This window comes from Plutella xylostella, chromosome 21 (genome assembly GCF_932276165.1).
Source record: "Plutella xylostella chromosome 21, ilPluXylo3.1, whole genome shotgun sequence".
Classification (NCBI taxonomy): Eukaryota; Metazoa; Arthropoda; class Insecta; order Lepidoptera; family Plutellidae; genus Plutella; species Plutella xylostella.
Window position 1 is genome coordinate 7,944,065 of NC_064001.1, and position 72,089 is coordinate 8,016,153.

At 36.4% G+C, this 72,089-nt stretch overlaps 2 protein-coding genes and 1 long non-coding RNA gene across 3 annotated transcripts; 1 reads left to right on the forward strand and 2 right to left on the reverse strand.

Moving 5' to 3' along the window:
- Window positions 1-1,184: 1,184 nt before the first annotated feature.
- On the reverse strand, window positions 1,185-15,494 carry LOC105393905 (organic cation transporter protein). Its single transcript, XM_011565725.3, has 7 exons — window positions 15,181-15,494; window positions 9,210-9,459; window positions 7,791-8,013; window positions 5,932-6,187; window positions 5,170-5,790; window positions 3,171-3,349; window positions 1,185-2,189 (listed from the first exon to the last, which is right to left on the reverse strand). Exons 2-7 carry the CDS (start codon window positions 9,374-9,376, stop codon window positions 2,016-2,018), a joined length of 1,620 nt encoding a protein of 539 aa, XP_011564027.3. The 5' UTR covers window positions 9,377-9,459; window positions 15,181-15,494; the 3' UTR covers window positions 1,185-2,015.
- A 1,919-nt stretch (window positions 15,495-17,413) lies between these two features.
- Window positions 17,414-34,285, reverse strand: LOC105398296 (organic cation transporter protein). The gene is made up of 6 exons (XM_048628587.1): window positions 33,875-34,285; window positions 22,255-22,474; window positions 20,643-20,898; window positions 19,872-20,522; window positions 19,156-19,337; window positions 17,414-18,239 (listed from the first exon to the last, which is right to left on the reverse strand). Exons 1-6 carry the CDS (start codon window positions 34,036-34,038, stop codon window positions 18,072-18,074), a joined length of 1,641 nt encoding a protein of 546 aa, XP_048484544.1. The 5' UTR covers window positions 34,039-34,285; the 3' UTR covers window positions 17,414-18,071.
- LOC125490167 lies at window positions 31,471-32,720 on the forward strand. The gene is made up of 2 exons (XR_007267519.1): window positions 31,471-31,845; window positions 32,123-32,720. It is a non-coding gene; the product is annotated as an uncharacterized LOC125490167 (long non-coding RNA).
- Window positions 34,286-72,089: the final 37,804 nt, after the last annotated feature.

Below are 72,089 nucleotides of genomic sequence, written 5' to 3' on the forward strand. Positions count from 1 at the left end.
GGCCGATACAGATATCTGAAAGATTTGATCCGCTACAATAACAGTAATACTGCAGCCGGTGGATTTATTAATATGTGAATAGGAAGGATTAAAATTGAATTTAGTATTAAAGAAGATCAAGTTACGGATGTATTTATAACGTAATGTTTTTAGAATTCGTTTTCCCGTAATACTTACTTAATTCGAGTAGGTATATCGTGGCTGTACTGAGAAATGCAATTATCTCGAAATTTTGCTTAGAATAAATAAAACAGTACGATGCTAATTAGGTTTCACGCTCTTTCATCAATGAAAATCCTGAAAAATATATTTTGTCGTCATTTAATATTTTTTTGCAGTATATCGACTATATGTCCGAGAAACGAATTGTTTTCATCAATCATTATTATAAATTGAACTAAATAGATAACGAAAATGCTAACGAATATAGCTCTTACATTTCATAACACCCCTCACTTTTTTTGGTGTGAGTTAAAAAGAAAGTGTCAACATTTATGAAGCTTGTCGTTTCATGCTGAAATTACTTAAGTTAGTTTAAATATTTAAACTTGCAGCTGGCACGTGTTAGGTATAAGCGAGTTTAATGGAAGGTGTGTTGTGTGTGTATGTGTATGTGTGTGTATAATGTGTAAGTGTGAATGTGTTTGTGTGTAACTATTATGGAGATACGATGTCGGCACTTTCGTTTACGGCCCCACTTTGTAATTACCCCTTTAAGATGTTGATTTATGTACAATTTGGTGGCTTCAGTGGATGATGCCTGCTAGATAATGATTTTATAATGACTTTCAGCGTAGTCAACCTATACGAAGTTATAACTAACTGTAAGTTATAATGTCGCCCACGAGAAAAATATTTATATTATGATGGTAAGTCGTCGTGTAGTTTTGCTTATCAAATTAATCACGGGAAAGTAAGTATGTATAGTTTGTATCCTAGGCATTGGTACTTATGTAATTATTTATATATTTTAATTTTTCATGATGGTCAGTGTCGATATAAGTACTTTGTGGTCTTGTCCTATTATTATAGACAATCCGTGAGTTTGAGATCGAACGGAGAGTCTAGTAGAGGTACAAATTCGCATTTACACGCCACTTCTCGAACAGTATAAAGATTGTTCAAGCTAAATTATTTAGCAACCTTACAAAAGTAAAAAGAGAAAACAAATGACAACACTCAAAGTTTTCATTCGTTTCTTTATTATCATAAGACAATTACGAAACCAATATATTTGTACTGATAAAAGAAATGCGGTAAATACGAACAAATGGAACTGAATCATTGGTCCCAAAATAAGTGCCATTTTAAATCACTATCAATACTGTTAACAGCCATAAATATAAAGCTAGCAATTAATGTTTAAACATATAAAAAACATTACACTTAAATTGATTCCATAAAGTACAGATGTTTTTAAAAATACGATAAATTACGCTTACCTACAATAAAAAGTATACCTAAGCTGACATAAATTGTTCTAAACTAAGATTAAGTAAACAAAGTACAGTAAAACTGTAAAACTTAAGTAAAAGCTTCCTAAATTATTTATAAAGTCACTCTTTAGGTTTCATTTCAGTGGTAAATTAGCACGCACCTATGTAAAGGTAGGCTGTTGTATAAAACATTCGAAAGATTGGAATATAGTCCAATAAGTATAGTGCAACGGGACGGCTTACCACTCAAGGGTCTACAATCTTGACTATTTATGGCTAGCTGTCAATTTACTACGATTACTGACAGATTCGCTCCTTATCTAAATCCATAGCCTTCAAACAAATAGCTCTTACAACCACTAGATTTTACATTTGCATTCTAAGGCCCCATACAGAAAGAAGGCCGGCTAAAGCTGCACTGCCAGTTCAAACTATTTCCGAACCAGCGCTGATAAGCGCTTATCTTCTGTATAAGGCATAAAAACGATTCAAAATTATCAAACTCTCTTCCACAAATACGTCAAGTCTGCAGCCCCACTGAGGGTTTAATAACATTCTTCTGATCCACTCTCTGAACCACTACGTCATGTCGTTAGAGCTGTGGACCTTCTTCATAGTGGACAGTTCTTCAGCCTCCTGGATCGTGTCGGGAAGTCTCATGTTCCTCGTCTCTGGTAGCATGAAGACCAAAGTGCTGGATATGAGACACATGGCCCCGAATATCACTGTCGGCATCGACTTGTGGTAGTACGTCTGGAAGTGAGAAGGTTTGGGTTTTTATTGAGGATTTATACACTTGGATGGACAGGCCTAGTGTGGGTTGGTGGACAAACCCACAATAGGCCATCGTCGGACTACGCCTAAAACCTTTCCTTTATTGGAAGGATACCCGTACCCCAGCAGTGAGGACGTGATGGGTTGTAATGATGATGATGACACTTGGATATTGTGACATTTATATTAATTTACGTCAATAACGGTGCCGTGCAGCGGAGATAGGTAGAGCGCTGTTGACCACCATACCTGTCCATCGCTGGCTACCTACTTTCATGCACTCCAATCCATAGATGATCCATGGGAAACCTTTAAGAGCGAAGCTCTCTAAAGAAACCTACCAGATCGCTACCTAACTATCATAGACATTTAAGGCGAAGCTCGCTAAAGAAATTAACCAAACCGCTACTCTACTACCTATCATAGAAGACCTCCTAAGGCGAAGCTCTAAAGCCACTCACCAGCAGCGGCGTCAGCGGCGCCACGAGCGAGCCCACGCGGCCGCTAGTGGAGCACACGCTGATGAGCGTCTGCCGCATGTTGGTGGGGAACACCTCGCTCACGTAGATGTACACCGAAGAGTACGCCAGCGTCACCGCCCACTTGCCCACCAGGTACAGCGCAGAGACCACCATACCTGTTAATTGCTGACTATTCAGGATGCGTGGACGACACTCAACGCTCCTCTCATGCACCTCAATCCATAGATTATTCATGGGAAACCTTTCAGAGTGAAGCTTGCTAAAGAAACCTACTACCATACCTGACAATCGAAGAGGTTTCTTTCATGCAGTCTAATCCATAGATGATCCATGGGAAACCTATAAGAGTGTAGCTCGCTAAAAGAAACCAACCAGAACGCTACTAGCTATCATAGAAGACGTAGCTCTCCGAAGAAACCTACCAGGTCGCTACTAACTATCATAGAATATTAAGGCTCAGCTCTCTAAACACACTCACCAGCAGTGGCGTCAGCGGCGCCACGAGCGAGCCCACGCGGCCGCTAGTGGAGCACACGCTGATGAGCGTCTGCCGCATGTTGGTGGGGAACACCTCGCTCACGTAGATGTACACCGAAGAGTACGCCAGCGTCACCGCCCACTTGCCGACCAGGTAGAGCGCTGTTGACCACCATTGCGCTATGGGATAAAGGGAGTGATTAGTTATGGGAAGGTAGGAAATTATAGAAGCTAGACCTTAGAGTAACGATATATAAACAAGATGGTGTTTTTATATCCTACTAATATTATAAAGGCGAAAGTTTGTGAGTATGTGTGTTTGTTTGTTACTTCTTCACGTCAAAACGGCTGAACCGATTTTAATGATTTTTTTATGGAGGTAGCTGAAACCCTGGATTACGCATTGGCTTATTTTTATCGCGGAATTCCCACGGGAAAACTTTTTAAGGCGAAGCGAAGCTCGCGGGAACAGTTGGTACAAAAATAAAGCAAAGAAACTGTCCGCATTTTATTTACTGTACTTACATAGGTACTCTATATATTATTTTGCTGACTGTACAGAGATTCAGTTTGGTTATTACATCATAATATTTATTAACCATCTAAACTTGACCAGTTCATGCGTTTATTTATGTTTATCTCGCGTATTTGTCTTAACTTGCAGAATCTCGTACTACAATTTAAACGATCAGCAAATTCTATTTCGAACTGACGCTGATCTAATGACTTGTTTAGTCGTTATTGTGAGCATTATTTAGACATTTCGTTATGTAAAGCGTAGTCTTGAATCAACAACATACAATAGAATCATGTACATTGTTTACTAATGTAGACACGTGTAGTCGTTTCACAATTTATATATAACTAGGACAGGTCTTTAAGCACGAGCGCTTGCTGACTCGGTCATTTATCATATCGAGATGAGATATTGTTGCCAGCAAATTATAAATTGTTTCAATAGATTAGGAAGAGATAATACCCACAAAGGATTCTATTCCATTCTGTGTGCGAATGCTACATTTGTTCGTATATTTCACACATACAACTATTAATTAATAATAATACTAATTTATTTTGATATAAGTTTTGCAGACATCTTCATGATTTATGGTGTAATTACCCAAACATTTAATCCTAAAACGTTAATTTGTGTAAATGTCTTTTGTGAAAATGAGTTAAATCCATAGGAGTAATAAAAAAATCATCTGCTAAGTAAGTATAATATATATATACCTATACGACCGATGAATTAACTTATTATCTCGTATTAATCCTGTAAATCGGTCACTCTACAACGTGGCGTTTGTTTGTTTACATTTTGCACGTGAACATCGTGATCGTAAAGTGAATGGATGAATAGTTCAGCGATAAGATTAACATTTTGAGACAGATAAAGAATTTAAAATAGCACGTATTATGATGATTAGTCTTTTGTTATATCTGTATTGTTGTATCTACTCGAACATTCGACAAGAGTTGTTTCTTTATCTCTCATCTAAAGTATACACATAGCTTAGCGTGGTTTAACTTTTAGGCAATTATATGCTATTGATGTCAGGGAGATTAGATTAGTAGGCCATTCCAAACAGATTTCGATACAGAGATTAAGGAAACATTAAATTACCATTAGGTCTTTTTGGAGATTTTTACAATATATCTGACCTTGTCCATGATATAAAGTATCATCATACGTCATCCATACTTATGAATCGAGGCGGATTTGAAATACCTGCTGTGCATTGTACAAGTACAAGTTTTTTTAACCCTGTTTTTATTAATGTAGTTTTTAGCACCTACACTTACTTACAGAGGTAATCAACTTAAAAAATTATCAAGAATTGGTTTTGTTTCTGTTAAAAGTAAATAGTTTAAGCACATAATACACTCACGAGCAATGAAAAAGTTCCACCAGTCATCGAAGTTCAGTCAGTGTCAGTGGAACTTTTTCATTGCTCGTGTTCAATATAATAATTATAGTTATAGAAAAAAAAGAATATCACCGTTAGGCAGAAACGCGAAGAGTAAACTCGTCGCGGCGCACGTCACGAAGGTCACGATCAGTGTGCGCTTCCTGCCGTACTTGTCCAGCACCACGACCACCACGATGTAAGCCGGGATCTCCACCAGCGTCACCAGCATGAAGCTCACGTACCGGTTCCCGCTCAGGGACACCGCGTTGATCGACAACCCGTAGTACACCAGCGAACACGTCATCCAGAGAAACGAGCAGATCAACACTCGTTTCCAGATTATACTCGATCGTAGGGCTAGAGAGAATTGAGATCTTTTGTCCACTCTTTGTGACTCCGCTTTGAGCAGCGGGTCTCCTAACGCTCCTAAATCGAGCTGCTTCGGATCGAGTTTGTTGATTTTGGCTGCTTTTCGGAGTATGGTGATGGCTTCGTCTTTTCTTCCCTTGCTGAGGAGCCAGCGGGCGCTCTCGTTCATGAACCAGACGTAACCGGCGGCGATGATGGCCGGAGTGTAGAGGAGTAACACGTAGGTGCGCCAGTTGTCCACAAACCAGGCCAGGACAGCCAGGATCACAACACCGATCACGAAAGTCATGTTGCACATGGCTGAGACGAAAACTCGCTGCTTCAGGCTCACTAGCTCCACGGCTGCAAGGAAATGTTTACTGGTTAGTTTGTAACAGTAATTACTCATAGGTAAAGAAGAGCAGAGGTCGGCGCCTGTATTCATTTGTTTTAGGTCAGAGTTTTAATAGTCATGTAAACAAAAGCTCTCCAACAAATACTCACAAAGCACATACGCCGACGGATACAATCCACCCCCAAACCCAGCCTCCAAGAAGTGCAGCACCAGATACGTGATGTAATCCGGCGCGAAGGCTCGGGCCACTCCGAAGATGAAGCAGGCGGTGGACGCGAGGCCGACGGCCACCTTCCTGCCGTAGCGGTCGGAGATGGCGCCAGTGAACAACATGGCGGCGAACATTCCCGAGTTGTGGACCGTGCCCACGAGCGCGCGCCGCCACTCTTGACAACCCAGGTTGAACTGGTGGAGGGAAATAGAATATAGGAGGACGATAGAATTATGAGGAGGATAAACCAATTCGCACTAGGCCAGCGTGGTGTACAAAACCCTCCTATCATTGGTAGGAGACCCGTGCCCCAGCAGTGTGATGGGCGTGATGATGACGATGATGTTAGAATTAGAGCTATTATAGTTTAGTGGTATGGGATGATGCGGTTGTACATGGGTCAGCAAGGGATATTTTAGTTTGTTTACATAGATTTATGTTCCTAGCTAACATAACTGCACCATCCTATAAATGTCTATTGAAATTAGTCATGAAAATAACTGAACAGACAAAAATAGAAGGAACAATTAACAATAGGAGGTCTTATGGCTGTGTGCAATCTTTTACAGGCCACCATCGGGTTAAAGTAAAATGTCATAAAATTAGAGGGCATTGGTAAATATAATTTTCATCTCAAAACGATTATGAGAACACTTATTTTGGAATTTAAAAGTGGTTAAATAACACATTTCATGAAATTATGGAATTTATACGAATAATTTCAGTGAGAAGAAAACTAACTAAGTGTATTTGAGTAAACAAAATAAAAGAAAATAATATTTCCAAAGTGACTAAAATATGGCGATAACAATATTACACGCATGACACACACAAGGCAGGTATATGCATGAAACATGTGCATGATACAGTGCAACTAAAATAAAAGTGACCAACGAATGTCACAGAGTTCATTGACCTTGCCGCAGTTCAGATATACTCAATTTAATACTTGGCCGTGCTTAGTCATTAAAAAAATAAAATCTTTGTGTCTGTTCAAAAAAAATAGTATTAATGAAAGAGAAAGAGAGAAAGAAAGATACATTTATTTGACACACTGAGACAGAATAATAAGACAAAAAAAAGAAAAAGAAACAACAACAAAATAAAGAGAATACTTAATACAGAACAAACAAAACAAATAAAGGTTGCTGTCCAGAGTGTCAAAACGGCACCAGCTCAGCATATGCTGTGGACAGTGAGGCCACAGCGCTGGTTTTCAGCTGGCCCTTGTGTTGACCTCAGTCACGAACGCGAAGTTGGTATATATATATTAATTATGATGAGTTGTGTTATGTGATAAGATATTAATAATTACATAGGTTATAATTGTGGAAAGAAATAAATAAATAGTGGGTGAGACAGTGTTTGTGTAAGGTAGGTAGGTATATAGATATAATGTAATATGTTCAATCTGTATCAAATGTGTAATGCAAGTTCCCACGCAAAATTTTGAGCTAATTACCAAGTTATTCTATGGCTTCTAGCAGTAGCATCAGAACCTTTTTAAATTAAAGCAGTCTATAATACTGAAATAATAGCCGATAGTTGTGTGATTTTATGATCTGCTTCCAGAAGATGAATGGTATTTGGCTTATGATGAAGAAGATCTGATGATAAGGGGGACACCTCCAAGCCTAGGTATATATATAGTATTGTGTTCTTAGCTGACAGATGTCACCCGCATCATTCTACACCGCAAATGGTATAATTGAGTAACCAAAGTAACCTATTGATTTTTGAACCGTTTCGGTTATGAAGAATATGTGTAACAAAAAAGATAACTTGTATTGTACCTACCTCTTTAACAAAAGATTCTCCAGGCTCGTAGACGTAGCTGGTGCAAGGCACAGTCTTATTTGTATCGAACTCCTCAGGAATACATTGCAGGTTTCCCACATCCTCAACAAGGGGGGTGTATCGCGAACATTTTTCTGGAATGTTCCGGTCGTGGTCGAAGGGTATAGTGTAGTTGAGCCAGGAGGTGTCGTTGAACCTCTGTTCGCACCCGTTCACTTCGCATCTGAAATGAGAAAATTGATTTTTGAATCAACGCAATTAGAAAAAAAATAAAGAAAGAAAGTTCATCATTAAAGAACGAAAATGTTGACATATACATTTTGGGAAATCGTCATAGATGCACAGTCTACTTAGACTGCTTGTTGCTATGCTGAAAAGAATACATGTATAATATGTATATGTCTTCTTTTCGCTGAAGTTCTAAACTATGTAAATAGGACAAATAGATAGAGTTTATTAGAGTTTTAATTCACTACCTTGACTGTTTTATGTTGCATGTTTTTTTCATAATTCAGGGTCATCTGCATTTAACCGATTTATTACAAAGTTTAATCCAGCCCTCATCCTACCCCACTCTAATTTATAGATAACCTATTTAGCCAAATCAGTAAATGTGCTAATGTCCGTATACCTACTATAAACATTAGTCTGCGATAAGATATAATTAAAAGCTATCTAAGCTAAGAAATAGGACCTTCACCAACATAATAAGTTGCATTGAAGAATCAAAAAGATAACCAGCGGATTATCTACAACCGTAAATATTATTATACGATAGTACGGACTACAAATATGTTGACATTTTGATAACTTTATTATTTACATGCAAACAAAGTATTGAGTAAAACTCACGGCATAATAATACCATATAAGTGCAAGCTTTGTTTCGTTTCGTAGAGTCACTGCTGCTCCATCATCAAAATAAATATGGACACAGTATGTACATATAGGTACGTATAGGTACGTATATGGACGTTCACTCAAGATTTAAGCATGAATGGGCTTTAGTCCTTAGATGCCAATAATAAAATATAAATTTCTTAAACATATTTTAATGCACTTTTAACGAAAGCGTCCACCTTTCGGTGCCGTACCTATCGGAACAAACGGATTTTCATAAATGTATGGACGGGAGTGGACACACTTGTGTGAATTTCTAGACAAAGAATATTGTTGCATACGATGCCGAAAGGTGGCCGTTTACCTTTAAGGCCCTGTTTCCACCAAAGAGGAAAGGAGATGAGAGGAGATGTGTTTTGAATAACCAAACAGATTTTGTTATTTCCACATCCGCTCCGCTTAGCTTCGGTGGAAATGGATCAAGCAAAAAAAATGAGACATCTCCTCTCCTCTCCGCTTTGGTGGAAACCAGGCCTAAGGGGAGTATACTTGAGTCTAGTTATTAGCGCACACCATTACCTGTAAAGAGTCTCTCTGGCCTCGAATATGAAGCCGCACTCGAAGAAGGCACTCAGCAGCACCGGGTACAGCAGCAACACGAAGTTCAATATGTTGTATTTGCCGTAAGGACCCAGGCTCTCCAGCACCGAGTCCAAATTGATCTCCTTCTTAGAGCCTTCCTCCATTCTTCACATACAATACTCGAGATTTCGCTCCAACCGTCGCCGTGACGACAACTTTCACAAAGTCAGTTCTGTTCAACTCGATCCTGAAAACGGATTCAATTCTTTAAAGTCAGCTTTGCAAAGGAATTTAAAAGGGATTAAAGTTTTTCGGTTTCAGCTGTAAATAGGATTGGAGGGGTTTTCTTTGAGAACCATTAAGTTGGAAAGTTTTTAGTGCGTGTTAAGAGATTTGAATGGGACTAGAATTATTTAATTCAGAGCTAGTTCTGACCTTCAATATAGGTACGTACGTATAGAATATTGAATCTAATAATAATTTGTGACTCAACGTTATTGTTTAGCCGTTTAGCCGTAAGTAATTATGTACCCTATGTAAATCTAAACTCTTAATAATTATATCTGTTACAATTATTTATATATTCATCATACATCGCATATTGACTAAGCTTGTGGAATATAAAGTAGGTAAGTACTGATAGGAAAGCTTTAGATGAAACATAGCACAGAATAAAACAATTGCCACATTGTAAAACACACTTGTAATATATTCACCATACAACCAAACCACTGACTGTCCTATTGGTTTAATCTACTTATTATTAATTCGTCGAATTGAAACGGTAATGGGTTAATAGACTAAATCATTTAATTAGTCGGCACAAAGATCTGCTGTAATGAATATGGTAATTAACCTCTTGATAGAGATCAAATTGCTTCAACTGTTTAGTTCTTATCTGTGAACCATAGCAGTTACTTAAGAGAAGAAAAAGGTATTTTTAGAACGGTGGTAAGGAAATATGCGATTAATCTATATTATTACAATTATAAACCAGAGAGATAATTTCTTTTTCTCCTACATTTATTTATTCTCTGACAAATTATGCGTCTATTCGCCTGCTGAAGTCACCGTTTTTGCAGCTCAAGTGCCAAGTAAACCTCGAGTCGGTAGGTACTTTTGCTCAAACTCAGTTTTTGCCTGTCGGCATTAAAATCTATGGCATAGCAGCTCTCGATCGTATACACATTGTAAAGCTAGACTAACCTCCAGGACCGATCCGAAACTTCTTTTTCCGTAAGCTTAAGTGACCCCTTGGGCCTCTGTGACTACGCGGACCGTCTTATCTCATCAAAACCGGTGCAGCCGTTCTAAAGTTGCGAGCGCCTTTCTTATCAGTGTCGGTGGTTTTAATTTAACTTCTGTAAGGTTAATTAACTAAATCTAACAAAGTTGTGAAATTGACTTTACGCTTCAATATTTACAGTTTAAATATCTGCCGGTGAAGTTATAAGATTGCGTATTGATCTCATATTTTATGAATAATACACTAAGGGTCTGTTCCACAATGTCTGGTTAGTGGCTACCTGACGGATAAAATACATGCTGTCACTTTCTGTTATTATTTTTTAGACAGTGACAGCATGTATTTTATCCGACAGGTAGCGACTAACCAGACATTGTGGAACAGGGGCTTAGTATCGAAATAGTTATAAGGATACCTAATAATAAAATAAAGCATTCAGGTGAAATGCCATAATGGCAATGGTATGGCTAAAGCAGTTTTTCTAAAAAGTTATGGCAAGTCGCAAGCGCTTCATTGCAAAATTCAAATGATTTATTGCATACAGGGTGTCATTAAATATATAATACACTTTTGTATTTAATGACACCCTGTATAGTGGATGTGGACCCAAGGCTGCGGCGTGCCGAGTCACACAGGAAGCACACTTCACTGCATATCGCCATTTCAGTTCACAATAAATATATTCATGAAGTGTGCCAAGTTGCTGCTGATAAATTACATGGAAAAACCAGCGAAATACACTCACGAGCAATGAAAAAGTTCCACATGGAACGTCAATGGCAGGTGGAACTTTTTCATTGCACGTGAGTGTATAAGTACATAATTATATTTGTACTACATGTAAGTTTATAGATGTAGTTTAATTACAGAGTTTAATTATTCCTTTAGAATTATTTAGTACACTTGACTTTGATCAAGAATATCCTGCCACCCAAAGGTTGTCTTGAAAAAATCGCATTAAGCGATAAGACCGCACTTTTTGTACATGTGTGTTAGTATTTAAGTTATGAAGTTTATCTTATGTGTGTGTACAAATAAAGAATATTCTATTCTATGCTATTCTATAAATATTTGACGGTTATCGGTGTAATTTTTACCCGACTGCCGAAGGAGGAGGGTAATGTTTTTCGATTGTATGTTTGTATGTATGTATGTTTGTCTGTTTCTTTGTTCCCTCCTGTAGCCTAAACGGCTTGATAGATTTTGATGTATGAGGTATCGTTAGAAGCGTATTATTTGCGCAATGGTTATAGGCTATGTGATGTTACATTAAAATGTATATAGCGCCCTCTAGAGGATATCAAGTGATGATCGAAAAAATAATATTTTTCCAACTATGCCGTGATGGGTATCAAATGAAAGGCCTTGATTAGCACATTACAAAAATATTAATATTGTAGGTATTTAAATTACAACACCAAAATTATTGAGTTAAAAAATGTTCATAAACTAAAACCGGACTACCAACATAAAATTTCATAAAATAAAAACTACTAAAAATTTACAAATAAAAAAATATAATTATAAACAAACAAAAAACCCGACTGCACGCTAAAAAGATGAAAACAAGCCCCAATGTTAATGGAAAGTATCGCAGGCGAGGACCAACTTGACCGCCCCACAAGGAACCTATCTACCTATCTAAGTAACATTCAGCTAAATGGTGAACCCTCTGCTGGTACCCGCCTGCGATACTTTCCATTAACACTGGGGCTTGTTTTCATCTTTTTAGCGTGCAGTCGGGTTTTTGGTTTGTTTATAATTATATTTTTTTATTGAAATCTATACAGGTGAAAAATTAACGCACTGGATTTTTTTTCAACATTGCCAACCTGAAAGATTTTAGGTACTTTTCCCAACTTTAACGTCAAAAAATGTATTTTGTTTTATGACAACACTGATAGATTACAAAGGCGATTGTCACCACGCCCGTTAAACACTCCACGTGTTAGTTTTGTCGCTTCTGTTGTTAGAATAATTATTTATCTACAATGAATTTTACTGTTCAACAAATTGTCACTATTATTTAGGTACGCTTAGCTAACCCAACAAATTACCCATTGTTAAAAAGTTTAGTCCCTATTAGCGTTTACAACTAAACTGGTGCATTGAATGGGTTTTTAAGTAAAATTATCAGATAAAATTGCTGATATATTATTCAGTCAGATCGTGGTGAGTGGTGACCTACCAACAATAAAAATATAACAAATTGTATTAAATGCATGCTCTGCCGTAACATTAATCCTATAGATTTAATGTAGGTACTTTAAATCATAATGAATAAAATCGCCTTTTTTGATAATTATAATATTTTAATGAATAGGTACAACAGCAATTGTATTATAATAAATCTACTCAATAAGCCAAAATACTTGTTTTATTGTCATTCAAATTAAATCGACGCATAAATGCATTTTAGAATCTATATCGATGACATCAGTTTCGTTTTCTAGTTTCAACTTTCTCCTCCTGAACTACCCTCATGCTCATGACCGATCTAAATGGGCTACCCTGTATAAGAGGCAAGGTACTACAAGTGAATAAGATGAAACTTAATAATGTTGGTCAAGGCAAACGGTTGTCTATGGAATGACAGTGTGCAGTTTATTGACAACGAGACTTATATGGAGATGCATAGTGAATACGGTGATTATAACTTATTTATGTATTTTAGCTGACTGTGGCGAAAATAGAGGGTTATTTGTGTTTGACTGGTATGTATGTGTGTTCGGATGTTTGTTCCTTATTATGTTCAAAACTACTGGCATATGACATATGACCACGGATTATTATCATAATATTAGAATTTTTCTTATTTTGTAGGAAGAGATTTTCCTACAAGTTATAATTTTTTTTAAAGGACGATAAGTAAACATGCATATTTTTACATAGACATAATATATATTATTTACCATATATAGATAAAGATATCGAATAGAAACGGGCGATAGATCAATGACAGAGACACCTTGGGTTGGTCACGATGTTCAATACGTCACATAAAAATAAGACAGCATTTTAGCACTATTTAGGAACAAATCGGCAAAATTATAGTTCGCAACACGAGTTGCCTTTCAGAAATTGGGGATGAAAAGTTCGTTATCACAGACCTTTATTAAGTGGTCTACTGTACTAAAGTTTATTGTTATTTATTTTTGTAGTATTCATGAGTTTCACCAAAACTATAAGGTTTAAGAAGGTTAAAAAAACTTCATGTTTCGAGCGGACTCCTACCAAAACTCACGAATTTATGGATAAATGTTTGTGCAAGACACTGAAGAATCATAACGGATTGTTCTACCTTTAAAACCAGGATGACTATAATTAAATTATAGTACTTAACAGATGAAAGTATCGGAATGTTGTACCTGACGGATGTCAAAGAGATCAAACGTAAAAAAAGTAGGCGTCTACAATAATTTCTTTCAAGGTGCAAAACAGTAAGTAAGAAGAGCCGACACAAAAAAGTAAGGCCTACGTACTCACCTACCTACGAGTATATCCTGTTGGTGATACAATAATTATGTAAAGTTCAGTGAACTTGAGAGTACCGTCATTTTGTCGGGATGCGCGCGGCTATCAGTAATCAGCATTACTTAGTATGTAAAACTTGACTTTGGACAGGAGTGTCTGTATAGGTTAATTATAACAGAGGTATTATTAAATTTTACCGTTGTCCGTGATAAACGTGACCAAAAAAATATGCTATTAATTAAATTATAATTGAAGTAAGTACTTACTTACCTACCTAGAGTCGTTCGTAAACTCTATCACTTATTTTGTCTGCGTTAATTTGAGTTAGGTATAGTAAAGTGTACATCAATAATTAACCCTCATAGAATGGCGCCATGGTCTTATAGTTAGGGAATTTTAAATAATAAAGAATACTGATTCTGGTTAACTGTAGATAAGTACTTAATAAAAAAGCAAGAATAAGCGCTAACCTTGAAAATACGTACGTAATACCTACGTAACCATACCGTGCCGAAATCCAAAATTTCATGCCTTGGCAAGTAGGTAAGAACCAAAATCTTTTGTAATTTGCAAAGGTGGGACAAGAATTAATCTTGTAACAATAGATGTATTGTAAGCCTGACTGTCAGTGTTGTCAAGGCAACGAAAAGATGAATAACAATCGACAGTTGTTTATTGTTACGGTCTACGTACATACTTACGTTACTTTTAATACAAAAGGTTATTTTTAACTCGCTTTTTACAAAATTAAAATACATAATTATGAAGAGTTTCAATTATTATGTAAGTATTTCTTACTAGGTCAAAATTAGTTAAGTATACCAATGCAATATTAAAAAAACAGTCCTAAACTCGTTGTTAAAGACACTTAGTTTAAGTACAAAGTAAAAGTTAAACAAATATTAAACTTTAACATTATTTTACTTATCTTCATGTCAGTATGTTCTATTATGGAGTCAAACCTTGTGAAGTTAATGAAATTATGTAGGTCGCGGCAGATGCCGGCAAACTCGGTAATCACTAATCAGCTTTAAATAGACATTCATCGATTTTGCTTACGAGTAACGATAGTCGTGAACGAGTAAATCATCACGATCATAGATTTTCATAGACCACTCAATCAAAACACGATCGTATGTTAGTTCAGCGTTCAGCGTGCAGTTAGTTTATTTTTAAACCTAGATCGTAGCTCCAAAATAGATGTAAAAAAACGTGCAAATAATTAAAAACTTGAACAAGTTTACTCACCTAATGCACGACACTTAGCGCAGTGCTGATATACCATGACCCATTTCACAGAATTACCATGTTGTACGAAAGAATAATTAAGTTCGGCTTTTAACCAAAAAGTTTGTACACACGTGCTCACTCGCAAAAATAGGTCTTTGTAAACTCCTTGCTGATTTGTGTACGAAGAACAGTCAGGCCGGTTGAAAAGTGCAGCTTAGTTTTTAAAAAGTTAGTTCGATTTTTGAATCGTGTTCGTGAGACGGCCGGCCGGCGTGGGACCGGTCGAGAAGTGGCGTGTGGTTGCGTGTGGGATCGAAACATCACTCCATTGGTTGGTTCTGTCGTTGGAGCATTCGCCTCGAAGTTGGTCAGACGCAACGCAAACTGTGCACGTCACAGCTGCGTCGCGTGACGTGCCGGCTCGGAATGCGAGACTCTCCCACGTTACCGCACATATGCTCTACATTGCCGTTCTTTTGTACAGTTTCATACATGCCATCCAAGCTAAACATCACTGTATCTTGCTCGCTAATACTTATCGTACATCGTATCGATATAAGTGGTGTTTCGATACTTTTCAAAGAAATGGCGAGCATTTGGCAACATAAAAATTTTACACTTACTTACAATTTTTATCACTAAGTAATTTAAAACGGTACTACTGCTAAGAGTTAGTTAAAGATAAGCACATAAGGTTGTTGGTTAATTTAGCACCATTTATTATCAGACTAAAGCCGGATATGGTAGGTAGGTTAGGTACCAATTAAGTACTTAGATAAGTTTCGTTCATTCGACCCTACGTATGGCTTGTGTCTCTGTGTCTGACCTACGGCAATGTAATCTAAAATATGTCTAGGTATCAGACATTAATGCAGCCGTAATGAGTTCACATGATTCCAGTAACCATTTTCGAGATTCGAACTAAACTTCTTGTTTCAAACTTAGTGTAATGTCCAGTTTAACTTGTAGAAATAAAGGCACTACTTATTATTAAAAAATAAAAACACACTATTTAGTCAAAAGAACTTATCTGAAACGCGATACTGTTAACTGTTTACACAATATTCAATATAGATAATACTTAATATGATCCGACATTAAAGTGAAAGCATCGATTTATATTCTCTTTTTCACGAGCTTCGGAAACAATAAATGTACTGTTTGTAGAGTGTATATATAGACGATGTTTGCTGTATCTGTTTGTAGTAGTGATTGATTATATTGTTCATGTGTTTACAAAGGTTCATTTTTCTTTCAGTAAACAATATATTAGGGTACAAACAGTAAAACTACTTCGTAGTAGGTACCTACCTATAAGTTTATTGCACAATGATTAGGGTGAATCATAACGCCTTAACTGTATGAAGCAGAAATGTTTCACGACTGTAATTTGAGCTATAGAGTTTGCTTTCACTGCATCGTTGATAATAAGGCGGTTTTTACACTGCCTGCATCACGCTGCGTTTTTCGTGAATTTATAAAAGCACGTACAGTTTATGTGTATAAAGTTGTGCGTGTTATCTGTACAAAAGGAGATACTTATAATCAACTCATCAGACCATCTCATGATGAGTTACGATCATTCCATCCGCTGTGGTGGAGATTTGCCCATAATAGAGCTGCGTGGAACAAGATGGCAAAAATATTCATTGCTCAAAATCGTTGCAAAATGATCAATCACCCAGACAAGCCTGGTCAGCTAGGGTGATACAGACCACACCTCACTGAAATTTTTGAGTAAGTGAGAGGCCTCACCTGTCCTTATAAGGACTTTTAATAAGATGACATTTGGAATATAAATTAAACATCATTTTTTTGCTTTGTGTTGCTTGGTCTGACATTATTATTATTTTTTATTTATTTTGAAAATTAAATTATTATTTCTGACATCAATTCTATAAGTACTTATAATGTTAATGCTAATTTTATGTTATTGTATAACTAAATGAATTGTAGGAATTTTATTGATTTTTGTTTAATTTTATTGTAATTTAATGTCAGCAAAAAATATAAATTTATATAATTCTTAAAAAATGCATGAATAATTATAAAGTGTATTTATTTTAATAATGTCAATTGCATGTTAAAAATTTCTATTGAATAAAGGCTTTATTATTATTATTATTATTATAATCAACGTTCGGACACGCATTCACGTAAATAGCAGCGTGGCTGGATGAGGAGGGCCTAAACATGTTTTTAAAATGCTTGCACTCCTTTGAAGGAAGCGTCGGAAAATGAAACATGTAAGTAATAAATGGTTAGTTTTTATTTTATAGTTCATAATAATGCAATATACGTCACTCATATTCATGCTTATAATAATGGAGAGTCAATATAAAAAATACAGATACTTAGAGATTTAATAATGTTAAAAAAATCTTATAATTTATCGAGGTATCGTATTATACTTTAGTTAACTTGAGCAATAAAATACAGCATTTATAAATATTTTATTATGATGTAAAATATTGTGCATTGGACAATACTTTTTTTAAAAATTAATAATATTTAAAAGATAAATTCATAATTACTTACTTATAAATTTTATAGGAGATTTCAGGTGCATAAAAACATTTGTGTATTAGATATTGTGCTTATTACCAAAATGCGAAAGTCAAATGTAAGTATACCTAATTAATCATTTATTTACTTATCAAAACTCCCACAGCTTACTTAGGTACCTATAAAACAATATCAATATTTTGTACTTTCTTTCAACATGGTCACTGGAATTAGAGGGCCAAGTGTAGGTTTTTCTTTACCGATCGAGTGGTGAAAATCGACTCAAATTTGTATGGCGCGAGCTAGGCGGCGATTCACTAGCTCAGCTCCATACAAATTCGTGTTTACTTTCCACTGCTCCAATGGCGACAAAACCTTGACAAAACTTTCCACCTCTGTCTCTCCTACTCTACTGTTGGCTTCTCTCTCTTCACCGTGGACAGCATCTCTGCTTCCTCTATCGTGTCTGGTAGTGGGAGGTTGAGGGTCTCCGGGAGTGTGAAGACAAGGAGGCTGGCCATCAGCGCCAGACTGCCGAAGAATATTGCGGGCAGGTTCGCGTAGTACAGCGCCTGGGGAAGAAATCATAAAGTTATACCAACGGTGAGGCGTGTACAAGATGTGCATTCAAGAGCGGCATGAAGAGGTTCTCGAAGGGATCCTCAACGACTGATGTATCAACTGCAGAACTGCACTTTATTAGTCAGTTGCGCTAAGATGTATGAAAGCTCACAATGCGTTGCCCCGCCGTCGCACCGCAAAAACTTTCACTTCATTCACGTTTGTAAGGGGTACCGGTGGTGGGATAAAAGTTGTACTGATACGACCTCTCTTTCATTCTCTAAAAAGTGCTATAACTTTTTGAGCTGTATCTGTATTGACCGTACAGAAATTAATTGCTGAAAATAACTTCCTGTATTACTTTGTTTCGTTTGAAACACATTTTCATAGAAGCATGCATTGGCATTGCCGTGCTACGACCAACCAGGAAAATAAATTATCCTATCGTTACTAAATCAACAAATCACAAAGGAGCTTTTAGGAGCTATTGCCTTGAATAGCACTATTGCTAAGTGCAAATAATGAGCATTGATTTTCCTTTAGTATCCAATGCAGCAGCTTTGATTTTAGACTTTATAGGTGAAAATTCTTCATGAAAAATATAAAAAAGTTAAGTACGGTGATTATAAAGCTTATGGAATACAAAATTTCGGAGCGCTGCAGTCAAATAACCACGAATCTATCACGTATTAAACGTGCCGATTGCATGGCATCTGTCGTTCGTTTTTTATCCTGATCTGACCCTTCTGGTGATTGAGATGATGTCAGGCATTGTCCATCATTATGACAAAAGGAAGGCTAACCACCCTTCTCTCGATTCTCGACCACCCGACTTTACTACAAGTGCTAGGAGTCTGTAATTTTGCATGGGTGTTCCTTTTAGGACTTCGGTGCTCACTAAGACGGGAAAAACAACAAAATACAAACCAATAACGGAGTGAGAGGCGCGAGCGTGGAGCCGACGCGGCCCAGCGACGAGCAGACCGCCAGCAGCGACTGCCGCACGCTGGTGGGGAACACCTCCGACACGTAGATGTACACGGAGCTGTACGCCACCGTGATCGAGAACTTGCCGGAGAGGTACAGGATCAGGGACAGCCACTTCAGATCTGCGGCGGATAATTAAAAACATTAACCTCTTCACTCACTGCGTGACTCTCAAGTGACGCGACTGCGACGCAACTCTTGGTCGCATATATTTGACGAGTCAACGACGCGTCGAAGATTCGTTTTTATAGGCGATCATGGGTTGCGTCGCAGTCGCGTCGCTTGAGAGTCGTGTAGTGGGAGAAAGGGCTTAAAGATACAGAAACGAATATTGGTGACCACAACATGATATGCGGAAAACAGTATAATAAGTAACACGAAGTAAAAGAAACAGATGCTGTCAGAGCCTCAAAAAGTAGAGATAATTAGGTCTTCTGAGAGGAAGAGACTCTTTAAGTTACAAGACATCACATGAAAACATAAAGTAAATAATATAATGAATGATAACAAAATAAAGTCTTAAAGAACGGGAAGTTGAAAAGCCCTTTACTTGGGGCCTAGATTATGAAGAAATCAAATGCATAGTAAATTTAAGGAAGCTAAAATGAGGTAGTAGCATTTCTACTTGATCATAAGTTAGATGAGATAAACATTACCTTTGGGAACCAGCGACAAGCTGATACACAGCAACGCACTGAGCACATACATAGAGACTAAAGTCCGCTTTCTGCCGTACCGGTCCAGTATCAACAAACACACAATATTCGCCGGAATCTCAACGAAACCGACCAGCATAAAGTTCACATACTTATTACCGGCTAAGGACACTGAGTTTATCGACAACCCGTAGTAAACGAATGTACACGTAATCCAAAGGAATGAACACACAAAAACTCGTTTTCTGATTATACGCGACTTAATCACTCTCGCGAAAGTTGACTCTGTGCCTTTCTGTTCCTTGCTTTGATCAGCTTCGCTCTCTTCTGTTGGTTTATTAGTTTTCTGTACGTCATTTAAAGGGTACAGCAGTTGTTCTGACAGCTCTACATTATTCATCTTGGCTGCCTTTTTAAGAATATCAATCGCCTCATTGTTTCTTCCTTTGCTGAGCAACCATCGGACGCTTTCATTCAGTAGCCAGATGTATGAGAAGACCAGGACTGCTGGTGCGTAGATGATCTGGAGGAGATGTCTCCAGCTTTGCAGTCTCCAGCTGAGACCGGCCAGCGTCATCAGACCAAGGACGTATACCCCGTTGATGAGTGTGTTGCCGAAAACACGGCCTTTCGGACCCACTAACTCCATAGCTGAAACAAGTTTAAATGGCGTTCAGTCCTGAATGGAATGGCAAAGGTGTTTAAATCCATAAAACTTGATACTATAATGAATAAGCTAGGGATATCGTCAAATACCACCCTGTATCTTACCTATAACAAATGCAGTACTATAAGCGCCAGCCCCCAGCCCGGCTTCTAGGAACTCCAGAACGAGCATCATAGTGTAATTCACCGAAAACGATCGAAGGAACCCGAAGACTCCATTCATGAGGGATGCAATTGACAAAGCCAACTTTCTCCCGTATCTGTCGGATATGATGCCCGTGAGTGGGAGCGAGACGAATAGACCAGCATTGTGCACTGTCCCAATCAGGGTCCTCTTCCAGTTTTGGCAGGCGAGGTTGAACTAAAAAAAGGCCGGTTGTTAACGTCAGGTACTAAGACTTTGTACGCATATATATGTATAGGTACATTTAATAAAAAAACAAGCAGCAGTAAAATGGCAAGTAAAAGGTACGGTATTTGAAAAAAACAATGCTGACATAAACATAGGACAATACAAAAAATAATAGTATAAAATCTATAGGTATATAGATCGGTCGTAGTTTGATCAGCAAATACTAAACTAACGCAATCGGTCAAAAACTCCTTATCCAGAACGATTACACCGCTAGTATTTTTTATCAATACAGAAACGCCTATAATAGTGGGTCATTGAAACTAGATTACGACGAGTGGATCACCCGACGTTTTATCACCGACATCACGCCACTGTCGCGTTCGCACCTATAGCATGCGTGGCACGCTCCACGTAATAATAACTAGTGACGATTCATTCATACCGGATTTTGTAACGGTTTTTTCCTACGGCTCTAAAGTTTTTTTAAGCACCAAATGGGATTATGAATAGGTTCTTCGGCAGACATGACCACAGTTACTTCAGTATGCAATATTTAAGAGTAGCTATATAATTGTGGTCATAGTCCCCTGAATAATAATCTTAACCACATTATTTTCATAAAAATCTGCGCGACTTCAAATGTAATACGGATCAGTCTAACAACAAATGAAAATTACAACTACAGGTCCACTTTTCTCGATTTACAGAATCTACACTATGAATATAATTATTTTAATCCGAAAAGCAAATATCCGATCGTATAACTGTACTTTATCTGTTTTTAAATACTCTTGCACATCACTATAAAGATAATGGAGTTATTTGTGTCTCATTTATATCCGTCTCGAGTGTCTCGGTCCCGAGTCATTATCTCGAACAGAGGTTAAAGTTAAAAGAGATTGACCTCTTGAACGATATTATTCATCAATTTAGGCCGCCGCTGCCGTTGTTGCGGTGACAACATCTTCTATCAAGAATTTCTCTGCTTATATCATTTCGTCTGTGCATTCGGTCACCCAGGCTTTTGAATGCTAAACGAATCAACTGTAGGTATCTTAGGCAATCAGTAATTGACACCTCATCTGATTCTGACTGACTCTTTCTTTCACCTTGGTGGCAAACCCTAATCCAGTCTAATTCTTAACAATAAGACGTGTCAGATTGAATAAAGTTTACGACCAATTAGTTATTTCAAGTCAAGTTTAATTACTAATCAAATAATTATACATTGTGTTTAGTAGTTCTGTTGTTTATTATCTACAATGACTGATCGAATTACCAACCACGAAAATGAACACGCTTCTGTTAAACTATTTACAAGTTATCATCTTTGATGATGATTGCAAGACCAAGTAAACTCACGTCTTTGACAGCAGAATCCTCATCGCTGTACACGAAGCTGTTACATTCCACGGAATAGCTCGAGTCGAAGCTATCCACGCTGCAGGTGCTATTGCTAGTGTAGACGGTCTCGTTCATAGAATATCGCCGGCATTTCGATGGCACCCCCTTATCCTGTGGCAGCGCGTGGGGTAACCACAGGGAGTGATTCAAGGTGGATTCGCATTCGTCCACTGCGCATCTGGAAAAAGAGCACTTATCTTTATCCTTATATTTATTTTTTCTCTCAGCAAAAGTTTGCTTATGTTGGGGTTCACCAACCCGCACTATGCCCGCTTTTATTCAAACCGTTTTAAATATTTTTATCTTTTACATTAACAGTGTAACCAAATACACCGTTAACAGAAACCTCATAACTTCCTTCATAGGATATGGAAGTTTATCATCACTAGGTCAAAAAAATCTGTGATCAGTGTTAAATTTAGACTGACCGACACCCTACTGTGACTGCTATGTTAAATTTATCTTATTGTAAAAAATATATCCAAATCCTTATAGAGCGAATCGCGCAGTACTACTGCGCGATACTACTACTCACTACTGCGGCAGTAGTGAGTAGTTTTCTAAAATTCCCAGGTTTGATTTCTGACGGAGTTGTTTAAAAATATAAATAATTATTTTCTTGGTTATAGACGTGTCTAATAAACATTGGGTAAAAAAAGTAGCACTCACTTTGGGGCAACATCTAAGTCCTATAGCTAAGGAACTCGGATAAACGGCTGTTTATGTTATGCCCTTGCAAATAAAGTATTCACGATAAGTGTTATCAGCAGACCTTGAACATGCAAACGTATCATGTGAAGGACACAACCCGGATTTTTGAATACGGATTGATTCTTAGTAAAAATGAGATGAGATATTTAGCACTGTTGCATTGACTTATGCATCATCATCATTGTGCCAATGCCAATTGGTGAAGAAAGTATGTAATTTGCCAATGCCCGTATTAAATACCCTTTCAAATCAAGATTAAAGTTTTTGCTAATGTTTACTACTCAATGAGAGGTTTTCTTTTGACGTTTAAAAGTTCCAAAATCGACCACTAGATGGCATTTGGCCTGTCGTTTTTTATTAGCTGCATTCTTCTGAGGGGACGGAAGATATCATAAATGGTACGGTCAGATGCAAAGAAACCTGATCCCCCTCATACTAACAATGCTTCTGAGGGGGGTCAGATTTATCTGCCCCTTACTGTACAAAGCTGTCTTAAACTAGTTAACACTTAATATTATGTATAATATAACAGCTAGTTATTGCATATGGTTGAATTCATATCCATTGGGTTTTTGTATTGGCTGAAAGGACTGGAATCCATGCCGGCTAAAAAAATGCAGTGCTGTTGAGTATGAAGTTTTACTAGCGCCATCTATAATCGGTTTTTGTCTATGGTTGAAAATCTCCCATGAACAATGACGAAACGATAAGTTTTTAAATACTTTGCATCTCACACAGATACTCTAATGCAGTGTTTTTCAACCTTTTTCATGACGCGACCCCCCTGGTATAAAAAAATATTTCGCGACCCCCTGGATCCTTCGGTTTTTTTAATAAGTATGTATGTGTATGTTACAGTATTCTCAATATTCATTCCATATCACGTATTTATGCTCTCCATGACTAGGATTCGGAGTACATAACTACTTATCGGATTTAAAACACATTAATTTACAATTACATACATCGGACACGTGTCTCGATAATACGGTACGTACGTACGACTAATGCCATTGCGACCCGGAATTTCCTTTGAAATTACAGCTTTTCTTTCTGACTTTTTTGAGTATTTTAATATCTTGAATAAAAGTTTTCAAGGAGAAATGAAAATGCAAAAGACAACATAACAACCTGGCTTTACAAAAAAAAAACTTGTGGCCGTCGTCTTGGAACCAGGCAAGAAGGCCTTCCACGCTGCGTTTGCTTGTTCGTAGTCTCCACTCGAGAACTCATCTACCCCAACGGTTATGGGTTCTTCGGCATATATGACTAGCCCACTGCCACTTCAGCTTGTATATTTTGACAACTATGTCGGTAATCTTAATCCTCTGACGGATAAACTCAATTCTAATACGATCCATCAGAGAAACCCCAAGAATAGCTCTCTCCATAGCACGCTGATCGACTTTAAATCGGTAGACCAGTCCTACCATCATTGCCCACGTCTCTGCACCATACGTCATCACTGGCAGGACGCACTGGTTGAAGACTTTTGTCTTCAGGCTCAGAGGGATGGCCGAGGATAATGTGTGACGAAGTTTCTCGAATGCAGCTCAACCCAGTTGGATGCGCCTTGCGGCCTCCTTCTCAAAGTTGCATGAGCCTAGCCGAATAGTATGTCAGAGGTAGACGTATTCTTGCACAACTTTGATAGTTTCCTCACCACCGATCACCGGCTCCGGTTTGATGTGATCATTGTACATGACTTTCGTCTTGTCCAAGTTTTTACCAAGCCTACACGTTCTTAAGCAGCATTTGGGCCACTTAGTTTTTTTTAGTAAAAGTACTTTTAAATTAATAGTCTTACTTAATAAATAAATATTAAAGTTTTTTCGACCTTTGGCGACCCCCCTACAGAAGCTTCGCGACCCCCCAGGGGGTCGCGACCCACAGGTTGAAAAACACTGCTCTAATGCAAACTCTGGGGTCTTCAGATACGCATCAGGTATATTCGTTATTAATCGTGTCCAGCTAGATCAAGTGTGGTTTATGGCTTAGGGTTGGGGTATAATAGGGGTATGTTACTGGAAATCAAACTATTGGGGACACAATGAGTATGGGTATGGGAGTAATTAGTGTGAAGTTGGCTTAAGATGTTAATGGCTGCAAAGTTATGGTGTAAGTATGTATATTATGTACTGAGTAAATTAGTGACATACATTTTGTAGAAAAAATGCAAAGAGACTGTATATAATTGATTAAGGGCCCGTACAGGGTGACGTGCCGCGCCAATTTTTGGTTTTCAATGCTCTTCACACAGCACACGCAGTGACACGCACACATGTAAGTTTGCACAGTGGGTCGATAAACTTTTACTCGCCAACTTTATTGTCAATTATGTTCAAGTACATTTTGGGTGATTTTAGGGTAAGTAAGTATAATTCTTACTTACACTGGTAGGCACCAGGAAAGAGTAAAAATTAATAGGGGTGCCACTTTACTCTATACTCGGAACCCGATTAGCTTTCTCAAACAAATGTGGTATTTACTTGTAGAAAGGTAACTAAAAGTATTAAAGTGTAGATAATAAGTTTCGGGCATCATCCAGCCAACTGAACCCCGACGACAAAGCAAAGTAAATACATAGTGTCGCAAAAGGGCTATACTAAGCCAAAAGGGGATGACTCAAGGGCTCATTCTGAACAACTTTTGTTCTACGAGATTTGCAAATTCGCGAAAAAAAATATTCGTTTTCCATGGTAAAAAGTCACATGTCCAACAAAGTTTCTATGAAAAAGGTTTTTTTTTGTTAATTTCCAAAACTCGTAGAGCAAAAGTTCAGAATGACCCCCTGTCTTACTCCTTTTTACCCGACTGCCGAAGGAGGAGGGTAATGTTTTTTGATTGTATGTATGTATATATGTATGTTTGTCTGTTTCTTTGTTCCCTCCTGTAGCCTAAACGGCTTGATAGATTTCGATGTATGAGGTATTATTAGAAGCGTATTGATGGCGCGATGGCTATAGGCTATGACGTCCCATTAAAATGTACATAGCGCCCTCTTGAGGACATAACGTGATGATCGAAAAAATAATAATTCAACTTTGCCGTGTAAGGTATCAAATGAAAGGACTTGATTTTCACATTACAAAAATATGCATATTGAAGGTATTTAAATAACAACACCAAAATTATTGAAATAAAAAATGATCATGAACTACCTACCGACGTAAAATTTAATAAAATAAAAACAACTAAAAAGTTACAAATAAAAAAATACAATTATAAAAAACTAAAAACCTGTACGCTAAAAACATGAAAACGAGTCCCAATGTTAATGGAAAGTATTGCAGGCGGGGACCAACTTGACCGCCACTCAAGGCCGTTTTCTAAGTAACATTCAGCTAAATGGTGAACCCTCTGCTGGTATAATTTGTTTATATACCGCTTTTTCAATACCTGTAAGTACATTTTTTGGCAGCATAATATTTTTACTTAATTTTAGGGTTTCGAACGTCAAAAGAAAAAAAGCAACCGTTATAGGATCTCTTTGTTGTCCGTCTGTCTGACTGACTGTCTGTGACCGCCCTTTTTCTCAGAAACGGGTAAAGATATCAAGCTTATATTTCGCATAGATGGGGAGTACCCCATAAAAAATATTATGGTACTCCCTGTCCCACACAAGTAAATTGGGGCTTATATTTTTTCCAGTTATTTTGATGTGCATCCTTTTTTTTTCTTTGTTGTTTTATATAAGTATGTGTTTCTTTTCTTTAAATCTGTATTTTTTTGTTGTTGCTGTCTATGTGTCGAAAAAATGTATCTTTATCTTCAAATCACGCCATCTATCGTTTGTTTTTTTTATGGCTACTGTCTATAGAAGAAATTCCGTCATTGACAATTTTACGTTACGAATTTATTTTTATTTATTTTATTTTTATTTTTACATTTTCGTGGAGAATCAACAGCATTTTGTTAATAAATAATTATTACTTATGAACACATAACAACTTGATGCCATTAACAGAATGAACTTAGTAAACCCAGTAAACCTAACACATCCAGAGGAAAAACAAAATCTCTTTCTCTCTCTCTGAAAAACATACTTAATAGCCCAAACTCGATGCTTTTAGCTATTAACATCTTTGAAATAAAATTGAGCCACCACCGTGTTACTGCCCTCATCAGATCCTCACGAGACCATACCTCAACCAGCACCAAGAGACTGTATTTTTGATCCCTAACCTAATGTTCGTGCGTATTGTCATCACTTAGATCCATTCGCTATATTCCTGCTCCTCATCAGACCTTTACGAGACTGTAATATCACGAGAATATTGCACACTATCTAATTTAATTAATGTATTGAATATACTGGAAGAATTATGCTTCCTCAATTTCAAATCAAATTATGTTAATAATAATAATAATAAAAATCTTTATTCAGGAAAAAACGGTTTACAATAGTTTATAACTAAACTATAAACAAAGCATGTGAGAGGTGTCTGCTACCATAGCTAGGCTCAAAATAAACCTGTGTTTATGGCACGCAGGCCCGTTCCTCTTTCGAGGTGAAAAGGTTAAAGTAGTGGTTACAATTCAAGATAATTTAAACAATATTGAACTTTCAATAAAAATTAAATAAATTTAAAACTGTATTGAGTAAGGCTAAAACTAACATGCAATAAAAAATGGATAGTGGTTGGGGAATACGGACATGTGTGAGTGTGTGTGTGTGTGTGTGTGTGTGTGTGTGTGTGTGTGTGTGTGTGTGTGTGTGTGTGTGTGTGTGTGTGTGTGTGTGTGTGTGTGTGTGTGTGTGTGCGCGTGTGTGTGTGTGTGTGTGTGTGTGTGTGTGTGTGTGTGTGTGTGTGTGCGAGTGTGCGTGTGTGTACTGTGTATATAGAAATTATTGATTTTTAATTTTTAAATTAGTTAAATGGATTCACAAGTTTTTCGGTGTCATCATAGGAAAGGGATTTTAGGTATTTAGTCAATCTTAAATTGCATTCATAGGATGTAATTTGATGAATGGGTAAGATTTTATTAATTTTATTGTAAAGATAGGGACCCAGGTAGACATTATGACGTTTAGTGAAGGTAAGCTTTGGGAATGGGGTATGACAGATTAGGTCTTTACGACGTTTCAGAATAGGGTCGTAAGGTGTACGATGGTGTTGAAGAAGGTTAGTCTTTAATACAAAAAGTTGACGGACCGTGAGAACGTCACATAGTTTATAGAGTTCGGTCGTGGGGAAGTGGATTGGACGTTTTGTGGCTACTTTAAGTACTCCTCGTTGAGCAATTTCAAGTGATTGCAGAAAAGTTTTTGCTGCTCCACCCCAGGAGGGGATACAATATGTGAGGATGGATTCTGCTAAGGCATGATATGTCATTTTAATAATGTAGGGAGCAGCAACATTTCTGATTGATTTAAAGACATAGGGGAGACCGGGGACAAAAGTAACAGCGGGTAGAAAGTAACAAAGACTCTGTGGACTTCCCCAATAGCCTTAACGTCCCAAGCGACAGCTGGTAGTCAGCATGCGATGCCCCCCGCGCATGATATCATTTTCCGCGCCCGTGCCGCGGTGCTAGGTTGTTTTAGTGAGCATTTCGTGATTTTACACACCAAAAGTACGTTTTTTGGTGTTTATTCATTTAGTGTTTACGTAGAATTAAGATGCCAAGAACCATATGACTATTTGTTCATTGATTAATTATAAGATTGTCTGTAGCAAGTCATAAATTGTTTTCGAATAACACGTGCTGTTTTAAAGTTATGTCACCTGATATTTCAAAAATGGGGATGGGTACAAAAGTAACAGCTCGCGGCAGGACAAAAGTAACGAATTACTTACGTAAGTTTGCCATGTCACATTATAATTTTTTATTTTTTGTTGTTTTGATTAGACATTTGTGTCATAATATTGTATATTATGGCACAAATAAAACAACTTCTTATCAGTTAGTCAGTTTAAATGATGGATCTCATTTACAGTTTATATTAAGAATTTTTTTTTAGTTTTGTCAATAAGTCATAAGTTTTTATTAGTTTCGAAAGTTTTTTAAGAAGTTTTCTTAACTAAATAATTTGATTGTTTTTTTTGTTCTTTCTTTTGAATCGTATTTATAACATTGGCCTAAATTTACGGGTTGTTACTTTCGACCCATGCCTTGTTACTTTCGTCCTGACCATGGGGTCGAAAGTAACGATTTCTCTTTTTTTTTTGAGGCTTTAGAAATGCTAAAATTCGAGATGTATTAAGTAAAGTAATAATGGATATTTGTAGACTATATACGAAAGTTTTATGTGACTATATTTATTTTATCGTAAATGTTATTAATAACGAGAAATCAGACAGAATGTACAAACTGTTACTTTTGTCCCCGGTCTCCCCTACATGAGTTTACGTAGCCTAGAGGTGAGAGTTTCAATGTGAGGTTTAAAAGTCAAATGTTTATCAAGGATGATGCCTAAATATTTTATGGTGTCAGTTTGAGCAATAGAGGGACATACACAATTTGAATGGTTGTAAGACTGATGACAGAGATGTGCTTTGATGATCAAACTTGTGCGGGGTTGACTAACTGAGGTAACAGAAAAAGGTATGAATTTAGTTTTAGAAGTATTTAGAGATAATGAATTTACCAGAAGCCAGTTATGTATGGTGTTAAAGCCCGTCTGCGCTGTGACTTGTATATCTATCCAGGTATTGGCATCAAATAGAAGTACCGTATCATCGGCATATGTAATAATGGAGCCATTTGTGAGAGATATGTTACAAAGGTCGTTTATAAAGACCAGGAAGAGGATCGGTCCCAAGATACTACCTTGAGGAACTCCGTAGGATATCTCTAGCTCATCACTAAGACATTCGCCAATTTTTACCATCTGTAGTCTCTCTGAAAGGTAGGAGCGGAAAAGATCATGTTGGGCCCCTCTGACTCCTATTAAAGAAAGCTTGTTGAGAAGAGCCCCGATAGGAACGGTATCAAAGGCAAAATGTTGGTGTCATAAAAGTTGAAAAAGTGCAATGACAACCAATGTGCAGTGATTTTGTATCTGTACACGATAAGATCGCGAGCTGTCAGTGCTGCCTAAACCGACGTGACCCTTCTTTGGAGGCCAGCGGCCAACTGAGTCAAACGTCACTTGTGTTTATGATTTTATAACACAGAAAGCCGCCATAGATATTTGTATGATGATTTGAGGGAAAAAAATTGCTCAAGTCTGGGATTAATTTACACAAAATAAATGTGTGTTTATTAAAAAACAAGGTATTTAGCGCCTAGTCCAAGCCTTTAACTTTATAATATGATAAAAATCATATGAAAATTCTTAATAATTACGACACAGTTGTTACAATACGGGAGTGTGATTGACTGGTTTTTCTTGATATTCTGAAATTAATTTACAGTTATCCATAATCATTTACTTAAATTCGAATGATTCAGCACCTAGCTAGACTCTTCAACTATCTGTGTGATTTTTTTCAAGGCTGTAGAGCATCATTTACTACATAATTCTATGACAATGCCAACCCTCGATTCCCTATTGCAGACCCTTAAGGGTGCGATGTAAACCCCGATCGGGTAGTCAGTGGTGACAGTGACTTGCCAGCGAGCCACCCGCTTTACATTGTACATTTATTTGTACTCACGTTATAGGTCGCGAGCTGTATCGCCGTTTTAGAATGAGTAGAGATAACCTTTATCCCGACATTGTGGAACAGGTCGTTATTCTTACAGTAAAGGATATTAGCCTCAAGCAGGTGTGAAAAAAAAGTTATTGGAAGGTCATTTGTAAGGTAAGCATCTTAGGTAGGGATCTTGAGGAAACATATAAGGCCAGATGTAGGTACTCATAAGGTCTATGTTCTTTGTTTATAAAGTGGGGTTCACACTAACAATAAAATTGCACAGGACGACTCGTGCAAGGGTTACAAGCAACCTTCTGTAAGTTTTCTATGCTTGTTTTCTACAGCAGTCGATTAAATACGTAAATAGTACCTAAGTAGTCTTAACTAAGTAGTCCTACGAAATTACATACATACTTTTCGGACGCCCACAAGACAGAGCATGACTTTTTTAATATACTGTACTGGTACAGTCAGCAAAAGAGATAGGTATCCACACCTAGCGTAAACCTTTAATATTATGCGCCAACGGGGAGTCATAGATGTGGCACAAAGAATAGGAACTTATGTACTTAAGAGGCATAAGACTGACGCTTCCAACTGCATAACTACAAACAAAATATGATGTAGGTGGGCCATTATTTTATTTTAGGGACCATTATCGGTCCCCTACAAAGAAACATTTTTTAAAAATTAAATAATGAAATTCAGGAATATAGCTACCGTCTGTAGCAATTAAATAAGACACCGGTCACAGAAAATATAATGAATTTATGTAAAATACTTTATTTATTTACAAATTACGGTAACTCTGTTGTTGTTTTTGGTAACGCAATCGTTTTTCATACAAAAAATGTCTGTCCCTCGGAGCGAGTCATATGAAACAAGCACAACGTGTGTAAAAAATTATAATGGAAACAATTTTTTTGAATATTATAACGAATGTGTCATTATTTAAACTTTACTTCACGGTAATAATCATGATTTTATATGAACATATTATGGGACAATTAATATTCCTGGCCGAGTCCCCAAGCCTAAGCAAAAATACACCTACACTAGGTTACCCTAGGAAATTCAATCATAAATAAACTTTTTTTCACTTTCTTACACCTAAGATCATTTGAATGGCTGTGTATTTGTATCGGAGTGCAGGAAGGAGAGCGGGACGGATAAAATGACCAAGTCTTTCGGATGAGAGTCCTGGAGAGAAGCGCGTGTATTTATTGTGACGCCACTGAGTTACCGGCGACATACGGTGAGTTTTATAGATATTTATTATTTTATTTCATGCAATATATGTAATAATTAGTAACAATTATTAGGGCATTTTGATATCCCATGTAAATGTATTCATTTAAGTACTAACTTCAAATAGGTTATTGTTTTACAACTGCGTTACCGCTACACTTCGTTACTTTTTCAGTAACGCAGTTGTAGCTATAGTAACTCAGGGGTTTTTCTTATAGTTTTCAGGTATCTGTTACTCAATTTATGGTACAAATATAACATTTGAGCATATTATATTGTTACAGTATAACATTTCAGACTCAATGGCGTAAACAGCGGCTGAAAAACAACGGCTTTATAGGCAAAAAAAATGAGAAATATTTCTTAGTATTAAGTTGTTATATTTTCAGCGATTTTAATGTTTGATATTAAACAAAGAGTTCTGTTAATTTTAGTTTGATAGTTTTTTTCACATTATGATTAGTTTTAATTGAAGAAAGTATAAAGATTGTGATTGAGATACCACTGTGTTACCAATTAACCACAGCGTTATCTATTTGTCCCTCGTTTCCTGAGAGTATTCACAAACATTTTAGCTACTCTATATTAGAAAGAATGTTAAACTAAATATAATAATTAAAAATTCACCTTATTTAGAGCTATTTCTAAAACTTTGAGCAAAAAATTATGATTATTTTGTCCTTTTTTCGAAAAGTATTGCATTAAAACTTATTGATTGGTAACGCAGTGGGAAACTTTATTATAGAATGAATAACAAAACTGAGAATATTTTGTAATTTAAACTGTTAGATTAATGTTTTTTTTCTTACTTTTTATCTGGTATATGTTTACGAACCAAAATATATGTTCCTAACAATAAAACATAATTTTGTATGAAAGTAACGCAGTAGTATTTTTTTCTCATCGTTCCTCGATTAAACGTCAATAACTTTAAGAAATAGCAAGAAAACATCGCTGCAAATGTATTTAATGAATAATATAAATGTTAATTAACATAAATAAATATTGAAAGGTTAATTAATAAGAAGTTTATTTTTGAAAAAAATATCTGTAAAAGTATGTCAAATTGTACCCAAAATAAAATAATGGCCCAGGTACATTTGAGTAATCATCGCTTTTGTTAACTGTACCTACTCTATTACTCCATTGTTACGGTCTATTATTGCAATTGAGGAATTTAATCTGACTAAACCTAAGGAGGAAAAGAACACTTACTTTATATTATCCTCAAATGTTGCCATTCTTACACTCTACCTACTTGGCTATAGCAGTAGTCATTGTAATTTGTTTTAAAACTTTGTTACATTGCACCTACAAACTTGCTCTTTGCTGGAGTATTTCCTTTGGGAAATCATTTTTTCTAAAAGAAAATGTTCATACATTTTTCTCTGATTAATTAACTATGCATATAACGAACGGTAGAGAGCGTTTGATATGATAGATTCTGTGCCTTTTAATTGTTTAGCTAAGGTATGCATACCTACTAAATTTATTATAGTAGGTAGGCATATACCTACCTATCCAATCTACTATCCATATCTAAACAGATACACTATCTGAACTCAATGTTTGTAAAACATTAAGTATTGTGTTCATTATTATTGTGAACGTCTAAACACAACGAAGTTCTTAAGTCCATTTCGAAACAGTATCTAGATAAGTTATTAAATAGTCCGTTGGAATATGTGACCTGCTTAAAAAGTGTGTTATCTACAACGAGTTATTTAATTAACGAGGGGTTAACTGTTATACGTAAAGAATAGGGGTCCCAGAATCACCCCTTGGCTGCACGCATGCGCAACACACGCCAGTTCCGATTTCAAATATTTTTCAAGAAACATGCGGTGTTTCTAAAATACGCTTTTATAAGCGAAATAAATTTAGAACAGTTGCAATTAAATATATTCGTTCCACTGATAACAATACAATGTTCGGAAAATATTTCACGCTTTCATTCATAAAACAATAGTTTTATACGCAAAAACTGAAGTGAAATTAAGTGAGGTTACATTAAAATCAAAGTGATTATTTCATACCTGTAGCTGAGGTCTGGAGCTTCGAACACGAACACTGATCCATACATTCCGGCCAGATATATGGGAAACAATAGTAAAGCATAGTTTACTATATTAAATTTCCCAAAAGGTCCAAGATGCAGCAAAATAGTGTCCAAACTTACGGAGAGATTGTCTTGAGGCATTTTAATGGATATTTTATTAACGGTATAAGACAAGTAATAGAGTTTCTAAATTCCTAAATTATTAACACTGGTTTTAACTAAACTACTTAAAATAATACACGATAAATAAACAGAAATCGCACTATTTCCCGACACATTTCTCTGACAGACGTCAGCGTGAACTGTCAGCGGCGCGCATGCGTCCTGCGGCCACCAAACCAGAAACGTAACTATTTTTTTCCTTTGCGTCGATAACAAAAAGGATTTACACCGGCCAGGAGACGCTCGCCAGCCAGCGAGTTTATCAGCAAAGAGTCTGCATGTTTCGCCTTATCTTTGAAAGTACATCATACCCGAATGACAAAGATAATCCAGTTGACACCTTATTTATATGTAAAATTAATAATAAACTTATCGTCAGCATAATAATTACGAAGATATCTTATGATTCGATGTGGTACCTATTTGAAATATGCAAATCGTCAAAACATACGACGCAACATTTTATTGTATGCATTGTATTAATGTTTAATCTGTATAAGTGCATAATGAGGACATTAGTCAGCTAATTAAAAACTCATTTCAAGAACGAGTCTATTGACAAACGGGGTTATAAAACTCACGACTGTATCTATTTGTAATCTACCAGATACTAAGTATAACTACATATACATAGGTACATATAATTAATAATTGCACTTCGCAAGTGCTTACTAGTTCTTAATGTATTTATTTTCACACTTGTCTCACTCTCACAGATAAGTACGAGTATAGAAGTATAGTACAGAACTTACATACATATGTAAGTTATGCACACGATTGTAATCCCCAAAGGGTATAGTCAGAGCCGCTTTTCGCTGTACATTTGTAAGTACTCATGTGATAGGTCGCGCGCCGTATCGCCGTTTTTGAATGAGTACAATGCACTGAAGTTGTCGAGTAAGTGGGCAACCGGACTCAGATGTTTTCAAGCTGCCCGAAGGCCTCTGTCTAGGCTATAGACAGAGAACGAGCGGCAATATTTCTAGAATTTTAGTTTTATTCCAGTATTCTTATGTCTATTATTTATCTATTCGTACGTCTATTATCAATCTATTCGTATGTAATAACCACATTATTCCATAAATATTAAGACTAGTTAACTGAAAATAAATACACTCACGAGAAAAAGTTCCAGTGACAATTGGAACCTCAATGGCAGGTTGAACTTTTTCATTGTGAGTGTAGGTGTAGCTAAACAGAATTAAAAAAAAGCTTTGGACCTTACCACTTACCACAAGACCTAGACATGTCTTGGTCTAAACACCTGTTAAATACTGCAGTATTTAACAATAATTTTATGACAATTGGAACCTCAATGGCAGGTTGAACTTTTTCATTGTGAGTGTAGGTGTAGCTAAACAGAATTAAAAAAAAGCTTTGGACCTTACCACTTACCACAAGACCTAGACATGTCTTGGTCTAAACACCTGTTAAATACTGCAGTATTTAACAGGTGTTTAGTTAAACGCCTACAAAATCAGTAAAATTTCGAATAAACATTAACAAGTGTTCATTCAGTGTTTAAAGTTTTTTGTGGTAGCACAGTTTATGTTCTTTCCAACTGTGTAAAACAAGTTACTAAAAATGCTTAGCTTCTCTTTTCATATCAGTAACTATTCTGTGCATCTTCGACCACTCGCGTAATGGTACCTACATTGCGACGTTGGATGGAATATCTTATTCAAATCTGATCTTTCAGTAGCTAATCTGAGAGTGGCACTGTGGTATTACAACAATGGAGGTAGCACGTCACCTCCACGGGCGATCCGATAAGGCAGCTGAATAGAGCACCCTGTATTGTTGCCTTCAGCGGATAAACTGAATGCCTGTCTCCGCCTTATTTAGTAATCTAGCCTTTAAGCTTTCATGTCTAATGGGATTCTTGATCCCTATTACGGCAGGGTGTGCCGTTGAGAACAATAGGTCACTGCTTATAGTACAGTGCAGCAAACTTATCTGTTCCGTTGAAAGCGGACTAAATTGATCCATATCTCCGTACTTACTAATGAATTGTGTAGTGTTATAGATGAGATAGGTTTATTAAAACTGCAAGGGCGACTTACTACGATGAGCAAAATTGGACTCTTAAAGGACGAAGAAATGTTAGGCATTTACGTGAGCTCTCACCGGAACAGATGGGTTTGCTGCACTGTACGGGTTTTGTGATTTGTGTTAAAGAAAAACTTTTCTTAATACTTATCTTTCAAAAATTTATAGTGATGGTTTCGATACAGGGTGCCACTTTCCTAATGTAGTATAGTTGTATGTAAATTATCGGTTAATCATTGGTTAAAGTTAGAATAAAGAATCCGTAAAAAGACTAAGTAGTCATTGATAATTATTGATTAGCAACTTATTATATTTACCTACCTAGTTATAATTTTTGTTTCTAATCTAATTTCTTACCTAAAGTTCGCCGTTTGTAGCTAGGTATACTTCATCCTAGCATTTATTCATACAATATTTTGCCCAGAAATAGTTATCTACCTACGCTTACCATATAGGTAAGTATATTATGTATTAATGATTAAACAATCTTCGACACCTCCAATGATGATCTATTCAGCGAATTAATTTTCGGCGTGATACCGCAGGGCGACTTCAGCTGACGTGCTAATACCAACACAACAATCGGTATTATTGACTCAGGACAAGCGCGTAATGTATGCCGCATTACGGCTTTGACCAGCCCTTGCCAACCTTACAAGAAAATATAATAATAACTTTATTTCAAAATCAATGTGTACATAATATAAAATTTATGGCAGATGCATCAATTTAGTAGCTACACACAAAACAATTTAGATTAACCACTTACTCCATAGTAAAAGTCATCAGTCAATCATTTTCACGATCATAGATTGAAAGCATGATTTTTTAACATATTATTATCTCGTCTTGTCTCGATGATTTTAATGGCTAGGTAAGGAATAAAAATATTCGTGCAGTGTGATAGTTGTTTATATGCAATAAACATCAACCAATAATCGTTTAATCGTCCACAGCTAGACAATAAGGGAGGACTCGATACTCTATCATTGCTTTTCCTCATCCTACCACTACCATATCTACTTTACTAAATCCATCAGCCCGCTGGACCAACGACTCTAGAAGGTTAGCCGGTTCTGGATGGATGATGATTGAAGACAACACTATTGAAGCATTCTTTGAGATCCTTGTGTCCGTAGTAGATTATTGTACTGAATGAGAATGAGTCCCTTCGTATTTCTTTGAACTCCTAAAAACTTTTCCAACGTTATTTTTTTGTAGCTGTTTCGTATTCGATCTTGCGGTAAAATTTGGGCAGCATGTTATTACCATCTATGCACAGTCTCACACAACACATTGGGAACCACTGGCACATCGATTCAAAGACAGAACACTAAATTATAGGCACATTGTTATCTTGCAGGCACACCCGCTTGTTATCTCCACAGAGGTGGTTATAGTGTTGGAGCCTGACTATTGGCGGATGTTATACATGTACTTGCATGTGATTCTGCTGCCTGGTACCTGGTAGCTGATATCGATAAGAAACATATTGCAGTTTAACATATTATAACAAAATAAAAGAATACTCTTGAAATAAATAGGAAAATTCTGTGCATGTTATACTTACAAAGTAGGTACCTACTTAAGGGGATCCCTAAAGCTAAAATGCTAAAGTCGGCTTGATATACTTGATTAGATTGGAAAAACGGTGGCTTCTATCACATTGATAAAAATATATTTTGTAGCAGAGGGTATACTGAACATGTTAGTTGCTTATAAATTGGTGCAGGATTATAATAAGTATGTTAAAAAAAATTGCAAACACACCATGTCTTTTGCCATTTTTTGACTTATTATGAAAAAACCCTCGAAATCAGAGGGCCCATTTTCATGGAATCTTATATGTATATGTAGGTAATTAAATTCTTAACAAAGTTACCTTAAAGAGTTGGATTTAATGGACCAGAAGTCAACTTTTTTTGCAAAAAACTAATAAATTCCGGTTTAAAAATGATGACACCGTGACAGATTTCAGATTTCTTCAGTCGTCGCCCTGGTGGCGGCCTGTTAGGAGCGATACCCACGCCATTTTATTTTTTATCAAATATTTCACAAAAACTGATTAAATCAACAAATTATGACTACAAGTATTATAATACATATGCATTTGCTATGGAAAGTTAATTTTCTAATCATTTTAGATGCAGAAAAGCCGAAAATTCTTAGAAAACATTTCGCCTTTTCGATTTGTTTACATTTTTTACTATAGAGTTACAGATGCATAGATAAAGGTAAACATTGCACATAATGACACTTATTAGATTCTCCGAATAAGAACTATACGGTCAATGCAGTATGCCAAAGCGCGAGCCTGTTTATATTCTGAGGGGTAATTTATTTTATTTTAACGGTTGTGTATGGTAGGTAAGCTACACAATATACAGGGTGTTGAAAAGTAAGTTCATAATTTGTTTTATTTGAAACCAAAAACCGTAGTTAATTAAAAATATATATATTTTAAGATGTGGTAGTCTGTACACTACAGGTTGTTAAAAATAAGTAAGTATTTTTAAAAATTGAAGATCTAAAATTTACATAATTTTTTAAATCTATTTAACAAGCTTTGCAAGAAAGCGGTTAAGTGCGACTGTATCTCGCCATGAAAAAAATGAAATGTTTACTGTAGCTATGAATTTTATGCGTTACAAGTAGAATAAAATACCGCATATTATTATGTACAACTATGTAAGAGCCTAGTTTTTAAAAAAAAACTCATAAGAAAATATTAAATACACAGGTTTTTTAACCCCTGAAGGAAATAGAGGGGTGTTATAAGTTTAAAGTAAGGGCTGAATTTTTTTTTTAAATTAGGGTGATAGGTAATGTATATTTTTAATGATATTTTTAAATAGATAAATGTTATACCATTTTTAAATTGCCATAAAATTACCTATAGTTATAGTTATAGAAAAGGGCAGGGCTACCAGTGCCCATTCGCCACTGCAACCTAAAAGATCTATAAATCATGACTCCCCATGCCGAGTCTCACTCTACAGGCCCAGGTCTTTTATAAACCTGATATTACCTATACAGGATGTTGCAAAAAGGGTATACTGTGCCGAAAGGGTTTGACTCAGGGGTTATTCTGAACAACTTTTGTTCTCCAAGTTTTGGAAATTCTCGAAAAATAAATTCGGTCTCTATAGTAAAAAGTCACGTGATCGAATAAGTTTCTATGTAAAAGGTTTTGTTACGTGAATTTTCAAAATTGTAGAAGAAAAGTGGATCAGAATGGCACCTAAATCCACTTTTGGCTAAGCTTTATACCCTTTTTTCAATACCTTGTATAAAATATCGTCAGCGTCACCTTAGATCGTAATCATCGTAACTCCTCGTGACCAAATTTTAGAGGAGACAAAAATACTGTTTTATTTGTAGTTCTAGTTGGCATACTACCCACCTAAAGTTTTTTTTAACTAGCCTAAAAATGATTTGTTTAGACAGTCTATCTTCCTGTTTAACCGCAGCCTGAGTGCCAGTGACTCAATGACTGAAAGGAGGCCATTAGTGCTCCTAAATAAATAAAGCAGGCCTGTAGATTATCTTTCAGTGTACCGACACATCTGATTGCTGTAAGAGCCTGATAAGCTCTTCGAACGAGTCATACCTCTGTGGTGGTACGGTTTCGACCTTTCGGACAGTCAGTTTGGCATCCGAAATGCGGATTCGAATAGTGGGTACAATACTTTGCGTTCGTTCACTGTCGGAGCAGGATAAGAACCACGGGCGAGTTGTTGCGCTGGCTGTTTGCTTAAAAATAGTAACCGCGTTCAACTCTATCCCCTAGAGGGCGAACCTTTAGGGCGGCTCTTGTATACCATCACTTGTCTTCTTATCTGCAGAAAATTGACAGAGGTCATACGTGTCTAACAAGTACCTACATTAAGGATGCGAAAAGAGAGGGTTTGTTTTCACTGAAGAAGTTCAGTTGCGGAGTTCCACAGCGGTAGGTCTTGGACCCCTCTGCTGTGGAACTTGGCATACAACGCGGTCCTGCAAATCAAGCTCGCAAACGGCGTTAGCACAGTGCATTTTTCTAATGTCACACAGGTCGTGAGGTAGGCTGAGAGCCTCCTTCGGGGATGACATCCCAATGATTCATTACGAAAAAATTGCTGCAGCTGTGCTCGCCATGCAGTGCATGGGCTACTTCCGAATCTGGGGGGCTGTTGCAAAGGAGTCCGTTGCCTCTATACGGTACGGGTTCCGTGCGATCTATGATCCTTCCGGGAGCACCTGTCTTGTCAAGTCGAAGAGAATGGCTCGTATTCGACGCAACCTGCAGTACTGGTGGGATTGGTTGGAGGACAGGACAGCAGGAAGCTGCAGCAGCCGTCATGCTGTGATTCGACGCATAGATGCAAAAAAAAGTTGAAAGTAACTTCATGTTAATAAAATATTAGATCTTAATTTAACAACATAACATTGCAAAAAAAAATTAACATTGTTGAGTATGTTATTGTAATTTACTAAGGTATTAATAAAAACAAAGGCTTATTGCATAGTTTTCGTTCACGTTCGCCTACATCGCACGTTGTATATGAGAATAAAGGGTATAATTACAAGTTTTCTTGTTTAAAAATCACGGTTTGGGGTTTAGAGGAAAACAAATGGTAAAATGCGGAATACAGTTTTTTTTTTTCGAATAAAGAGGAAAACATGTGAATTCAAAAAACGTTTCTATTGACACCAAAGAGTACTTTTCGCCGAGAAAAGTGGATTTACAATGTTTGCGATCTAAAGTGATGATAGAACTAGAACTTATTTTTTCAGTTCACCTGCTGTTGAGTGAAATCGTAATTAGGTAAATGACTCCTTGACATGAAAATAACTTTTTTTTTATAATCGTTATAACAAAACCGTTTTTTTTAATACAGCAATATTTGTAGGTGTACTTACAGTGAGCAAAAGAGCGCAGCAAGGTGTAAATTTTTTGGTTTTTAAGAAACAAAAATATTATTTCTATCATATCCCAAATACACATAAGTACTTAAAAAAAAAAATACACACTCTCGCCTTGTACTAATGTACTCCCTTGCGGGGGTACTTACATGTTATTATTTTTCTGGTGACCTCCCCATATCCCTTTGCCAGCTACGTAACCTTTTGTGACACCCTGTATATGCAGAGTTCTGCAAACTACTGTTCTGCTTTTGAAACACCAAAAAAAAAACAGGTCGTCTAACTAAAAGGTCACGTGACCAAAAAAAAATTATATGAAGAAGCGTTTTTTTCATGAATATAAAAAATTACGTAGGATAAAAGTTTTTCAGAGTGACGCCTGAGTAACGCCCTTTCGGCTAACTATACTTTTTTTATTACACGGGGGCAGAGTTTAATACAACACCCTGAACTATTAAACTCTGATAATATTTTCGCGATTTTTTTACATTCTGATTTCATTTCCTGGCTTAGAAATAACATCAATAACATGCTGCACACGTAGGTTTCGGCATAGTATTAAACCCTTTTTGCAACAACCTGTATAAATATCGGCACGGGTACGACTTTATATATAATTAATTATTAAATATTAAAAATACTTTCAAATAAAAATAAATATTTTCGTATCACAAAACAATATTACTTACTTAGTATATTTTTAACAAAGTGGCATGTCTTCACTTTTATGTTTTCGAGTACTATGTTAAAATTTCATGTCATTGTCCGTAGAACGCCCCGCATACCTCAACCCCCCCTCACTAGATTTGACAGATTCTGATTTTCTTCCAGCTTTAGTGACAGCCTTAATATTTTAATCTGTGGATACACTTTTATGTGCTTCATTGAAAGTTTGAAAATTATTAAGTTCAATTTTACTTTTTTTAAAGTACGAGTATCTATGTCTAAACTGCTTGTCTGAATTTCAAAGTACTTCGAAAACTTACGGCGTTTTCATGCCTAGATCCTAACTAATATATATCCTAACTATCCTAACTAATATTATAAATGCGAAAGTAACTGTGTCTGTCTGTCTGTCTGTCTGTCTGTTACTCTTTCACGCCGAAACTACTGAACGGATTTGAATGAAATTTGGAATACATATAGTATAGACCCTGGGAAAGAACATAGGCTACTTTTTATCCCGGAATTCCCACGGGAAAACCTTTTAAGGCGAAGCGAAGCTCGCGGGAACAGCTAGTTATATTATAAATGCGAAAGTAACTGTGTCTGTCTGTCTGTCTGTCTGTCTGTCTGTCTGTTACTCTTTCACGCCAAAACTACTGAACGGATTTGAATGAAATTTGGTATACATACGGTCTAGACCCTGGGAAAGAACATAGGCTACTTTTTATTCCGGAATTCCCACGGGAAAACTTTTTAAGGCGAAGCGAAGCGCGCGGGACCAGCTAGAACTGTATAATGCTAACCTCCTGAATCTGGTTGTGCCTAAATCAATAACTTCAAAATTACGTAGGTAATTTAGTTCTACCCAACATGATAAGGTTTCCGATTTTCGGAATAAAGAAAATCGAACAGGTCCTGTGTCATAAATAAAATATTTTCTTCTCAAATGGAAACCATAAAGGAAGATCGCTCATTAATCTAACAAGGCTGCGGTAACAAGCTTCATAAAGACTTCTTCTATTTTTATACGCCATTCAGTTTGTACACAGAAAATGGAAGATATTTTTATATGACACCCGCCCAGAGTGAACTATAAAATTATTTCTTTGCTTATAAATAAGTCGGTTGGAGAGCAAAGGGGCTGATTGAGTCGAATTTAAATAATTTAACATTTTAGACTTGCATGATTCTACCAACTAACTTTTAGCTAAAGCTGTCCAGGGGGTTGGACATTAGATCAATCGATCTGTTCCGTGAATTATAAAGAGTCAGTTTCTTGTGTATTTATACGGCATTTTAGTCAAAATTAAGTAGGTTTATTTCTTGAATTTATCATTTATTAATAACACACTGTTATTGAAATGTTCCAGTGACATAGCACTAAATTACTACTACAGAAAAACTCCTATATTGAACAACATTTAACAGCGCATCAGAATATTACCAACTAACATCTGTTTGATGACTCCTACAGTCAGATGATACAACCGAAAGATACCGTACAATACAACAAAAACAACCGGAATCCCTGAAACAGTACTCTCACCACATTCATTAGCTGAATGAATAGTCAATCACACAAGCAGATATAAATCCACCGAAACGTGCAAGACAAGTACTGTTCCGCAGAGAAGAGCTTTGTGGCAGTACAATTAAGTGGTGAGCGCTAAAGCACGAATTACACTGAAGGCTTCGAACAAAACGTATCGACAACCCCAGAGCGTGATTCAGGGATTGTAGTTACGACGGGTTTACATGCTATTTAGGAAACATGAGCATTCCTAATGTTGAATAGATTGGGTTTTTCTTTTTAGTGTCTCGGTGACAAGCACTAGTCTAGGTTTTGTCACTGTGAAGAGAGAGTAGTCGGATTAGCTGTCAGGGGCAGATGGTATGGTATGAGGATGGTTGATATGCCTCCGGGAGGCTCCATTGATGTACCCCTCAATTGAGTAGGTACCTACCTATTTTATTCCCCTAAGCGTTTAGGGATAAAGGGTCGAGCATTTTTAGGTCTACCTATCAAATATTCTTGATACCTATTTTGATTGTAAGTATTCGCTGTACGATCTCGGAAAAAAATATATATTTAAAAGCAGGCGTGTAATTGGAAGTAATCTTGATAAAAAAAACCTAAAGCGAGACACTTCTTGGTACACTTTTCAAGAATTTCAGGTGCATCTTTTCATATTTATAAAGACTCGAGTCCTCAAAAGCATAAACGGCAGCATATTTGAAAGTTCATAAAACGATTAAGGCGGAGTGTACCGGCTCCTCAATCCAGGCTGCTGACCATTACACGGAAGTTAGATCGCCATTAAATTCAACTTTGCTGACGGCGCGCGGGGCGGGCGGCGGCGCGGGCGGGCGCGGGGCGCGGTAGCTGCTTTAGCTTTAATTCTAGTTTCGACTTACGACTTCAGGAGGGTTTGCTCTACCTCGAAAAAAACTATCCAACGAGAGCTCACATGCGATAGTTTACTGCAACGAGATAGAGTCAGTCGTGGTTAGTGCAAAGCGTTCAGAAACATAGTTTGTCGTTAGCTAGAGTGACCGTCCAGTGCCATCTTAGAAGGTGTGGAGAAACGTGAAGCGGAGGTCCTGCTAAGCGTTAGCCTTTTACGGTTTATTCGTGAGTCGTTAAGAGTTAAGTTTGAAAAGCAAGTGTTAAAGGGAGTGAGGACTATAAGGGCCTGATTATGTTTTAAGACTTTACACAGCACTGTTTATTCGAGACAGAATCGAATTATTTTACAATAAAATGTAGCTATACAAATGTACTCTTATGCAATGTTGCATTAGCTGAATATTGCACAAATAGATACTTACATAAATACTTGTCAAATACATACAAAAACGAAGCTTTAAAAATAGCAGACTCAGGCCGCCGCTCGATACATCTGAGTGTACAGAATTCAATCAGTTAAACCTTCTTTCTTCGTTTATTCCAATCATTACGATCGAGGAGTTTCTGAAGGAAACAAACTTTATCACCAGGGAAGTTGAACGTCAGTCCCGCGAGGGTACGCCGCGGCGCGATCATGTAACTGCAATAATGGTAAATATAAAAAAAAAACGAGGATAAAAAACTGGGTTTGCAAAAACAAAGAGGAAAACTTTATGGGAAACAGAGCAGATAGGTATGGATAAAAAAAACTTTGCAAGGTACGGACTTAATAAAAAAAAACTACACCGAGTAATAAAAAAGTTCCAGTGAGAAAATCACAAAGTATATCCTAAAGGGAAAAGGCTAGCTCAGAGACGCCGTCTGCAATATTGAAGTAGGTGAGTATGTTAACAGTGCATCAGAATATTTACTTACCAACTAAAAACGTAACAATTTCGATGGCATTTTAAATTAAATGTTTAAAAAAGTTGTGCAATTTGTAAATAATATAATATATGCTTAGGAATAATGGATGCTTTTGCCTCATTAGATTTGAAGTATATTTAAAGGGACCAAACGTCAAAATAAAGTCACTTTAGTGAATAAGTTTCAAAGATTTAAAGTTACCAAAGTTTTTGTGTACTTTTCAACAATTATTTACTCGCACAAAAATAAATTATAATCAAAAATATTGATGGAGGCATAATTCTGAAATAACAAAGTTTATTAAAATATATATTTGACCTTCATTTGAATCATAGGCATATTCCCTATTGGACTTTAATGTTTAATGACGTTTTAAAAACTTAAAGGACGTTTCTGCAACTGGGTGAAACTTTTTCAATACTTGCGAGTGTATTATTTGCTTTACGTGATCAGGCCGCAGGGAGCCTTCAGTTGAGTTACGTGATGTATTTAAATCTTCAAGTTATATCTATTAAGGGTACAAGCGATTCAGTTTAACTACAGGTGGGAACTTGGTACTCTCAGTGGAAGTTTCGTTTGCAGAATGTCGGATGGCGGATGCTTTTCATTAATATGTAGCATCGTTCTCATTTCATAATTGAGACATTTCGTGTTTATAAGTTTGTTATCTAAACTTTGCTGTAAACGGAATACGGAGATATCTGAGCTTGTGTTGGAGTTTCAATTCAGTTAGGCAATGGATTTTGGGTTAGGCGACGTCTTTGGTGGGTTTCAAATATGTGCTTGAAACCCTATGAAGTACATATTTAAGTATTTAAAAAATTACTTAAGCGTTGATAGCGAGCTGCGAGCCACTGGACTAAGCTGGAGCGAGGCCAAAAATATAGCCGAAGATAGGCGGAAGTAGCTAGTGGGGACCCTTTGCACCTCTAGGGTGTCATAGGACTATAACAACGACAACAGAAATACCTTTTGGTATTGCAGCTCTTCTGTCTAGTCAGATGGATTGACTACACACGGGTAGCTGATAAAAGCGACATGAGGGAAGCCGTAGACAGAGTGATTTAGGGTTCCTTGGGACAGACATCATGTAGGTAACTGCCTCTGTGGTCTAGTGGTTGAATCTTCGCTTCATGACCAAGGGGTCCCGGGTTCGATTCCCGGGTGGGACCATCAATTTGTGTTTCTAAATTGTGGTTCTAAGTTTGGTTAGGACATAGAAGGCTGATCACCTGATGTCCGAAACAGTGAAACAATCCATGCTGTCGGATGGGCATGTAAAGCAGTCGGTCCTGCGCCTAGCTCTCTCCAGTCGTGTCGGTCAATCCGTCCTATTGGGCTATGAGGGTGATGGAACAGAGAGTGCTCCTGTGTACTGCGCACACACTTGGCCACTATAATCTACTCCTGCGTAGAGGCTGATCTCAATTGAGATTGGCCGCCGTAGTCGAAATTCGGCTAGGAGGACATTATTAGGTACCGACAGCTGTGGGGTAAGCACCACCAAACTTGTCAAATCCTTCGTAACTTGTATGGATCTGACAGATGATTGACAGGCGGGCGACGCTGCTTCTGGATTGTTAATTGCTAACGTATCAATGGTGGTATGGTAGCTTGTGACTTCCCCAGACATTTGGAAAATAGCAACGTGACTTTTTACTGACGATACTTTTAATATTATTATAAAGTTATTATTATGAAAACTGTACGGAAAAAGTAGCTTGGTAGTGTGATCGGATCAGATAGAATGATGGCATTTTAAATAACATATTTTCCGATTGAGAAGGTTAAGAAGATGATTAAGAAGGTATTTTAGTTGTACCTTATTCATTAATTGAATTTTGACCTGTTAAACATAATTTTGTTTTAAAGTATAAGTCAAAATTCAATCATAAGTTTGTTACTTTCCGAAAGTAAGTAAGTATACTTAATTAAATTCGCTTAATTATCATGTAGCCGTTATTGAATAGTTAATTTCAAAATTATTTCAAGGAAATAACAACATTGTACATTATTACTTAAGGTAGTTTGTGCAATAAAGTATAAACAAATAAAAAAGTAATTTACATTCTAAATTTTCCTCGAATTTGGAAAGGCGAGTCCACCTAAATTATCTGAATTTGAAATAGTTAAGTTTAATATAGAAATGCACTTCATATTTTACTATTAAATCCATAATAGATATACCGAACTACTTATTTGCACTAGCATAGATTGCCAAGTTTAGCAGAACGTGAGTATGGAATGCAGCGCCGTGATTTACTGAAAGTATCTTCTACAGTGAAAGACTGGGCCTTAATTATTAATTAATAACTAAAAAAATGCGTTCCCTACGTTATCTGAGTTTACCTGTGAATGTCTGTTTTCCAGCCATGTTGCATCAAAATTGATGAAGCCGTATTAAAGCTGACCCAATTTCTTGTCACAGATGCTTGTTTTGACCCAGTTAAAGAATAACCAACTAAACCAATATAGACAACTAATAAAATTTATTTCCAGGTGGACACAGACATACAAGATTTAAAAAAACTCGCGTGCAACGTCGCTCAATATTACCCGGCTAAATAAAAAGGCTCTGGTTTCGGCCAAACAACGAAGGCTGTCGCGGCTCGCTAACGAACCTCTTTGTTACACCTGCAGAGCTAAAAGCTGACTGCCACCATTATTTTGGGCTTTGCTGACCATTGCTGCTGGCACTAAATGAGTTTCGTAAAAAGCGGTAGCTGAAAGTTTGCAGCCAGCATTTTAGGGTTAGGCGGGTGTTGTGTACGATTGCATTTAGTTTTTCTTCAGTTTGGGCGCATTTTATGGTTTTTCTTTCTTTTTTATCTACAGGTGCAACCATTGTATGACAAGTCGCTATAAAAAATATGTAGCTTACCTTTGTTTGTATATTCTGGGTTGACGTAGGCGCGTTTTCAAAGTAAGTGCTATTACCCACATATTTATTATTACGTGTTTAAGTTATGATATTTATCTACTTCTACTTAGCGTGTGAATACCAAAAATACAGCTGTATTCGAGTATTAGGGATGCTTCTTTTAAGGTCCTTGTGAATCTTGTGATGTTTGTAATGAAATTGTAGATTTCATGATACGTAGCTAGGTACAATAAAACTATTAAGTCCTGAAAACGGAAGTGGATCCGGAACGGAAATTTATTTTATTATGTAAATGTAAGTAAATAACTGATAATGTTAAAAAGTCTTTTCAAAATCGCACTCTTTAATGTCAGGACTTTATAGTTGGACTGTATTTCTTACTATAAATTGACTACGTTACTTGGGTAAAATTTACCTATTAGGAGAATAGCTTTTCGTATTACGTAATTTACCTAATCACCCTTGACAAAGTTCCAATATCACATATTGGTGTTATATCTTAGCCGTAGACACTGTGAGAGTTTACCAAGCCAAGCTTTCGACCTTAAATTCATGTGGCCTAAGACTCGGTTTTGAACTGTAAGTTTAATGCGTGATTGGTGCTCAACTGTACATGGTTACCAAAAGTTTGGTGATTATCGCTTATCTACATGGCTATCGGCGCATATTAGTTTTAACAGGAAAAGTTTCACAATACTGTAGAGACCCGGGATACGAAAATAATATCTGCTATAGTGTGGCTTTAAGGCACTTTATCAAACCTCCGATTATAAGGTAAGTATATTAATATTTGTTACTTAAGCAATTACTTACCATCATACGAATCATTATAGGCTTAAAATTTGTTACTTATTACTTTATAATTTGTTATAAATTTATTAAATTTAAAAACCCCCAACAAGCGAACTTGCAAAGCAAGGCAATGTAGTTCAAGTTCAAATACATAGATGGCGTCACCTGTTCTACTTGTGTTTGAATCAAGGAACACAGTACCTACCTACCTTTCTACTAACGGATGCTTGAGTGATCCTAAAATAGTTAGTTTCTTTAATATTAACATTTTTTTATTTCTTAGTCTGTATAGTGATAGAATATTTAGAAAAATAACACATCACTTACTTAAAAATATACGATGTGATGGACCAACATTGACACTGATTTTGGGTGTTTAGAATTACTTCTTCTGCCACAAAAAAACGCTCTATATTTTTGAACATAGACCTAAGTATTATACCTATCCGCTGCATTTGAACTGGGTATCGGCGACTTTTTTCCGTTAAAGCCTCCCGTGTGGATACGTTTCTTTGAAACTTCTGAAGGATTCTATAAAAGTAAATTATCCTGATCTTTAGAAATTCGAATCTTTTAGTTTTTTTTTGTAAAACTGATAGAAGGTATTTTGAATAAAAGTGACTTGATTAAAAAGGTTTGCTTACTCTTACGTACTCTGCCTCAGGAATGAAAAAGTACTGGCTGTTTTTCATTAAAATTAGGCCTTTTTGTCAGGAGGACCCTTGAAGATGTAATTACGGTATTGGACCCAATGAAAGGGCCCTTTCGGGTCCTTACGTCAGGTCGGGTTTCGCCATGTTTGTAAGAAATGATTTTTTTTTGCATATGCCTTTAGACATACCTTTAGACTGAGACTTTAGATATATTAGATCCAGAATACTAAGTTAATTGACACGATTGCGTAGATTTAAAACATAGGAAAAAAAAAACTTACGGGAGACTAGTACTTTGAGTTGCTTGTTGGCGATCATTTGCCCGTCTAGTACCTACAGGTTTGATTATTTATCGAAAATTATAAAAGTTTACGTTTTCTCCCATACCAAGTGGCGCCTCTAGCGGAAACTATGATTAAACTTTTGACAGATACCTAATGTATGCAGAAAGGAAACCTAAAAGATTTTCGTTTTAAAAAATTGCAAAACAGCATTGACGGCCTGTACTAAATATGTACTTATTTCAGAATAGATATCAAATATATTCATAAGAACAGTGATAATGACAAATCATAAACGGTATCACTCTACTATAACTGGCTACGAAGCACAATAGTTGGGAACAAAATTCATATTCCCCAGTTAATAAGGATTAAACCGTCGATTAAAGTTAAACTTCCAGTGAGTGGCTCGACTTAAAGTTTGTTTGCACTGAGCTTAAGCTTAGATCGAAACCGACGAGGCTTCGATGTTTATCTCCTCACTACTCGCAGGCTGTCCGAATGCGTAAGCCTCTGGGATTAAAATATAGCCTGATATGGGGCAATATAAAATTTCCACTCCAAATAGAGGACATAGACTTCACATTTATTTAAATAAATGTGAATATTATAAAAAAGAATTGATTGGTAGAAGGTAGGTATTTGTTGCATGCTATTTATAGACAAGTTATTAGACAAGCTACTATTGTTGCGCTTATTTAGAGAATGCTAAACCGTGAGAAATTCATTGTTTGATGATTAAAAATTTAAGCAGATACCTAAACTCTAGTAGCCTATAAAATATATAATTCACTTGCCCCATATAAACCTGCCTATACAACCTTTTAAATAGTTTAAGTTTTGTAAAACTAGACATAAACTTCCTCTTAATTCTGTCTCCTTATTCTGAGTGCACTAATTGAAGCCGCCACTTAACACATTTGGAAGATTAATAAATGTGTTGAAATTGTGCCGAGTCATGTTCTTGCAATCCATCTTGATACGAACAGGAAAAATATTTTGTAAAATTGCGAATTAATAGGCCGCCGCCCCGTAACCCTCTTTAAAATATAATTGATTATATTTTTTGAGTAAATGTAAGAGTGAGTTTGTACTGAAATGTATGGCAGGAGGATGTAAATCAAGCAATCCTTATACCTACTTAAAGTTTATAATATATAATATTTTAAAACCGTTACTATACCTACTTATAGCCGATATTTATATGGTTATTGTAAAAAAAACATACCTAATATAAATTATGAGAGTGGATATTTGTTATCGTTTATGTCTGAAACTAGGAATTTAGATTCATCCTCACAGGAAACATTTGTGTGTATGTAACGAATTTTGTAAACTAAATACTAAAAATTAATTAACCGATTTCAAAAAATATTTACTGTTATAATGAAACCTCTTGAGTGCTATGGAAGGGGCACTTAGGTATAGCAATTTCTAGGCAACTCAATAATAATCGAGAATCAATATACCTAAGTAGGTACCAAACCACTTTTAAAATTAGAATTCTAAATTTAAACTTCAGAATAAGCAGAAGTTGGAACATCACCAAAAAAGAAACCTTAAATTTTATTTTACTAACCCCCGGAGAATATTGCGAAAGGCCGACTGCATGTTTGCAGCCAGTGCGAGGTACGTGCAACATTTTCATAAGCAACCTCTTTCGAACGCCGATAACGTATTGAGCCTTAAAATGCTCCTATATAACGTTTACGACGCACGCTCTAAATTATTTATCGACCAATACGTCTGTATTTTCTTGATTTCTTATCTAGTGGCCCTTTCGAAGATGATTTCTATTATTCATGATTTTTCGTCAGTTTAGTAGGTATAATATTTATAATGTGTGTGCTTACAATAATCTAATTAGGCATATATTTTTTGTTTTTAATGTTAAATTTAGATTTAATGCGTATACATAATATATTTCTGAGTTAGCGTGTATTCTGTTGTGCTAATTCTCCGTATTAGCTTTGCCGGTTGCTCTTTGTATGGTAGAAAATTAAATTAAAATTGCCTCTCTTGGTTTATCTTTGTTTCCAACTTCGGCGATGCTTGAAAATACTGTATTTTTGTTTCTTATTCTGCTGTTGCTGTGTAAATGGCTTTACATTTTCTTTATTTATTTAACAAAGTTATTTTAATATTGAATTGTTACTCGCGGACTTAAGTCTTATTCAATGTTGGATAAAATGTGTGTTGATCTGTAAATTTTCGTCGGTTAAACTGTATGCTTGGATTTCCATAATGTTTGAAAACACGACATATACAATAATAGACTGTTGATAAGTTGTATTTGGTAGGCCTTGGTAGCCTACGTAATGATAGAAATATTTAAAAAATATATAGGTAGTCATGGATTTTCCATGTTTATAATAATTTGAATACAGGCATTACGAATAAAATAAGTACCTTTGTTTTTCACAATGATTGTTATGCAATGTGTACCTACAGTTACTATTAAGGCTATATTTAAACAAAATACGGTGCAACGGCAAAAATAGGATTATACTAAACAGATCACAGGTGAGTGTTCGAACGCCTATTTCTCATCAAAGTTTAATAATATATTTTATCGAAGCCCGCGTCTATAATTCCCTGACCCCCCACCTCTTACCCCCTATCACCTCCGGAGGGTTACTCTATACTGACGAACGAACGAGAGCTGTCATGTAATCGGCACGTTCAATACAACGAGATAGAGTCGTGAGTCGCGCAGCATTTCCCCGAAACTTAATTTTTGGTCATTTAGAAGTCTTCTTCTTCTTATCGTGTCGACGACAAACCAACAAAGTCGCTTAATAATACATGCCCAGAACTGGGCCACTGATACTGCACCGCTGGTAGCGGTCATGAGCTCTTCCCGCGTACAGGTGTAGGGACACGCGGGGTATGAAGTAAGGTGCACCATAGTTTGTGGCGCTTCACACAGATTTTGTGCATCCGTGAATCCCCACCTAGCCATATTGTCCTTACTACGACCGACCTGTGTTCGAAGTCGGTTTAAAGACTTCCATATAGAAGTGACCCCACCGGACTGAAGAGCAAAAATATGTTGCTCCTGAATTACTTACGTAGCTCCATAAGCGACCGAAGTTACGTACGTACGTGGCCTGCGCCTAAAAGTATACAGGCGGAGTTTTTAAAATAGCTCCCTGATGATGAAGGGACCAGCTACATCTGTTATAAATCCGGGGACGTGTTGTGTGTGATGTGTGTAGCAGTGGTGTTTATGTGGATGTGCTTGAGCAGCATGTGAGCTTGAGATCGCTATTTTAAAAACTCCGCCTGTATTCTTTTAGGCGCAGGCCACCGTACTTCAAGTTGAAGTCGGTGCCGTGTGCGGTAATATGTCGAACTACCTTTGAGGAAATACGTTGTAACTTGTAACTAATGTGGCGGAGTTTCGGTTTAAATTACCACAGCGATTTTTTTACGTACCTAATAATTGAAATTTTAAGAATGTGTTCGTTTCCACGTGGCAGGTAAAATTAACTAGTTACTTATATCTAATAGTTTTGAAACTTAATTTGTTTTCTTGTATAGTTTTGATGTCGTCAAACATAACGATTTATTTACAGTTTTTCGGCATATCCTACTGAAGGAACCAAAGAATCGAAGATATTAAAATATATGCGCATATATTCCCAAAATCCGGGCTGATTGAATGGCTGGAGGTAGGCAGCGTGTCGGGTTTATGAAACATTTATAAACTCCGATATGAATGTGCATGTTTGTGTCATTCACGCAATTGCGTTTTTACTTTGACATTGACTATGGCTACCGGTGGTTTTACGTGGTATGTGGTTTACATGGCAGATATACTATTGAGTTAAATTGAATTGATTTTTTTTTCTTTTTAAAAATTTGTAGCACCTATTGCATTAGTACACAGTGAATTATTGCCTTTGGCAACTTTTTACGCGAATTTTGAAAAGTTCAGAATCGTCCTTTGAGACACCCCATTTTCAGTTGACTATAGCTTCTTTTGCAACATTCTGTATATTGGGCCCTCGATAGTAAATTCAAATTCAAATTCAAATTCAAATGGTTTAATCGACGTAAAATTTTACAATTATTTGTCGATAGTCATCTACCACCATTTCACAAAGGCCCGTCATTGAGAAGGAAAGAAATGGCGAAAGAAACTCCTCGAGCATCTTTTCAACTTTTTCCTTATAATCTATTACAATTTTTACTTATATCTAGTACCTACCTAGTAAAATAGTTCACACGTAATCCCACTGGAAATCCTTTCATGGAGAAGTGAGTATCATAGCTATTCACATACATAAAGCTACTTAGATCAATAAAATATGATAAAATAGAATGGTTTTTGTTAACAGCCCGTATTCTGTATGGCGATAAACTTGGTACAAAGCGAACAATGAACGCCCACCCTTCTCAAAACTTTACGCATAAGCCGAGATTTCAATAAAAAATATAACTTCTGTCCCCTACTCCCTTATCACTCGTAAGTCGAAAACTTTATATTAAAATAACTAAAATAAAACTGGATTTCCAGTGATGGATTAAGGGAATTCCTTTCATTCTGCTGACGGGCGCAATATTCAAACTTTCAAGTTTTCCGATCGCCCGACGGAAATGAATTTTACTTTACTTCTAATGAAAATTCTTTGATATTTTCTTTGAATAAGTACTCACCTACTGACGGAAATTTCACTTTTGGTCTTCGGAAGCTTTTATTCGACAACGCTTACAGAAATCAGTACCATAGATCCAGGGCGGGAGCGACAATCCTGCGCACGGCTACTTCAATATTTTCTGAAGAAAACATTATTACTGAATAGGTACTAAAAGGATAAATAATTTGAAACTTCTGTAATGTACGAGTAGGTATAGAATTACATGAATATCATTTGTATAAATAAACTAAACCTAATTATTAAATTAAAGATAAAAGCATAAATAATAGAGACGTTCATAAATATTATGTAGGTACCTACCTACTTATTTGTAACACGCCTACAATTTTTTCAAAACTACGGTTTGACGAAAAGCACAAAAAATGCAATTGCTTAGTACAAACCCATTTCTAAGCGGCCCGACTTAAATAGCTAAAACAAAAGTCGATAAATGGTGGTCAGCCGATCCTATAAGCGGACTGGTAACACTTTTTCGGACTAAGCTTCTTCAATCTTCAGCCCTCAAGGGTTACTCTATACTGAGGAAAAAAATACGAACGGGTGTTGTCGTGCAATCGGCACGTTTACTAAAATGAGATAAAGTCGTGGCTCGCGCAGCAGCGCTTTGAAACTACGTTTTTCATCATAAAGAGTGACCCCCCTGGGCCTGGGCAATATAAACAAAGCCTCTACTTGACCGTCATATTTACATACTTGGTCCCTTCGCCTCCACAAAGTTTTAATAAAATGCCCCGACCAAAATCCCTCGGTCCTTAGCCGTGAGTTTGTTTATGAACTTGCAAGAACTAGATTTGATTATAAAGTTTGGGCGGCAAACATAAAAGATTAAAACTTTTGAAAAGGTTTTTTTACAAGCTGGAATCCAAAGAAATTGGGAATTTTTCAATAGCTGTTAATAACTTGTTTACGTCATTTAAAACTAAATAAAAAACTTTGTTAAGATACTTTTGTTAATTTAAAACTGTAGAGAAGCCATATTTTTCAAGATTTTTCAAACATTAAAGTCATTTTGTCGAAAGTTTTCCCTTTAGGAAATTTCGTTGCTCATTTCGCTCTGGCCCCTACAGACCGATATTTTCTTGCTGCGTCTGTTGCCTATTCATTTTGCCTTGTCCTTTTGCATCTCCAATGCTTCATCTGAAATCTTCTCTATTACCACAGTAATAAGATTCGTTGTACACTGTGTTTCATATTTTTAACAACACGGGTATAGTGAATGCGTTGTACGTAACACGGTTGTTATTAAGGAAAGCATCGCGAGTATTTTCTTGAACGCTTTTGTAAACGGTACGAACACTCATCCTTTTAGGTCGTACTTCAGTTTAGTTTGTGCACCGTGGTTTGGGATGCGGGGTGCAGGGTGCGGGGTGCGGGGTGCGGGGTGCGGGGTGCGGGGTGCGGGGTGCGGGGTGCGGGGTGCGGGGTGATTGCTACGTGACTCAATTCTAACGACGGGTTTTTGTATGCAAAACTGTTTTTATAAAGTACCTAATCGCTACATGGGTTTACCTCCCCGCGTGACATGTCACATGTTCCTTATACAGGGTGTCCCAAAAGTCAATGTCACCTGTATATAGGTACGTTTACATACGTTCGGCGCACTCTGGGCAGTCATAGACAAAGATTGACGATAGAAGTTAGTAGTATTAGTAATGGACTGCCAGCTCGCATTTTCGAATGTTTTTAAAATCTGTGTTCCCGGAATGGCAGCGACTGACAGACCAATTATCATCGGCCCCTGTCATCTGTTCCTGATTCCTATTTTCTGTATATAGATTTTTTTCCTTTTTGTTTCAAGTCGGGAAAAATGAACGATAGACTGTATAATTGGAACGTCTGCAATTTTCTGAATAGACGTTCGATTTTATTGTTTTTTTTTGCGCTCATCAGTTTTTGCTGCAACAGAAGTTTATTTTATTTTACAAAATTGCTAGGTGTATTGAGAGTGCAATCGTTGATACGGAAATAATTAAAATTTAATATTTATGTAGGTAAAATTGTACATTAACAAAATAACATATTTTTTTGTAGAAATTACACGCCAACTTATTTATACTTACTTATTGGTAATTTCAGTTGTCTTGTAACCGCTTTTGATTTAGATTCTGATGGCACCAAAATTTAATTTTAACTATGTCAAACTAAAAGAGAAGATTAGCGGAAACTTTCATAGATTACAATTTTAAACCAAGAGTTTAAGTAACGTTTTGACTCAACTAAATTTAGAATTTGTGCCTTCAGAATCAACATCAATGTATGTAGGTACTTATTGAAGTATAAATCGGTCCTTCCGTCAAGTTGGACAAATTCAGCTTCTGAAGGCTGCCTGAGCCTTCACTTTTCAGTTTCGGAGTTTTCCGTTTCGCAGAAGGGTTACTCTATATTGACAAAAACTGTCGCATAATCGGCACGTTTAATACAACGAGATATGTTCGTTTGTTCGTAGCCCGCGCAGTATTATTATTAAGTTCTTTATTGCACAAAGTAAATTGGTACAAATGCAAACTTAATGCTAGCAGCATTTCCTACCAGTTAACCTTTGGTGATGTTGAAAAAGTGATTGGTAGTGCTTAAGGCTTTGACGGTAGAATATGGTCTATATTGAAACTCCGTCATATAGATTGACCCCCCAGTCTCGCCTCGTATAGCGTGATCCATTAAACCCTTTCACGCTATGTTTACAGATCCCTATCGCGATTGAAAATCTATTCCTATATTGGCTCCAGTCACTATTATTTTACAAGACTTGACGGGCATTTTGAACTAAAAATACACAAACATGCAGATACGTTAAACTTATAATACCCCCCTTTTTGGGTCAGGAGTTAAAAACTACGAACGATCATACAAACAGTAACTTACAATTGTAAGTTGCCTTTGAAAATAGTGAAGAAAACTTGACGTGAAGTATTTGAATGTCTCCAGCTTCACATCAAAGCCAAGTTTTGGGAAGTTTAATCGACCGAGGACAAGAACGTTAGTCTGTTACGTTCAAATTCATAGTCCAAGACAAAATGTATTAATCATTTCGACGAAATATTTGTTGAATAAGCGGATTTTTTTGTTTCTTACTTTTAATTATCTAACTTTTTAAAAATAAACGTCTCAAGCTAATTTGTTGTATTTTCTGCTGATCTAACATTTATATAACATTTTGTATTTACTACAAAGTTTTGATTTGATATTGGCTTTAAGCCCAGGAAAGTCAATCAAACGATAATATACCGTATGATATAATTCAAACGATAACTTGAAGCGTTGTAAATTCTAAAGCTGAACAACGTAAAGCCAAAAACATCTATAACTCACGGATCACGACTATGAATACGGGTAGAAGTCGCGAAGTGTATTGATAGTTTGTCTGCCCGTCGCCGTCGAGTTCGGAAACTTTAATTGTTCATCATTGTGCCCAAGTTCGGCTATTAGCTTAGCATATGCTTGCGAGCCGCACCCGTCATCCTAACTAATATTATAAATGCGAAAGTAACTGTGTCTGTCTGTCTGTCTGTCTGTTACTCTTTCACGCCAAAACTACTGAACGGATTTGAATGAAATTTGGTATACATATGGTTTAGACCCTGGGAAAGAACATAGGCTACTTTTTATCCCGGAATTCCCACGGGAAAACTTTTTAAGGCGAAGCGAAGCGCGCGGGAACAGCTAGTTAATAATACACTCGCGGGCAATGAAAAAGTGCCACCCACAAAATACCAACGCCTTTTTTAAAACAATTAATTTAAAATTACGCTCAGTTTGTATTAAATTGGGTGATATGTTGTCCCTGGAACTTTTTCATTTCTCGTGATTGTATTGTACTAACCCTTCATCATTATCAGCCATAGGATATTCCGATCAAACCTAGTTTTGAACTTTAGCCCCTTCAGTTAAGCATGAAAAGAGGTTCATGGTCAATTAAGGGTTAACCAATTACATAATAAACTAAAAACCTTTTCTACATCATAAATATTGTATTGGAAAGCTTGGAACCTCCGTTCAGCATCAAATAATAAATAGCATACTGGCCGAAATACAGAGACGTACGGTCAGGTGCAGAGAGACCTGACCCCCCTCTCATAGTAACAATGTTTCTGAGAGGGGTCAGGTCTTTCTGCCCTTTACTGTACCCAAGGAGGGCCAATTAAAGCCATGCGACGGGCCATTTGCACTAATCCACGTGATTAACCTTTTTGCCGTGGTTAATGGCGGGATATTTCACTGGGAGGTTGTCAGCCCTGCGGTCTCATTGGACCAATGTCTGCTGCTTCCAATGACGTGCAATTTGTTCATGGTATTTATTTATTTAGACGACCGAATGGCGTAGTGCTGGTAAGTGGCCCTGACTACTGAGCCGAAGGTCCCGGGTTCGATTCCCGGCTGGGGCAGATATTTGTTTAAACACTTTATTTGTTCTCGGGTCTTGGATGTGCCCGTAAAATGGCAATAGGCGCGCCCCCTATTACATTGGGACTAACATAACACTGGCGTAAAGTGGGTGCAGCAATGCACTTCTGCCTACCCCGCAAGGGAGCACATTAGTACAAGGTGTGAGTGTTTTTTTATTTTTATTATTTATTAACGTACTTATACTTATATTTTTTACTCATAGTTAATAATGGCACCTTATTTTTATATATTTTTTGTTCTAATCGTCTTTGTTTACTAACTTTTCATTGTTAAAAACTGTCTGTGGATTTAAGTTAATATTTTTATTATGTTATTAGTATGAATATTTATTAAATCATGAATAACGGGTATTAAATAAACTAATAATAGAAAACTTATATTTAACTAAATGTATATTATTTTATTAGTTGCTATTGCGATCACGGAAAATATATATTTAGACATAGCCCATTGCTTTGAGGGGATTTTCGTTAATCTAAAAATATGTTATTTCAAGCAAAGCCCCATTAGACAGGCCTCGCCTACGCATCTCTGATTTTGCATAAATATCTTGTTATTTTTGGCAACTCAGGAAAGTCTGCTTACTGATGATAAACAAATTTTTAATGAGCGCGTTTTTATTCCCTTGCTAATGCTAAAAAGAATGACCTATTGTGTATTTTTTGCCCAGAAGGCTTTTCATGAAATTTTTTCCCAAACCCGATGGGGATCTTTTATGTCTCAACTAGAATAGAATAGAATATTGTTTTATTGAACACCAAATAAATCAGACATACAAAAAAACATATTTATAGACTAGAACTAATGTACAATAGGCGGCCTTATCGCTGAGAGCGATCTCTTACAGGTATAATAACCGGTGCACCATTCGATCCACGTTATTTTTAATAGAAACTTATTTACATTGATTCTAATTTGTCCGAAGAAAGATTACAAAATCGGCCAGTGACTCTAACATCCACACACACACTGGCATCCTTTCCTGAATGAATTTTCATACAAATATTCTTCTAATTTTCATAAAGAACATTTCTGGGGAAAATCATTGTGGATTAAACAGTCAAATTAGAACCCACTATATTACGTTCACGAGCAATGAAAAAGTTCCATTGAGAAAAGCACCAAACACAGCACTAAACCGGAAAGGCTAGGCATAATGACGCCGTCTGCAATATTCAAGTACAGCGCATCGGAATGATTTTTGTATGTGTGTAATATACCCCCCCTGTAGTGACGCTTCGGACTCTAACCTACCTATTTGAGACGTATTTTTCGCCCTAACTAAACTGAAACGAACTGAAGAGAAGTCTTGTAACGGTATACGTGTTTTGCATTATTCGTTTGGCCAATACGTGATCGTCTAGTCTAGCGGTTAGGACTCTACATTTCCGAAGTAACGCAAGTTCTTTTAGGAGGTTGAGAGAATCCCTACCCTAGCACTAATCCCTAGAACCCTAGTTCATAATCCCTAGTTTATCTATTTGTTAGGACAACAGAACAAAGCTCAAGCAATAGTTATTTCTTAAAACATACATGATTTAATTAAACAAAAGTAATTTAAATATATACAAAATTATCTATAAAAAAGGGTTTTTAATTTGAATAGAAGGTGCGCCCCGCCTCGCACACCCTATGAAGGACGACCAGATCCGTCCACCAGACCCATCTACCTTCTCTAGCCCACTGGCTCTATTCAAACTGTTTTTTTTTGTCAGTCAGTCCCTAGGAAAGGATCTATTGATTGGGATCCAGATGATGTTAATAATATTTTATTCAGCTTCACAATTCGGCACGGATATCTCCTGAGCCTACTTAAGCATTTATTCGGCACGGATAGTTCCTGAGCCTACTCCTGTATCCATAATATGTAATAGTTATTCGGCACGGATAGTTCCTGAGCCTACTCTTGTATTTTCGACACGGATATTCCCTGAGTCTACTTATACATTTATTCGACACGGATATTTCCTGAGTCTACTTATGTATCAATAATGTGTAATAGTAATCCGGCACGGATAGTTCCTGAGCCTACTCTTGTATTTTCGACACGGATATTTCCTGAGTCTACTTATACATTTATTCGACACGGATATTTCCTGAGTCTACTCATGTATATCGTCACAGTACAATGTTTTCCAATAATGGACATAATTAAAATATAATTATTATCTCCCATTTCAGCTTGTGTCAAGAGCAATCACTCAAATGTATCTCTATATTGTAGATCTCAGAGTTATGTGACAATTAATATTTTATCGATGCTGGCTTGTGTCTACCATGGTACCTACAAGTTGTTCGAGGTGGTTTCCCTGCCTCTAATTAACTTCATCACAGTCAAGCTCAACATTACTTATTAATAACTAACTGTCATCATCTCCTCCTGTATATAGTATGTATATTGGTCAGTTTGTAAGAAGAATCCAATTCAGCAACTGCTTTCCTTTACCCAAGCTGATAAGAAGTCATTTCAATTTATTTATCGGTAGTAAGTAACTCATGTACTATGAAAATATTTTCCTATCTTATTCAAAACTTAGTAAATTTTATTTAGAATAGAATACAGTTGAAACTCTTATGGTCGCCAATCGCCTCAATGACCCTAATTATAAATTTTGTTTAATATTATCAACATCTTATCCAAACCCAAATCAATAATTATTTTTATTAGCAGAATTAAAGGAGAATAATAAGTATAATAAATTATTACTAATCACTTAATATGTAAAAGTTGTCATGGTCACAGTCAATAATATATAGCCAATGATACCCATTTAACCTTCAAAAGTAAAATTGCATGAATATTAACTATGGAAATATTTATTTTATCTTTTCCAAATATTTCAGTTAACTTAAAATAGTGTTAGTGCTCCTATGGCCGCCATCCAACACATTGACCCTACGGGTATAAGTATCTAATTGAAGGTATTTATTTTATTTAATCAGACAAGTAGATAACTTTAGTAAAAGTAAAGTTGGTGCTCAACTAGGTCGGCAACTGACTCATTGACCCTATTATTTATTAATTTTGTTTAATATTCTTAACATCTTTTCCAAAGCAAAATCAATCTTTATTTATATTAATAAAAGGGCATAATGCAGGTTTTTAAGTATTATAAATTATCATTAACTTGCTGAATATATAAGAATTGTCTTAGTCACAGTCAGTCAGGTACAAGTTATGGCCAATATAACCATTGAATAAAAGGAATACTCACTAAATTACATGAATTCTATTCTGTTTTCTGATACATAACTAGTAATTGAGGTACTGAAGTAAATACCTATTGAATTCCAATAAAGCAAACTTTACATACTTAGATGGGTAAGTAAATACCAAAATCATATCTATCACATCAATGAGTAAGAGGCCTAGATCCACCAACTATACATCAATAACATTCACCACACATGAGATACAAAAGGATAGCATGTTTTTCAATTCAATAACCTACTCTCCCACAGTCTAAACCTACCTGCTTAGCATCTAACTGGTTTGAAGATGAAATGCATTTTATACAAACCCACATTTTACACAATGTACCTAGTATCAAATACCTAGTAAGTAAGTATAAATTTAGAATCTGGGTTTCTTAGTTCTGAACTAATGTTTTGAAAGTAGATTTGTTTTGCAAACAATACCACACTGGTGTTCCTTGAATGTATGTTAGTTTTGTTGCTGCCTAATTGTTAAAGTATGTTTTTTTTTTTTTTTTATGATGAACAATACCTCAAATACTTGAATTTACCAAGTGTAGCTAAATCCATAATAAAACCATAGAGAATCATTAAACTAGTGAATCACACAAGTACACACAGTAATTATTCAAGTAGAAACATAGTATTTTATGAAAATATGGTTCGGCCCATTTTTATCCCGGTGGAAAAATGTTTAAAATCATTTCAAATATTAAGAATACAAGTAATAAGTAATGTTTATAATAACCACTCTTAGAGAATCAAAGTACATTGTGCTAGCTGTAAGATTTTTTTTAATTAATTAAGTACATAATAGAAATGCTCATTCAAATAAGAATACAATTTTGCTAAATGGATTCATAGTTTAGTATGAATAACCTGAAGCATATTCTTCATTCTGGTTTCAAGACTGAATAGACAAGTACATACTTACATGAGAACTAGATGGATTTGGTAGAAATATGTTTATATTGTGTATCTCAGGAGATAAGTAAATAAGTACAGACTACCTAGGAATATGAATTCCTTGTAATTTAAACAATTTCAGAATGATCTAATAAGTTACCTAATAGATTTACTTAGATTGCAAGTACTTATCACTGAATAGTATTCCACATAATTATGTTATATATCTGATGAATCATCCATTATTAATACTCAGGTACTTATTCAGATTGTTGTGTAGGCCTAGTAAGTTTGTAAACCAAATATGTTGGAACATAGGTTATGATCCACCACAATGAAACATAGGTACACCTAATGGCCTGTATTTTCCTAATTACTGTTCTTTACTGGGTAGGCAAAGATTGCTGGGTGAAACAATTTCAGATAGATAGAATGCTGTGAGTAAAAGTAACATACTTAAATACTTGAGTCATTAGTCATCATCTCAATAGAACATACTATTCAATATCTGTAATATATTGATATACTTAAGTAACTAAGTTTATTCCTTCCAGGTAAACAAACATACCTTGATGAAACAAGTGGGGTAATTTTCTCATAGTTGAATGTACTTATACTTGTAAATTGATTGTTTTATGTGATAGAATCTTTAAGGCTGATTGATGAAGTAAAAGGTGGTTTCCTTGGGTCTCTCCTAATAAGCCTAGGTACCGTAGCAGCCTTCAATTTCAAAATGGCCAAGAAGCTTAACAATAAATAATGGGGAACAATTGGATTTTTAGGTTATGAAAAATATTCTAATTTTGAAACCAGAACAAAGTAGATATATATTCTAATATAAAGAATGGGGTGAAGTATAGATATGCTGTGATACCTCTAAATAGTGGTTATGACAAAATAATATCGACACTTAGCTGAGGATCCTGAGGCGCCGCCGCCGGCCGGTCGAAGCTGCAAAACCACCCCGCCATAAAATACACGTCCACTATCACTCCCATATGCAAACGCTCCATCCTATCACCCGAAACTCCACGAGAAGACCAAGGGCGAGTTTTCTTCCCGAATCCTATTTATAGCCTTCCCTGACCATCGACTCTCTTTTTCCTTTTTTTTCTTTTTTTTTCCGGTTCATCCATCGAACTTTATCGATTCAACTCCATCCCCCAGATCCTAGACTACAGGTGGCGCCACTGAGCTCGACAATAACACAACTATTAAATATTTTTAAGGTAATAAACCGATGAACTATTGTTCTATAATTATTGATAATTAATATTATTATTATTTAACTAGTATTTACTAATTTTAAGTCCTGATTCGATTAATTAGAACTAAAAGATACTCAGTTGAGCGTCAAGGAGGCGTAGTACGTAAAGTGTCGCGTAAATTAGTGTTGTGCAAATCTGATCCTCATAATAATAACTTATCACTATGGCGTCATTCATTTCAATAATCAAACAATAATTAACAGAGCCGTATAAACGGTTGAAACATAATATAACCGAATCTAGTATGATATCTCTTTAAACTCTAAGCGTCAACAATAAGACTTGTACTTATTCTAGGTATCTGTCGATTCGAACGACACAACACCCCCCGAACATTACCATATAAGGAAATGCGTCATCGAGTCTAACCAACTAGATGGCACTAGTGTGGCATTTCTACATCGCGGTATGGTTGTGTTTTCCAACCAGCGTATAGTCTTATTTTGCTTATAATAAAAATTTCGCCAATCTATACATAAATATTGTAATAATGTATAAGTCTGCTACGGACGGACTATGTTCCGTTACAACCACCCCCTAAATTTTTAGGAAATGCAATTGGATAAAAATTTACCTATCTAAGACTTATACATTATACATGAATAACGGTACATGAAAATAACAAACTAATATCAGAACCTTACAATACAAATAAGTTTCGTTACAACCACCCCCTAAATTTTTAGGAAATGCAATTGGATAAAAATTTACCTACTTAACTTGATAGACAATGATAACTCTATATCTTAGTGAAGGTGATAAACCCCAATACTCTCATATTAAATTTACTTAATTCATAGTATTGTAACCAGTGTTTTATTGTCACTTTGTAATATTAAAAACAGAATATTCGAGGTAACAGTCGCTGTACCCTTCGCTATCTCGAATATGCAACGAGTTCGAGGCCCCCTACTGCAGATAGATGCCACCTACTCGACCAGCGCACCCAATGAGGACAACAAAGGTGTCATTACCCGACAGGCGTGCACATAATCAATCCTATCAGGTAACTCATTTGATAACTCTCTTATAAGAATTCATCAAACGCCCTATATGTTTCTCAGTGATTTCTCCATACGATCGATGCATTGGGTGAATTGCTTACTGTTTTCTTCCCAATGTCTTTGCAATCAAGAAAAGAACCTAAGTAACAAAGTTAGACTAAATACTTGAGTTGAGACCCATATCCCCTCTCAAATATGTGATCGATTAGAGCCCTCACTGTAGATCCCCACCGAATGTCCAGTCAAGCAGACACCATCTACGACACAGGTATCATTATCCAATAGGCTTACACTATCAGTAGTCCTGTTGAACAACTCATTCGATAGCCCCCTTATAGAAGCTCACCAAATGCCCTATGTGCCTATCAGTGGTTTACCCGAATCGCTTTACTTTTCTACTTGAATTAACTCCACTTCAACACCTTCACAACACTTTTATCAACAGAATTTTGTAAGGTAAATTTAAGAATCTCTGGGTCTTATCACCTTCAGCATTTACTAAACCTACCTAGCTTTATGTAAACCTGTAAGCTATAGTGACAACAGGATAAAAGTTTATAAGAAAAACAAATAACTGAACGAAACTTTTAACGAAAAGAAATGCATCTCTGGAAGTACTTCTTAATTATAGCTTAGTTACGTAAATATTAATTAATAAATTACGGCACACTAAAATTGTTACCAGTGGTAAGCGTAAACAAAGTATTCGAGATAACAGTCGTTGTGCCCTTCGCTACCTCGAACACGGAACAACTTCGAATCCCCCACTGCAGATTAATATCGCCCCACCAAACCAGCACTCCCGCGAAGGCGACAAAAGTATCATTATTCAAGAGGCTTGTATTTTTAGCCTAATGAATAACTCATCTGATAGCCCCCTTATAGAAGCTCACCAGACGCTCTATATGTCTCACAGTACTTTCTTAGAACGATCGGCGCATTGAGTGACATTTAAATTAGTTCCTCCTCAATGTCTTTGTGATTTATGCAAATCAATAATAACTCATTAATGAAAAATATTTGAGTTGAGATCCAAAGTCACACTATTCCCTTCTCAAATATGAGATCGTTGAAAGCCCGCACTGTAGACCATCGCAGAAAGTCTTGGTCGGTCGAGACAATAAAAACGACAAAGATATCATTATCCAATAAGCAATGCTACTAGATAACTCATTTGATAGCCCCCTTATAGAAGCTCGGCAAATGTCTTATATGCCTATCAGTAGTTTATCCGAATTGTTCAGCAGTAGGTATGAATTTAAAACCCATCACTTATCACCTTCACAAAAAATATATATATTATAAAATGTAATCTATCACGGTAAAGTTATTAGGTATAGGAAGAAGTACTCCAAAACTACATTCCATTTCATTACCATACCAAAGTATAGTCACCGACATTAGCGCGCCCAAAAGTATAAAATTTACAGGGCCAATGAATAAATGACACGGTTACACGGTGTGACCATCATCACTGTACCTTCAGATAACCTGTACCTAAACTTAAATCCAAGTAGAAACTTATTTACTATCCCTCTTGTGTAAGTACACAACACACCCCCTTGATTTAAGAATTTATCCACTCTCCTAATCACTAATCATAATAACAATAATCCTATTCCAATCCGTAACTTTTAGTTTAACCCAAAATCCTTTACAAAATCAATTAGATATTTAAAGGAGTGCAATGAGAATTTAAATTTTAAATGGTGTATCACCCCCAAAATTAAACAACTCTAAAATATTTATCTATGTTGATGAAATACTTAGGTAAGTTAGGCACATTCGTTCACTCCAAGACAGTCAAATTTAAAATGCATTCAAATTGTCAAATAACCTAAGCTCTTATCTATTTCTGTAGATGAATACTCTCACCCCCACGTGTGTAACAACAGAACAATACTTAACCCACATTCACATCACAACCGTCTTTCCTATTTTATAGTATTGATTGACTCAATTCAATCACCTCACTACACTCTCATTCATAAACAATCCTACATTTTTAAACCATATTTACTAATTTTAAGACACACCCCCACTCTCATATGTCACCTATTCCTACACACCCTACTGATGATGATGATGATTATAAAATTGGAGCATCCCATATTTACTCACTTTAAGAGACACCCCCACTCTCTTATGTCACCTATTCGTAAACACCCCCTACTGATGATGATGATGATGATTATAAAATCGGAGCAGCCCTAAGGATACCTATTCTGTGACATTTACCTAATATTATGTTGAACCGCGCGATGATTATGAATCTTGGCCATCATAATCTAACACATCATTATAATCTAATACACATATTATAGTTTATAAAATATAGCATGAGCCCTTTAAAATATACCACATTTGATTGACAGATCTTCCTGGTAGATGACTATCGACAAATAATTGTAAAATTTTACGTCGACTAAACCATTTGATTACCGACATAGCTGTCAAAATTTGCAAGCTGAAGTGGCAGTGGGCTGGTCATATCTGCCGAAGAACCGATAACCGTTGGGGTAGACGAGTTCTCAAGTGGAGACCACGAACAGGCAAACGCAGCGTGGGACGCCCTCCTGCCCGCCGGACCGACGACCCTAGGCGGTTGGCGGGTAGTGGTTGGATGAGGAAGGCCGAGGACCGAGTGTTGTGGCGCTCCTTGGGAGAGGCCTATGTCCAGCAGTGGACGATTATTGGCTGATGATGAAACCATTTGACTTTGACTTTGACTTATGCCTGCTAAATAAAGTTGGGTTTCCCTTGAAAGCGAAGAAGTGACAAATAAAATGTATGGATTTGACAGCTGTCATTCTAATCAAGCTATTTTTAATGAACTGTAACATACATTCACTAGGCTCACCCCCACTATCTTATGCCTTCCAGCTTCCTCTCCTGGGAACAGTCCTAAACACCCCCTATATGTGATGACGACATTGAAGTAACCCTATGAATACCTATTTGTGTGTAACTTTTAATCTAATGATGTTACGGCCGATGATGATGATGAACCCAAGCCACCCTAATTTAACACATTGATAAAATCAGATATAAGTAAGTATGTAAATACGAACATAGTTTCCTTCACTAGCTCATTTTATTTACACCGTAATCTTATCATTCCTCTATCTCATAATATCCCTAATGTCGTGCACATTATTCACAATATCAATCCATACTCAATCGCTATAGTACCTATACTATATGTAGCTAGCACGCACTCACGCGCAGCCTGTATTTAGGTATACACTGCAGGACACGAACCTCCTCCAATTCCCCAACAACAGAGAGCCACCTCCACAATCTCCATGCACATAAATTTAACACCACAACACACATTGAACACCAAAAACCCGAGGATCGAACTCGAGACAGTAGTCAAGGTCACTATCCGCCACAACATTCGGTAGTGTAGCCAGCTAAGTATTTACATACATGTAGAAACATAAGATCATAATATCATAACCTCTCTTTCTCCACATGCTAGGTATCGATTTCCCCCTCCTAGTTCCAATTACATACCTAATTACCTATACCTGCGTATTAGCAAAACGCATACCTACTACATACATGCCATTGAAGTAGGTACAACGAAAGGAGTGACATATCCACTGTACCCAACACACGAACAGTGCCTCCGGCATCGGCAAACAGCCACCGACAACTGATCCCACTACATAATCTTTTAACCACGGTGACAAACACCTTAGTGACAATCACTGGAGCTGGACAGCTGTTTTTCACTGACACTATAATAAGAAGTAACATTACCTATCATTGCCTAATTAAATAGGTACATACATGAAGGTCATTGAACCTGTACAAAACAGTCTTTAATTTTGTCGACACGAATGCGGTAACTATATACATATTCAGTTAACCCCACGAAAGCTGAATATACTATTACTAAAATCCACAAAACTCATAACAATAATATTCGCTAAACTTATAACAGCCCTTTCCTTTGTCCGTAAGGTACCTACACGTCAGGTACCTAGAACTCACCTACATCCATACCAAATTCATGACACCAATCCCCTTCTATCGTGGGTAAAAGTTACCTTGACATAAGACCCAACACTAATCCTATCTTTTCTATGCTGGCAAAATTTATTTGTCATACATAACTAATTCTCATTACACCCCTTTCTCTAGCGTTGAAAGTATAAATATATATCAGCATATAAACATACACCAAACCTATAACAACACTCTTCCTTTATGGTTTAATTAAACCCACATAACGGACTACCAAAATAAATGAGTAAGAAAATTATACAATGCAAAATATTTTAATATGTATACCAGCGCCACCTGTGTTAAAACTCTTGAACTGCAATTAATCATTGATATCTACAGGTAATCAGGTTCGAACATCAAATACAGCTAGCTAACTTCTTCCTGTTGTATCCTTATTTTCCTTTTATTTAAAGGTAAGTAGAAGTATAAAATAACAGTAGACAGACAGTACACTTGGAATTAAACCTAAAATCGGATGCACACAATCAAAATAAATTTGCCATGAGTAGATATATCTCATCCGCCGCTGTGAAACTGACACTTATTAAAATGTGTCTACTATCTACCTATAATATGTGTATATGTATGTATAAATAACAAAAAATCTATTCCCTAGACAATCGTAGTCGTAGAAAAAATTAAATAGGTAAACAAGTGGTTCTACCTTTTTTGGCATAAGATTTTTTTTTCCTAATCTCGTATTGCATAGTAACGTTTGGTCAAAGTCTCGTTACGCCGAAAATCGTATGGCATAAATCTCGTTTAGTAAAAAGTTATTTCGCATAACATTGTTTAGCCTAATAATGGTATGGCCAAATCTTGAATAGCCCAACAACGCTATGGCACAGGTTTATACAAAGTAATAATATTCCTTTGGCTTTAACTTTGACGGAGCGTCTCCCTACATAGCGCAAACTGGTGCCTTGTATTGTTTTCGCTGTTTGGAAAACGCTCCGCTCCGCTTCGCTGCGCTCCGCTTTGGTTTTGATGAACATGTGCACCTAACACGCTCCTCCTCGCTTTGCTCGTCGTCGCACCTATTTTTAGGTTTCGATCTCATGGGGTTTGTAATAATTATATTGGTCGTTAACTTTAAATTTTTTGATCATACAATATCGTGATTTTCGGGATGTAGGAGAAAAATACCACAATTTGTACATTTACTACATACTTAATATATTATTTATTAAGATAACATTAGGAGAAACAAGATTATACATAGGTATAGACCAACATAAATTTGAGCAAACGAAACTTAGGTGTTTAAAGATTGTGCCTAAAGAGTTTTAGACGAAACGAGCCTTATGCCACATAAGTCTTGGCAAAGTGATGGTTCGGCCAAAAAAGTTTAGACCATACGAGTTATGCGAAATGAGTTTTGGTCAATAAAGATTATGCCAGATGAGCGGAACCCTAAACAAGTACTTAGGTACTTACTAAAGTTTGCATTCACCAAAACATCTGTTAGTTATAGCTACCTACCACGCTAACTTCGAACGGTCTTTGACCTTACTAGTTTATTCTCGTTTACTTAGTAGGTACCTACTTTATTTTACTATAGGTACCCCTTTTCCTTTATTAATTTAATGAAATAATTACAGAAAATGACGCAACATCCATGCGCCAAACCTACCAGTTTCAAGTGCACCATGGTAAGATCGGTATAGATGAACCATGTAAAGTGTGCGCAGCTTCTAAATCACAATGTCATGTCTTTACCAAAATAATAATGACAGAACGCTACCTATAACCTATTTGATTGTTTTACTAATGCATTTGTAGGCAACCTACACGTATTTTAAGCACACTAAGTTTGAATGCAACAAATTTGTATACAATAGGGTAAAAGTACCACATATCGGCACTTCAAATGTTTCAAGCAAAATGTATACAAGTATACAAATATTATGCAAAGTTTTTTTTTTTTTTTTTTATGTAAAGGGTAAAGTTACCAGTTATTGACCTTTTAAATGGTTCAAACAAAATGTATTACCTAAGTGTACACATTATATTTTTTTTTTTTCTCTAAATGCCTATTTTATTGTACGCCTACACATATGATTTTCTATTAACGTTTTCTCTCAATCTCCTTCCGTTTCACGGCAACAATTGTAGGCTAAAAGCCTTTTAAGTTTTTGAATAATGCAAAACACAAATAAAATAACGTTCCTAATAACCCGATCCTGTTTCTAATAATTCTGATCACCCTATCCTGGTCTACGGCATATCAATTGTAATATACCCCCCCTGTAGTGACGCTTCGGACTCTAACCTACCTATTTGAGACGTATTTTTCGCCCTAACTAAACTGAAACGAACTGAAGAGAAGTCTTGTAACGGTATACGTGTTTTGCATTATTCGTTTGGCCAATACGTGATCGTCTAGTCTAGCGGTTAGGACTCTACATTTCCGAAGTAACGCAAGTTCTTTTAGGAGGTTGAGAGAATCCCTACCCTAGCACTAATCCCTAGAACCCTAGTTCATAATCCCTAGTTTATCTATTTGTTAGGACAACAGAACAAAGCTCAAGCAATAGTTATTTCTTAAAACATACATGATTTAATTAAACAAAAGTAATTTAAATATATACAAAATTATCTATAAAAAAGGGTTTTTAATTTGAATAGAAGGTGCGCCCCGCCTCGCACACCCTATGAAGGACGACCAGATCCGTCCACCAGACCCATCTACCTTCTCTAGCCCACTGGCTCTATTCAAACTGTTTTTTTTTGTCAGTCAGTCCCTAGGAAAGGATCTATTGATTGGGATCCAGATGATGTTAATAATATTTTATTCAGCTTCACAATTCGGCACGGATATCTCCTGAGCCTACTTAAGCATTTATTCGGCACGGATAGTTCCTGAGCCTACTCCTGTATCCATAATATGTAATAGTTATTCGGCACGGATAGTTCCTGAGCCTACTCTTGTATTTTCGACACGGATATTCCCTGAGTCTACTTATACATTTATTCGACACGGATATTTCCTGAGTCTACTTATGTATCAATAATGTGTAATAGTAATCCGG

Coding starts and splice junctions, on each gene's coding strand:
- LOC105393905 (XM_011565725.3), bottom strand. CDS start 9,376: ATGGAGGAAGGCTCTAAGAAGGAGATCAATTTGGACTCGGTGCTGGAG. Junction 6,188..7,790: donor GAGAATCTTTTGTTAAAGAG/GTAGGTACAATA, acceptor TCCCTCCACCAG/TTCAACCTGGGTTGTCAAGA. Junction 3,350..5,169: donor CTTCGCGTTTCTGCCTAACG/GTGATATTCTTT, acceptor TTTATCCCATAG/CGCAATGGTGGTCAACAGCG.
- LOC105398296 (XM_048628587.1), bottom strand. CDS start 34,038: ATGCCTCAAGACAATCTCTCCGTAAGTTTGGACACTATTTTGCTGCAT. Junction 22,475..33,874: donor GCTCCAGACCTCAGCTACAG/GTATGAAATAAT, acceptor CTCTTTTTCCAG/ATGCGCAGTGGACGAATGCG. Junction 19,338..19,871: donor CTTGTCGCTGGTTCCCAAAG/GTAATGTTTATC, acceptor TATCCGCCGCAG/ATCTGAAGTGGCTGTCCCTG.